This window comes from Nyctibius grandis, chromosome 3 (genome assembly GCF_013368605.1).
Source record: "Nyctibius grandis isolate bNycGra1 chromosome 3, bNycGra1.pri, whole genome shotgun sequence".
In the NCBI taxonomy this organism is placed as follows: domain Eukaryota; kingdom Metazoa; phylum Chordata; class Aves; order Nyctibiiformes; family Nyctibiidae; genus Nyctibius; species Nyctibius grandis.
Genome location: NC_090660.1, coordinates 37,227,870 through 37,299,958, shown reverse-complemented (window position 1 = coordinate 37,299,958; position 72,089 = coordinate 37,227,870). Strand labels below are relative to the sequence as shown.

Sequence of the window (72,089 nt, the reverse complement as noted above, 5' to 3'; positions counted from 1 at the left end):
AGGACCCCAGTCAGGGTAGATGGGCCTCAAATTCCTTTTTCCAAAGTGTGAATAGGAGAAATGAAGGTCCAGTCCCTGTGAGCAGCACAAATCCATTTCTTGATTAGGGGGGCCCTGCCTCCAGCCAGGTGGAGGAAAGGGACAACCGAGTTTATTGGACTGTGTGGATTCGATGGCCTGGCACATCAAAATGTGTTATCTGTATTGGAGGCCGAAGTGAGCCTAACTAAAAATGAATGGAAAAAGCACCCCATTGTGACTGGCCCAGATGCTCCGTGCATCCTTGGCATAGACTACCTCAAGAGAGGGTATTTTAAGGACCCAAAAGGGTACAGATGGGCCTTTGGTGTAGCAGCTGTAGAGACTGAGGACATTAAACAGCTGTCTACCTTGCCTGGCCTCTCAGAGGATCCTTCTGTTGTGGGGTTGCTGAAGGTTGAAGAACAACAGGTGCCAATTGCTACTACCACGGTGCACCGACGACAATATCGCACCAATCGAGACTCCCTGATCCCCATTCATAAACTGATTAGACAATTAGAAAATCAAGGAGTGATTAGTAAGACTCGCTCACCCTTTAATAGTCCTATATGGCCAGTGCGAAAGTCTGATGGAGAATGGAGACTAACTGTGGACTATCGTGGCCTAAATGAAGTTACGCCACCGCTGAGTGCTGCTGTGCCAGACATGCTAGAACTTCAATACGAACTGGAGTCAAAGGCAGCCAAGTGGTATGCCACCATAGACATTGCTAATGCATTTTTCTCTATTCCTTTGGCACCAAAGTGCAGGCCACAGTTTGCTTTTACCTGGAGAGGTATCCAGTATACCTGGAATCGACTGCCCCAGGGGTGGAAACACAGTCCTACTATTTGCCATGGACTGATCCAGACTGCACTAGAAAAGGGTGGAGCTCCAGAACATTTGCAATACATTGATGACATCATTGTGTGGGGTGATACAGCAGCAGAAGTTTTTGACAAAGGGGAGAAAATAATCCAAATTCTTCTGAAAGCTGGTTTTGCCATAAAAAGAGGCAAGGTCAAGGGACCTGCCCGGGAGATCCAGTTTTTAGGGATTAAATGGCAAGATGGGCGTCGCCAGATCCCGATAGAGGTGATCAACAAAATAACAGCTATGTCCCCACCAACTAACAAAAAGGAAACACAAGCCTTCTTAGGTGTTGTGGGTTTCTGGAGAATGCATATTCCAGATTACAGCCAGATTGTACGCCCTCTTTATCAAGTGACCAGGAAGAAGAATGATTTTCAGTGGGGCCCTGAACAACGACAGGCTTTTGAACAGATTAAACAAGAGATTGTGCATGCAGTAGCCCTTGGACCAGTCCGTATGGGACAAGATGTTAAAAATGTGCTCTACACCTCAGCTGGGGACAATGGTCCTACCTGGAGCCTCTGGCAGAAAGTACCAGGGGAGACTCGAGGTCGACCCCTAGGATTTTGGAGTCGAGGATACAAAGGTTCCGAGGCCAATTACACCCCAACTGAAAAAGAGATACTGGCAGCATATGAAGGAGTTAGAGCTGCTTCAGAGGTAATTGGTACTGAGGCACAACTTCTCCTGGCACCTCGATTACCAGTACTAGGCTGGATGTTCAAGGGTAAGGTTCCCACTACCCATCATGCAACTGATGCTACATGGAGTAAATGGATTGCATTAATTACACAGAGGGCTCGAATAGGAAACCCTAATCGCCCAGGAATCTTAGAAGTGATCATGGACTGGCCAGAAGGCAAAGACTTCGGAATGCCACCAGAAAAGGAGGTGACACGTGCTGAAGAAGCCCCACCATATAATGAACTACCAGAGGATGAGAAGCAGTATGCCCTGTTCACCGATGGATCCTGCCGTCTTGTAGGAAAGCATCGGAAGTGGAAAGCTGCTGTATGGAGTCCCATACGACGAGTCACGGAAGCCACAGAAGGACAAGGTGAATCAAGTCAATTTGCAGAGGTAAAAGCCATCCAGCTGGCTTTAGACATTGCTGAACGAGAAAAGTGGCCAAGGCTGTATCTTTATACTGACTCATGGATGGTGGCAAATGCCTTGTGGGGGTGGTTAAAGCAGTGGAAGCGAAGCAACTGGCAGCGTAAAGGTAAACCTATTTGGGCTGTTGAACTGTGGCAAGATATTGCTACTCGGCTAGAGAAACTAGTCGTGAAGGTACGTCATGTAGATGCTCACGTACCTAAAAGTCGGGCAACTGAGGAACATCGAAACAACCAACAAGCAGATCAGGCTGCTAAAGTATTCCAAATAGATTTGGACTGGGAACATAAAGGTGAACTATTTTTAGCTCGGTGGGCTCATGACACTTCAGGTCATCAAGGAAGAGATGCAACATACAGATGGGCTCGTGACCGAGGGGTGGACTTAACTATGGACTCTATTGCACAGGTTATCCATGATTGTGAAACATGCGCCGCAATTAAGCAAGCCAAACGGTTAAAACCTTTGTGGTATGGGGGGCGGTGGTTGAAATATAAATATGGGGAGGCCTGGCAAATTGACTATATCACACTCCCTCAAACCCGCCAGGGTAAACGCTATGTGCTTACCATGGTGGAGGCAACCACCGGATGGCTGGAAACATACTCTGTGCCCCATGCCACTGCCCGGAACACTATTCTGGGCCTTGAAAAGCAAATCTTGTGGCGACATGGCACACCAGAGAGAATTGAGTCGGACAATGGGACTCATTTCAAAAACAGTCTCATAGATAACTGGGCCAAAGAGCATGGCATCGAATGGGTATATCACATCCCCTATCATGCACCAGCCTCTGGGAAAGTTGAACGGTATAATGGGCTGTTAAAAACTACCCTAAAAGCAATGGGGGGTGGAACCTTTAAAAACTGGGATAAGCATTTGGCACAAGCTACCTGGCTAGTTAACACCAGAGGATCCATCAACCGAGCTGGCCCTGCTCAGTCAGACCTTTTACATACAGTAGAAGGAGATAAAGTCCCAGTGGTGCATGAAAGGAATCTATTGGGAAAAACTGTCTGGGTTCTTCCTGCTACGGGCAAAGGTAAACCCGTTCATGGGATTGCTTTTGCTCAAGGACCTGGATGTACTTGGTGGGTGATGCTGCAGGATGGTGGAGTCCGATGTGTCCCTGAAGGTGATCTGATCTTGGGTGAGAATACTTAATTCTGAACTGCATGATGTTAATTGCTGCATAATACTAACAGTGTTCATAAGTGTCTTTCAGGTTAAGACAGTGGTGACGAGACCAGAGCTAGCTGCAAGTGGCGTCCAGTAACCTCCTCGAGACTGACATCTTTAACCTGCAACCCGTGGGCATGAACTGTGACAAAACTCATACCATGTCTCCTGCCCTGAGAGACTCCTAGCCAGATGGAAACCCACAATCCTGAACTAAATGAACTTGATGAACTTTTTTTTTCTGTATAGAGATGAATCATAAACTAATGTTATCTGTATATATTTTAAAATGAAAAGTTAGTGGTGATCTGAGTATGACGTGAATGGTATGGAATAAGGGGTGGAATGTCCTGGTTTGGCCTAAACCAGGCCGATTTTCCTTTCAGTGATTTTTACTTTCAGCTAAGTCTCCTCTAAATAACTGCACTTTCTGAAACTAACTGCATGTTTTTGCAGACAGTGTCTGCTTCCAGGACTGATAACGCTCGAAGTTTGTAGTTATCGCTGAGGCACCGGTAGGGATGTTGTGCAGTAAGGCTCTTGCTGTACTTTTTTCTTAGAGAAACCAAGGTCACCGCTGGATTCCTCACTGCTTACAAGTGAAAAGCTGAAGGGGGGGTCGCAGCTGCAGGGGGGAGCAGACAGGGCAGGTGACCCAAAATTGACCAACGAGGGTATTCCATCCCATACACGTCATTCTCGGTATAAAGCGGGGGGATCACGAGGGTCTCCCCCCTCTTGCTCCTCTTGCTCTTTTCTGCTATGGCCGGTGTCCAAGGAGGACTCCGACTGTTTTCCTGCTGCCCCCGATCCCGATCTGTGCATCCCTGAATCCAGCTCTCGACCGTCGCTAGGCCCAGCCTGGGCCTTCCCGGAGCCTGCCCTGCAGTGCCGGTGGTGACGTTGCCGACATCGGGGGAGCTCGATCTTGGTTTTGTATATATATTTGTATATATTTGATTATTCCAATATTATTATTATACTCTTTTTCATTATTATAGGTTTATTAAAACTGTTTTAACTTTCCAACCCGTAAGTCTCTCTCCCTTTTCCCTTTCCCTTTCCCTTCGGGGGGGGGGAGGGTTAACAGAGAGCGTCTGCTGCAGGTTTAATCGCCAGCCCAGCTTTAAACCGTGACAAAGGGGCAGAAGAGAGGCGCGCCATGCAAGTGGCATTGCACTGACCTCAGCGAGACCTGGGCTCACTGGAGAAATGTGTAGAACGGCTGAAAGTCAGCACATCCTCCCGCCCTGCATGTGGGGTTTATGTGTGGCGGGGGTGACAGTGGCTGTATGCGCAGGCTGATGGACTAAGTTTGCTTGCCAGGCATTTAAGATTTTGTAAAACTTCAAGGCTTCTGGGTTTCATTCCAAAGTACCTTTCACATGTCTCAGGGCACAATTCACATTTATTGACAGGCTCTTCTTGGGAGAGATGAGTAGGAACTGGAAGTGTCTTGCGAGGACAAGAGCAGCTTCTCCTTGTCAGAGCCCAGGGGGTCACGGGCAAGGCAGGAGGAGGAGACTCAAGCACCCACAGCCCGAGTGGCCCTGCCTGCTCCCGAGTGACCAGGCAGCTGGCCTCCAGCTCTGCCCCGGCCGCTCCTCCTTCATCACCCTGTGCTTCCACGGAAAAATAATTTCATACAAATTTTAGAAGAACATCCAGTTAATCAAAACACAGCAGGCTGCCAGCACAGCCTGAGCAGAACGGTGCTATCACACACCGTGGCACTTTCAATTCTGCTGCTTCATTCTCTTGACAGAGATATTAACAAAAAGAGGAAACAGGCTATTACCGTGACAAAGGCTTTGACAGCACGGGGAAAATGGCATGTTAACTCATCATCAGGCAGGCTGGAGCTGGCTGGTAATAACTATGCCCCTCGCTCTGTATGACTCACGGTGCTGGAAACCTTCCTCGCCACTGTGTGGGTTTGCCCGCTGTGGAGCACGGCACGTTTTTCCATGCAGTGATAGCCACCTGAGTACTTAGGCATCGCAGTCAAGAGCCCCACTTTTAATAGCACGGGCTATTAAAAGATCATCTTCAGTCTGTTTTGTTTCAGATCGCAAACCCTCCAAGTTACAGCCAATGATTTATGTATCAAGCAAGTGAAAATTTACACTCTATTTAATGGAGGGGTGCTTTTATTTTAAAGCAGAATCAGCTTGCACTGTACGTGTAGAAGCACTGTCATCTGCTTTTATTGCGAGCAGATGTCGGAGTGTGTTTGACTCGGAAAAACCCACGAGACTCAGAATTCGCTACATTAATAGAAGTCATTTGGGAAACTGGGTATATTTTCGTTATTTCAAGATCCAATTCAGATTGCGACAAATGAGGATCAGTTTTCTCTGGGGCTCTAAGAAAGCTCTGGAAGAATGGCCATTCCTCCATTCATTTCTCCCTGAGATCCACTAATGATCGATGTTTGGGAGCCACTGTGTTTGCTCTCTGCTGTTTCCATGCCATGGGTTATGTGCTGTAGCAGTAACACACCGTGGTTAGCTCTGACATTGTGCGTTTAGCTAAAGGTGCATTGGGCAGCTCCTCTCCACCCATGATCTGTCTGTCAAACCTCTATCATTAAACTAGCCAAAAGATGAGCAACTACAGCTTTGGATGGTACTCTGGCCATCTTTCAGTTATGACTGTAATTGCTGTTGCTGTTCTCTGGAGTCTGATATCCAAAATAATTTTCCTGATCTCTTCTCTCCCAGTCTATTTACGTCTTGAATCCCATAAGCCAGGAGCTGCCTTTCAGCCCATGGGCATAACTGGGCTCGCTGTCTTCTTCATCAGTGTGAATAGTAACAGACCACTTATGTATGAAGGTGTAGCATCTTCTGTTACATCAGGTGATGTAAACGGAAAAGGTAGATAAGCCTTGGGAGGTTTATCATGTCTGACAAATCAACAGGGAAAAAAAAATATTTATAAGCTCATGTTCACTGGAGACTGTTTGGCTACCAAGCTTTTTAAGTGATTTTTCTGGAAAACAGAGTAAATGAAAGCAACTGCTAAGTCTCTTTTTTGTTCTTTTCCCTTAGTAATTGAAGTTGGTTTGATTAAGTCATTCCAAGTCTAGGCTGCTGGCCAGGCCCTCTTCCCCCGCCTTCTATTCCTGCTTCCCCCACTGTGAAGGCACTGGTGCAGAGGTGGACAACCTGAGACCTGGTTCAAGGAGCTGATCTGTCTCAAAACAAAACATGACTGGCCCCACCTGCTTGTTCGTGACCCCAGAGCAGCCCCATGTTAATGCTAGCAGAAGTATTTCTGTGGCCATCCTGTGGACCAAGTTGGGAAACTGACCCAGCTGAAAAATAATCAGGAAAATGTAATACATTTTTCTCCCAGGTGAACCACTTTCCTAATCTGATGTGGTGAGCCACCGTGAAAATACAGTTACTGGCAGAACACAGTGCAGGGGCAAGAATGAGATCATTAGAGAAAAGGACAAGGTGAACCTGAAGACATGCGGGTTGAGCAGCATCCTTGGAGCTAGAATGAGATCTGGGCTAGGGGAGAAAGTAGGGCATTGCGACAGCTCTGGCTCATCATGGGACGAGAGGGGACTCTCCCACAGCAGTTCTGTGAGGAGACGCAGATCTCGTTGGGACACCTAGTAGTAGTTACACGCTCTGACGAGAGGTCTTCAGAGCAGCTGTGGATATGAACAGAGGGGTGATGATATCAATTAGGATCTCTAAATATCACTGCCTTATCTCCATCTCACCGCCTGCAACTGGCAGCTGTGGGCTTGGGGAATTAGATGCATTAGGACTCCTGTGAGGAAGGATGTCGTGCCGTGGCTCCAGGTTGCAGCTGGCCAGTGGCTTTTCTGCGGTCCCTCGGGTGTGAGGGGGAGCTGCTGTTTCTTGCTAGGAAGCAAGAAGCAGCAGCTGTTGGTTTCAGTCTGCTTGCTTAGGTCATGAAACAAATAGGGGAGAGAGAGGGAACACCATCAGAGAAAGGTTTTGTGAACATAAGGAAGGAATAGGAATGGCCTTTGCTACAGATGGGAGCAAATGCTTTAATCTAGAGAGGAGTTTGTCTCTGGCATTAAGGTCTGATGTGGTGCCACCACCTCCCCTCTGCCCCCAGTGCTCTCTGGGGCAGCACAGGGTGGTGAGTGCGTGGGTGCTGGCCGCAGGGTCTCCTCGCACCCTCGCTGCCCAAAAGGAGCTCCAAGGGTTTCCATCAGCCCTTGCGAGGAGCTTGGGCTTGCTGCATTTTTGAAAAAGGAACCAAGTGGCTGAAAACTAGATCTTGCCTTCTTTTGGCAGCTGCTCTGGCTGCCAGCATTGTCCTCTTTATATCACCCTACTCCACCCCGGCACAACTGCGGTTCAGGCAACAACGTCCGACCTAACAATCAGAAAGCTCCAGCTCCATGTTTTGTAAAAAAAAAAAGCAGAAAGGATAGACCTAAGGCTTGGCTTTTAAATTTTTTTCTGAATGTCACTCCCAAGAAGAGGAGAAAGTTTAAATCAGAAGTAAACAATGTTAATGATTGCACAATTATATTAATAACAGAGCAGGAGCACATCAGATGTATTATAACATGAATGTTTATCTGGAAAGTATGTCAGGATCTTACGGGAAATCTGTCTACGGCAAAGCATTTTCCCAGACTGCTAAAATTTGAGAGATAACTAGAAGCTTTTTCTTTTTATCTAGTGTTTACTTATACGGTGAAAATAAAATATGGCACAGACACTATTGACTGTTCAGAAATATAGCTGCATCCATCAATATAGGAAGAAAGATTGGTAGGAAACTTCTCCTGTCTTGAATGTGTGCTTTGAGTCGTTGCAAAATATTTAACGATGTTGACACTCAGATGGTCACAGTGAAGCTTCAGCATGAATGTCTTCTGGAGATGAATGAAGCTGTTTATGATTCAGAAATATTATTTCAGTATATGATGGTGCTGTTTTCAGACACCACATCAATTACACCTTTTCTCACGATAAAGATTTTTCTCACAAGCAAAAGCTTAAAGACTACACAAACCATCAATGAAAAGAAAGTTCTTATATTCCAAAAAAGAAATGACAGTGTCAAATGAAGGGAAAAACCCCCAAGTTTACTGAGGAGTTTTATTTTACTCTGGATGAAAATTTTGGTTAGCTATAATAAATGCTCTGCTAGTAAGTATATTCTCGCGGCTTTCCTGCTGATACCGTCTCCCCTAATTTACCTCTGTGGCCTTCAATCTAAAACTTTGTATGGTTTTGTCTGGTTCTGTAGCTGCTCCAGGTTGTTGCAGAAATTGCGTGTCTGCTTATTTCTGGTTGGTGATCCAGTGACGTCTGGAGCATGTGGGGACACAGTCAAGCTTTCAGTATTTATTTTTTGCATTTCTTATTGTCCGTTTCTGTATAAAAACCAATTGACAAGTTAGTCATATGAAACATAAACTTACATAAAGTTGTTGAAAGAAGTTGCCCTGTCAGGAGCAGGTACCCGTTGTCCTGCCCTGCTGACTCAGGGTTACTCACCGGGGCAGGGGAGTGTGAGGTTCTCAGAAGAAGAGGAGATGCGCTGCCTGTGACCTCCACTTCAGCAGCCACTGCCGGAGGGTTTCGAGATGCTCATTCCAGGTGCTTGGAAGAAAGTTGTTAGACTCCTAATGGCTATGAAACACTGTATGTGGTGTGAATATGGCCATGTAGCAATGGGAAAGAATCTCTCATTAGGATAGTTTTTGAAGCAGGAAAGGGGAGTACAGAATTGCCGGAGCTGGCATCCACAAGAAATGCTGCTTTGTGGTATGCCATGAAAACCTGAACTGAGCAGCCGGCCTGTCTGCGTATCAGAGAATAAGCAATTAAGGTGCATTTTGTTTTGATTTGTCTTTTTCTGGATATTCTGTTTGGGTTTTTTTTCACACAATCAGTGCATCTACAAGGGATTGTATGCTGATGGTCGATGAAGCTGTATTTACATGATTACTGAAAGTACTTATTCAACAGGAAGGCAACCTAACCAACTCATCATTGTTTAAATTTTAATTCAGTGAAAATGTAACCTCTGGAAAATACTGTTCGCGTCTATAATTAATAGATTGTTATGCTCTGCAGTTTACAATTTGATATACTTTCCTCAAACTCTGAGAAGTGTTTCATGTTATCTCTTTCTGAATCCGCAATGGCCTGGCTGGTTTTGTACAAGGAGGTTCATTTGCAGGGAGATGCAGATCCAGTTTGCTGTTTGCTGTCTAATACAATTTAGGCAGAGCAGCGCAGAGCTCCCTTTGTCTCCTGACAGTGATTCTCCCTCCAAAATGAGGTTCTGGCAGTCTGCTTTCGTACAAAGTATACTCAAATGTAATTATGGTGCTATGACAACTTAGTCTTACAGCACTCACAGTCCTTTTTCTTCTCACCTTTGTAGTGCTGCTACAGGTAGAAACTGATTCTGTTTTTTCTTCTTCCAGTATAAATAGAAACGCACGTCAATGAAGTCTGAGTTGTACTGGTATAAGGCCGGGGTCAGCCCCAGTATATTAAACACTTCGCTCTTAAAAATTGTAGAGTGAAAAGAAGGAAAAAATGTAAGGTGCTCGGTCCCCAAGCCCTCAGTGCAAGCTGCGTTAACCACCGCTATCCACACACCTGCATGGGGAAGGAAACCTTCTCTGTTTGAATCTCCACACTCACATGGGAAGCGAGCAGCCACGGCCACATCTCTCCCCTCCTCACCTTCCCTCAGGAATAAGCCACATCATTTCTTCAGACCACATCCATGCAGTGTTTAGGCCTTGCAAAGGAGGTCCTGTGCATGCTCTCACCCAGGCTGCTCCCGGGGCTGGGGTGGCTTATGGCATGAGAGCGAGTTACTGCCATGCAGGGGGGTCTGCGTTGAAAGAAAACAAAACCCAAACAAACTTTTCTGGCCACTGAACAATGCCTTTGAAGGGAGGCAGACCAAGGGGCTGGGCCACATATGGGAAGAGCCAGTGAGGGGAAGCTGACTGGAATGACTGCACTGGTCACCCAGGCTGATGCAGGGATCAGCTGCTCTGGTGGAAGAACATCATGGGAAATGTTCAATAGCTGAGGAGTGTTTTACAGAGAATGGGCACCCGCTTTCTGTTCCCTACTGCCTGTGCCTAGTCCTTGTATGGGGTCTGAGCCTGCTGTCTCCTGCTATGAAAGCAGAACCTCTGCTGCAACATGTTTTAGCTTCCTCTTAGATCTTCTCATCCAGCCTTTGAGGCAGGCAGTAGAAAGTGTCTTTCAAGGGTCACTTCAAAATTCAGAGCCTGGTGCATGCACGCTAACGCAGAAAGCCTAGGGCCAGCCCTGAGGGAACATGTGGTTTCATCATCAAGGTGTCTCCGTTAATTGCTGCCAAAGCCAGAGGTTTTCCATGGGTTTACCTTTGATGAGTTATGTTCAGCAAAAAATTGTAAGTGTAGCCAACATAACTTAATTCACAGTGACACCCAGGGAGCTGTGGAGAGGTGCCAGAGGTGTGACAGAGAGCATTTTAGTTTCATGTGGCTTCCTGAAGCTCCCCAGAGCACACTGAAAGGAGTCTAGCCATTTTTTTTGTTTTTATTTAAGGCAAAAAATATTCCCTTTCCAGCTGTGAAAGCAACTACATAGGCCAGAACAGAAGGTGTTTGCGGTAAAACGACACACAGGCGTAGCCAGACTATTTTGATCTTTTTTTTTCCTCCCTGAATTCTCCAGGGAGGAGAGAATCCAGCATCAGATGGTAGGAGAGAGACCCAGGGCTTCTGCTTAATTTCTTCCTTCTGACCCATGCCCTGGAATAAGTAGGTACTTCTGTCGTCTGACGTCCTCTCTGCCACTTAGGCTGAGACCTGAGGTCAGAAAAAGACTGTTCTTATTCGGGGTGGCTGAGACAGCAACGAGACCCAGTGAGGGGCAGGAGGGAGTGCGTGGGTCACTGCTTCTGGGACAGGGCCTTGTCTAGAAGCGATGACCCACACCGTACCTGCTCCAGAGCCCCTGATGTCCCATGGCCCTCACCCCTGTGTGCTCCCTCCTCACCGCCACACCGTCACCTTACAGTGGAGATGTAATTCCCCATCTCCTCCTTCCGCGCTACACCCACCCAGCTGCTGCCATTTTCAGAGCTGGGGGTAAGCAAGGTGAGCACACAGAGTCAGAGGAAGCCACCTTTGCAGATGCTTGAGGTACTGCAATACAGCCTCAAAAACAAGCTAAGGAATAGCAAGCATTAATGGTGAGGAAGTTGTTGGCCTGTGTAAACTGTGTGGATTGCCACCTTGCCTGTGCAGGGCTGTTTCTGGGTTTAACCCTCCGAAGCCCTGGAGCAGAGGTGGGACCTCGTTCCTCAGACGAGGGAACTGTGACAGCCACAGTGGGTCTGGACCTCTTCTGACATGCTCCTCCACTGAGTGCTTGATTCTGGGTGATCCTAGGTGCTGCAACACCTGTGCCTCCTTCCCTGGCTTCATCCTTCAGTGAGGTCTGTCAGCATGGGCACCACCTGCATCCAAGGGTGGCTTGGAGCCCTGTATGTCTGGTAACATCAGACACAGAAGAGCTGCTTTCCAAATGGCATCTGGCAACCCTTTCTCTTCCTCTCTGCCCCACGTCAGAAACAGAGAACAGACGTCACCGCAGGTGTTTTCCCTGTGTCACTTTGGCATCTTTGAAGTGGCATCCTCAGAAAGATATCTTTTCTGTGAAGAAACTCTTCCTTTTCCGCTTGCTCTTTGCCATTTCCATGGGTGAACTAAGAAGGTTCTAGCTTCTATTTTAATCAAGTAATGCAGATTTCATGTACAGGCTGGTTGCTCTAGAGCTCACCACAGCATATGAGAGATTTCTTGTCTGAAATAGAGACCTAAACACAGCACTGACTTCACAAACACTGTTTCTGTCTCAAGCCCCAAGTTCGCTTGTGCACGTGTATCTGGCCAGCTATGATGCTGTCTGCTAAGCCCCTCCTGTCTGAGACCTCATGTTTTCTCTGGTGGGTGGCTCTTTTGATGTCTTGCTGTCTAGACTCCTTGTGTCTTGCAGACTAAGAGTTTGTCTGAGACTCTCATGAAAGCTGAGAGTCTACTCTTATTATTACTTACAACCAAAGTAATGTTGGTTGTGGGACTTGTCTGTATCTGAGTGAGATGCAACTGGAAGGGGAACTTTCTGTGTTTCCATTGACCTACTGGTAAGATGGTTGCCAGCTACAACCTTTCTGCTGTAGAGGTTCCTGGGGAACCTTTCCTGGGGTGAAGTCTTAATGCATCTCCATATGCATGGCGGCTGTTCTCCTCTAGGCAATCAGAGTGTTCCTGAGCTGATTTTATATCATGTCCATATTCCACCCATCCTGTCTCCCCTCTTGCACATACTGCTCCCTACACCTCCCAAAGGATGTCCTGCTGAAGACCAGCCTGCTTTACCTCTCATCCAGTTTGTTCTCAGCTCTGAGGGTGCTTGTCCTGTTGCATCCCAGGTCTCTCCACGCGGGATCCGTGTGTGCCTCCACTCTTGGTAGCAGGTAGCAGGTCTGCTGTACTGCAGCTGCTGGCAGTCCTGCACATCAGCCCCGAGCACAGGCTGCTTCAGCCTGTTCACCCGAATCGTTCTTTCCTCAGAAGTAAAAACCCTGCTCCTGCTTCTGTCTGAGATCAAAATACCCGAGCATGTTCATTACTAAAAGTAAGCCACGTTCGCAAGAAAAAAAGACGTATGAAAGCTTTATGTTCTCACAGTCTTGATCTTCCACAGTAAACTGTTTTGTACCATCAATCATATCCCTGCAGAGAGTGCAAAACAATGCCCAATGCTGTCTCTTGTATTTACTTTGTGAAGATGCAAATCCCCCATTTAGACTGTGGGACTAAAATGAAGTGGGTCTTCCCTGAGGATATAATACCATTTTGTTCTGAAAGGCAGGTCGTAACAGATGGAAGGTATGTGCACCTACTTTCTTCTGTGTGCTTCTCATTTCTTCTTTCCTGTTTTCTTACAGAAGTGAAGAGTCACTGATACCAATTGGCTGTTGTCAGCAAGACCAATGTTCTCTGTTTTGAGGGTTTCATAAGAGAAGAAATGGTAATCACACTCTTCCCTCCTTCTCTGTAGCTCACATCACAGTCTCTCCAGAAGTGATGGATTTCTTCCTGGGGATGCTCTTACTTAATCTTAACAATAGCAATTTGTGATCAATAAATTAGAAGTCGAGTGATTCTGCATCATAAAAAGAGCTTGGAGCTCATTGTGATTCTTGTTTCGTTTCCTTTGTTGGCTTATATAGTAGTTGGACAAACAATGTTTCCTGGTTCTGATTCCGTATTAGATTCTATGGCTCTGTATTTCACAGCTACCATAAAAGCAGGTACAGCAGTGATGGGAGCCGTATAAGTACCTAGATAGATGATAAAAATATTGTTGCTGAGCCCTTCAGGGCGTGCTTTGTGAAAGAAGACACTTAATCTCAAGAATAAGAGATTGTTAACTTTTACTATTTAGCATATACAATACTAGAATTTATTAGTCTATTGTTCAATGCAGTAACTGATGTGCAGTTTAATATTGTTTTTTTAAACCCATGAGATGAAAGAAATCCCAAACCTTCTGCGTCAGTTTTTCTGTTTGCAATATGTGAATGCTGGTGATACTAAGTGAAAGTGCAGTAAATTAAACACCAGTACACACATACAGCACACAGGTGAAACACGATTCATATGTGTCCTTGAAAAAGTTTGGGTTTTCCCCAGATCAATAAAGGATTGATTTCTAGTTTAGCTCTGGTAACATAACTGCATACAGTGGACACCGCTTACAATGCTCTGCACTTGCTGCATCTGAGAGCGTGCAGGAGAGCTGGTCGGGGTTATATCCACTGTAGCACTCTTCAAGCAGTCTGTAAAAAATAGTTAATAGAACACCATTGTGTGGATGTCCAGAGTTGTTCCCAACAAAATAAGCTGCATGAAGGATTAACACAATCCTTTTTTGTGTTTACACAGGCCCTCAAGTGGGCTAGACCTCATACACTGCCAGGTTTGGTCACTGCTGCGAGAAGCTCACTGCTGCACGTACAGTGCAATGACGAGGGGTAACAAACAGAAGGAAAAGAAACATAAGGGAAAGAGGCGGTGTTACCACTAAGAGGATTCAGCAACGCAGTCTCAGAGAGCTGTGCACTCATTACTTGCCGTATATAACAGCAATTAGTAGAAAATATTGCCAACCTTTTTTTTAATGTATTTTTGCATTTACATTCATTTTCTTTTTTAAACTGAGTATGAAATGACACGTTTAGCCCATAGCTGCTTTCAGCATGATGGGAGGGGAGAGTTTCTTTACCTTTCCACCGAGGGAAAAGCAGTCATTCTTTACACCAAATCTGCATCAGCAGCAACTTTTAAAGGCTTCCTTGGTTGATGTCTGAATTTATTTTTTAAAAATTTTGAAGTGCCAGCTTTTTCTGCATAAAAGCTGCTTATCCCTCAGTTGCAAGAACTTCAGTTTGCTGACAGCATCTAGACAGCCCCAACTGAAACAGCTTGAGACAGTTAGAGCTTCTCTTGGCAAGTGGGGGAGATTAAGAGCAGAATCCTACAGTGGTGGAGATCCTTACACTGAAGTCCCTCTCTGCTGCTGATCTTTACACATCCTCAGGCATGATCGCCACTTTCCACATTTCCCCGCCTTGCAGTAAGCGGACGTTGCCCCTGTGCAGATCCATCGGCAGGAGCAGCCTGTCCTGCTGCGCTCTCTTGATGTTGGGTCTTGGCTCAGCTGAGAGGCAGCCTGTGCTCCGCAGCAGTGCTTACACATGGCTGGTGGCTGTCTCACACTGCTTCATGCTGGTTTGCAAAGCCTACTTCACATACGTCCCTCCTCCATGCCTCCAGAGTAGTAGAGGAGCACAGTGCGTTTACGCTTTGTTAAATCTGCACAACAGGCAGTGAGATGCATTTTAATTATTTCCATCTGGGTATGTGCAGCATAGAGGGACAGTGTATTGATTTTTCTGTTTATTTTCCCATCTCTGAATGAATAAATGTTTTTCGCTCAGCAGCTGTAGGCTCATAACCTCAGGCTCACCGATATTTGTTTTTCAGCTGACTCTTCTCTCCAACTTTCACTTTACCTGTTGCATACCTTGGGGATCTGCCTTTACATGGTACTCAGAGACATAATATTAAGATATACATTGATACCAGCCCCCTGTTTGCTGGGATCTGACAGGAGAAAGCCACTACATGAATATGGTCCTGAAGCAGTTAGGAAGCCGACCGCTGTGACTGCAGCGTGTACAAAACGCCTGAGTACCTTTGGGAATACAAGCCCTGGTGTCTGTGTAAATAGCCTGCTGCAATACCAGAACTAGGGTCTATGGCACCTCTGCCTGTCCATCCATGCCCCATTTCTACTGGAATAAGCAGAGGCTACACAGGTCAGTGGATCTGGGCAAGGTATTTTTTATTGAGGGTTTTTGGAAGAGCTTTTGGATGCAGAGCTCCAGATATTAGAAGACAACAGGGCCTGAACTGACATAACACAATTTCAAGCAGTAGGTGCTGCGATCTTTCTGTGTCTTACCATCCTTTCAGCAGCTCAACTCTGCATGCATGCACAGGCGGTGGGTATCAAACAAGCATTGCGGGCTCATGGCAAGCTGTTTGTCTCCTTTTTAACATAGTGCAAGCACTGTATGTCTAAGGAAATGGAAAATCCTTTCTAATAACTGGCTCAGTCTCAAAATGTTGTTTGTGTGGATCCCCATTTTAGGAGCCATATTTTTCAGCTGGCTCACGGGGAAGGCTGCTTTACCCCTGCAGGTAGAACCAAGATAGGCAGCTTCACAAGCCCCATGAAAATTTTACTTAGCAGCCAGACCAAGGCTGAACACAAAAAAATATTTTTTTAAAGGAGTTGACTTAAAACGTATCTTCTGGGTTTTTTGCTCAATCATCTGATAGCCTAGGCTGGGAACAGCTGATGGACCTTGCCTGGCTCCAAGGCCCCTGGCAAGCTCCAGCAGCCCTGCTGCAAACCATTGCTTTAAACCTGGAGGAAAGGAGCACCTGCAGCCTTTTGGGGCTTATTTTGTAACAGCTGCTGTTTGCTGGGGCTCGCTCTCTCTTCCAACTCGCGAGTGCTCCTTTTATTTTTTTTCCCCCTTGAGGTTACTTTGGATTCCTTTCTTCCTCCCTTTTCACATCTGTGTGATCTAAAAGAATTGGTCATGCGAAAAGTTGGGTGGAGGACTCCAGCAACTTTCTTCCCAGCACCCTTTTGCATGGCAGTGTGCTGGGAAATCTTTGTGAAGCCCTTTAGCCCTGTCAGAAGGTAAAGATTTGTAAAGCACCAAGTCCCACCATGCTCCTCTGCTTTATCTTCCTCCACCCTACACATGCCATGGGTTCTTTGGTACAAAGGTGGGCCCACAAGCAAAATCTCCTTCCCTTTCTCCGCTCTTTGCCGGCAGCCCCATGTGCAGACATCCCCAGGCACAGCCGTGCCAGGGCCACTGCAGGGGAAGCCTCTGTGCTACAGAAGATGGTTCAGCAGTGGCTTTCCTTGCCAAGCCCCCAAGCGTGCCAGTCACTGGTGGAAGCTAGGTTTTGATTTGCTTTTCCCCTCTTTCTGCCAACTCAACATACAAGATGGTGGTACTTTTTGTGACATTTTAGTAGTTAGCAAACCTTATGTGCATGCTGTAAGAAAAATCCTACACTGAAATGAGATAGTGTGTAATGTCTGCCTTCCTTTACAGCACCTTGTAAACGATTTTTCTTTTTTTAAGAAGTGTGTGGAACTGGAGCACAACAGAGGAAGACAGGACAAGCTGAGAAGAAACAACAGAGAGGAAAATCTTTGAGTTTGTGGCTATCAGAGCAAAAGGCAAAAAGGCAGGGCTGCACCTATGCGGTTGTTAATCTTTCACCCACTTGCACTGGCTGTAAGGTAGCTGTTGGCTCAGTTTGTGCCACTGCCCATATACTGTCATTGGACGCTCACTTTCTAAAGGTGGAAGGAGGCATGACAAAGCTCCAGAAGATCAGGGAGATGGGAGCCAGATTAAGGCAGACTTTAGCAGGCTTATACTCTAAATGGCTTGGCTCCAGGCAAGTGAGAGAGGGGTTGTACCACTCTGCACGTGGGTTGGCCCTCACAACCCCTTTCCCCCACCCCAAAGTGTCACTGCCTCTTTGAGACCAGCCCAATCTCATCATCACCTCACATACAAATGCATGAAAAAGAGCAAACGCTGGGTTTATTTGCTGAAGCAGCTACCTGCTTAGTGTTTAAAACTGTGGTTTTATTTCCATAGTATTACATGGCAGCATCATAACTTTTAACAGTCCATGAATCAAAAGTTGTCAGCTTTTTCCCTTCTGCCATGAGCCTTGTGATTCTTGCCATGTGCTTTAGTTTCTTGTGGTTAGCCGAAGCTTGCTTGCAAATTTTTCCGGTTTAGAAATGTCCATCATTTCCTGTGCTCTTTAACAACGGAGGAATGCCAGCCAAGGCAGGCTGCCTTTCCACGCAGCTCCTCGCTCGTACACTCCGAGGGTGCTCTCAGTAAACAGGGTCACTGCCTCTCCCTGTCTTGAAGTAGATTGCAGTGAGACTCTGCCTTATGCCTTTCTCCTGGAAGGAGGGGGGGATTGGGAGGCTAGAGGTGAAAACTGGCCTGAAAATGTCAAAAAAAACCCAAACCCCAAACATCTGAAGAGAACCCCACAACTTTTTCACCAGTTGTTGAAAAAAGTGTTATATACTTATGTGGAAATTTTCCTATTATTGTTATTATTTCAGCTTGTAGTTGGCCATGGGAACGTTTCCAAAGAAACCAGTACTCTGGGAAACCTTTTGTTTTCCAGAATGGCTGTTATTCAAAAGCAATTAACATAAAAACATTAAAATTGTCTAACTTCAGAGACAGAGGAATGGAGGAAGGAAACGTGAGAGTGTGTGTGTGCACGCAGGAGGGAACACGGCAGGCTGGGGTAATGTAAGAGGCAGGAGGGGGAGATGAGGGAGCTCAGGTCAGCATGTGTATGGGCACAATCGCTGAGGAGGGTTGGGATGGGGAGACCACACACAGGGGATGCAGGAGTGGGGAGGACAGCTGGGGGCTGCTGTCACCTTGGAGGGTAGGACACGCCAAGGAGAGGTGTGGGGCCCAGGGCAGCAGGAGTCCCAGGAGTGAGGGTGGAGATGCCCACGTGTCTCTCCATTCTTCAGGCCAGGTATGAAATTTGTGTTATGTGTCTTGGCAGCTCTGAGTGCCTGTTGTGATGAGGTGCAGCTGTGGTTTCAAGGCCAGGCTTGTGCCCTGGCAGCCTGGGGTAATGCTCCCAAATCGTTCTCTTCCCACCACCAATGCTGGGTGAGGGGACCGGCAGCTACAGTGTTGGTGGTTTTATTTTACACAGGTCCGGTGCAAGTTTTCTCCACCGTTTCTCCAGTGGGTTTTGAATCAGCTGGCTGATTTCAGTCTCACTTGAGAGGGCAGAGGGTTGCTAGATATTAAGGTACTGTCCAGTTGTGTGGAAATGGAGGTCAACCAGAGGGAGTTTACAGCTGCCCCGAGGCAGATCTCTCTGCCTTTCTCAAAAAAGCACAACTATTTTAAAGCCTAGACTGCACCATATGCAGCCTGAAGTAAGGCACTTTCTTTTGCAAGGGGGGGTGCAACAGCTATAAATTTACAGATTATCTCTTTAGGCCTTTCAACCTTTCTATCTGTCTTTTCTCCCCCAGTTTTCCCTCATCTCTTTCCCTGCTCATGTCCACATGTGTCACTCTCAGCCAGCCAGAAATGTAGAGGAGAGCTCAGTCCTCCTCGGGGGGGTGGACCTAGGGGACTCAGGAGGCAGCCAGAGGTAATGTTGCAGACAGGAGACTCGTGGAAAGGAGAAGTAGTAGTAAATACTGTGAAGGCTAAGATCACCAGGGATGGGAGAGGTGAACTGGACTTGCTGGGGTGGAAGGGAGGGATGCAGGACTGATTAAATATCCCAAACCAGCCAGGATTCCCGAGATCAGCGACATTCGGAAAAAGCTACCTGTGTCCCAGAAGCATGTTTGAAACAGAAATCCACAAAGTTTAAATAAAAGTCTGAAATGTGAAAGCTTGTTCTAAACTAGACAGTGGTCTCACACTCTGAAAAACCCAGAGAAATGGGGCAAGAAGCATTGCATGAAAAGGCAAAAGGCATGTGAACAGCAGGGCTGACAGAGCTGGAAGTGACAAAAAGGCTTGGGAGAGCACGGTGTGCTGGTGGCACGGGAGGAGGTGTCCGGGACTGTTGTTCTTCTGACACAGAAGGGGTCTTTGCATGTTTTTGGGGCAGTGTTTCTGTGCTGGTTTTTTCCTGCGAGCCTTCCCTTCCATTCAAAGCACAACATAAACTTTTAAGAGACCATCAGTAGCCTGTACCGCAGGGTCCCCCCACTTCCATCCTTCTGTCTTGTTTCAAGATCAAATTTTAATTGAAACAAGATGTGGCAGACAGAATGAGTTTCTATAAATAGGTTCTAAAATGTCATCTTAAGAGGAATGTATGTGATCCAGTTCAAATACCGATATGAAGAAAAAAAGTGTTAAACGCATAGCCCCATTAGACACAGGAAGGTCTCCTTGTAAATTGTTTTATTCTTTGGCAGATATTTATTTAGGCTGGTTCCAGCAAATGATAACATATTTTCTGCTTTGGTGCCCAGTGAATGTATTTTGCTAATAGTTTCCATTCGTATTACACTTTGTATTGTCATTGAATTTGTTGCACAGATAATGTGCACTCTTACTAGTTTCTTCTTCTTTCACAATTTTTAAAGAGTTTAATTTATGTAATCTATTACCTGGTATGCTGAAGAGATTTTGTTTGGGTTTTTAACCAAATCCTCATTTAAAATATGTAATTTTTCATGGTATAATATTCTAGGATGACCACATGATTTATCTGGGAAACCATTTAGAACATTGTAGAGGCTGTGACGGAGGGTTTGAAACCCATGTAGGGTGTTTAAACTTCCAGTTGCATTTACGTAACACAGTATTTAAGTCGTCTGAGCATCCCCAGAAGATTACCTGTATAAGTAGCAGAGGCAGCCAGGATTCAGCTTTTGTTATTCAATCTCTTTTCAACATACGAAGTGCTCTCAAAGAGCTGGTTACGTAAGTCGAGGTTTGGCGAGGTTATATTTTTCAGTACTTGACTCTCTGCACTGCGTATTTTCTCATTTGTTTTTTATTTGCCTTGCTTTTTGAGGGGTTGCATGTATCATCCTCATTGCTGAAGTTCTGCAGCAGAGGAAAATATATATTAGAAGTGTAAATATGTTCTCACTATAAAAAATATAAAGCTAAGAGTGGCTAAAATAAGAGCCCCATATACATTTTAAAAATATACTTATGCAAGTTTAAATAAATGAAACATAGACTTTTAAACATTATGCGTACTCACTGAGCTTGACACAGTATTACTATAGATAGTCAGCACTCAGAGAAAACTACCATTTAAAGACCAGTAACAACAGTACTGTGTTTCCAGGGGTTATATTAAAATGAAGCACTCCTTACCTCTTCTGTGAAGTTAAAGAAAACTTTACGCCATGGAGCGGTGCTAGCTGCTGATGTACATGCTGCAGAACTTTTCAAATATTTTGAAACCTGTGTTATATCTGCGTAAAAGCCAAGTAGTTATATTACATCAAGGTTAAGAAACAACACATTCACCAGTCATAAATGCAGAGTGCAGGCCTTAACACTCAAAATACAGGTGCCTTTTTTTCTTCTTTTTTTTTTTTTTTTAAGTGATGGATTTAGACATAACATTTACAGTAATGGAAGTTGTGAGTTTAAATATCCTGGGCAGTCTCTAGCCAGAGAAGTCACAGACCTTGTATTGCAAAATGAAATATAAAGTTGCCTCAAGCCACAGACAGCAAGCAGTTTGTTTTGATAAGGTTTTTGGGACAGGATGACAGTTTAGTTCATTGACATTGCTATTGCTTGAATTTGGGCATTAATCTTGCTATCTAGTGGATACATCTTAAAATGTGTTTTAAAATTTGCTCGCCTGAGTACCCAGGTGTACAAAAGCAGCATAAGAGGTTGTGGTGGTGGAGAAAAAGAGAGGTCTTCTGCCTCTCTTTGTAGTTCTTTTTGGTGGCAAAAAGTGGGCAACAGAGGAGAACTTTTAGCTAGGTGACACCTGAAGTTCCCAAGAACCTAGAAGATCCACAGCTGGTGAAGGTTCTAGAGGGTATGTCCTGTGAGGAGAGGCTGAGGGAACTGGGGCTGTTTAGTCTGGAGAAAAGGAAGCTGAGAGGAGACCTTATCCCTCTCTACAACTACCTGATAGGAGGTTGTAGCGAGGTCGGTGTTAGTCTCTTCTCCCAGGTAACAAGCGATAGGATGAGAGGGAACGGCCTCAAGTTGCACCAGGGGATGTTTAGATTGGATATCAGGAAAAATTTCTTCACTGAAAGGGTTATCAAGCATTGGAACAAGCTGCCCAGGGAAGTGGTGGAGTCACCATCCACGGAGGTATTTAAAAGACGAGTAGATGTGGTGCTTAGGGACATGGTTTAGTGGTGGACTTGGCAGTGCTAGGTTATTGGTTGGACTCGATGATCTTAAAGGTCCTTTTCAACCAAAACAATTCTATGATTCTCCTGGACCATCCTGTGCCCTTCACACACCTGGAGTGTTGTACTTAGCCAGCCACCCCACGATATAAAGCAGACATGACCCATTCATCGAACCAGTAAATATGTGAAATAATATGAGGTACATGCCATATGAAAGTAAGCATCTCTGTGAACCTTCAAGTTGGCATTTAGATTTGAAAGCAGTAAACTGAGCCAAACTGAGCCATGTCCGCACCTTTTGCAATAAAAACCTCAAAGCATACATGCACAAGGCAGGACTTGGAGTAGATGTGCTGAGTAAACACCATCTAGACAGGTGTATCTCCAAGTGGAGAAAGAACGCGGGTATTTTAAAGTCTGAACTGCACATGTACAGCCTTATACAAGGTACTTTCTTTTGCAAGAGGAGAGAATATTGCTGAATTTTCTGAATTTGCCTCTCTCCCTGTATCCCCTTTCAATGCCTTTTTGATTCTTTCCAGATAGTCCTGGCCTCTGTAAGAATCTGGTTAGGGAATAGACACCATATTGTTTAACATGGGTGACCAGCATGTTTGAATCCTGAACAAAAATTCTTGGAGATATTGGTACCATTCAGCAACCCACAGGCAAAAATTGCTTTTATTGAACCTCTTCACTACATGGTTATAAGAAAAGACTGTAAAAAAAATTATCCATTTGTGGTCAAAAGAAGTATCAAGTACAACAAATTACTCTTACTGAATACTTCAGTTACAGTACTTGGCAGTGAATTTGCTTTAACTCCAGAGAGCATTGCAAATGAAAACTTTAGCAGAGATGCAAACCACTTGTGCAATACTGGGCTTTCTGTTCCTCATGCCATAGCCCTGCTTCCAGTCCCAGATTCATTATGCCTACCAAGAAATATATTCTATTGAGGCAGCAGAAAAGTTAAAGCAGCTCCTAACTGCAGAAGCCAGTGTAGCAGCTGAGCTATTTGGGATGAAAGCACCATGAGACAACTGCAGTTCCAGCAGGATTTGGCTCAGGGATCGTGTGGGAAGCCTTTCCACTGCCAGACCAGTGATGAAAAAGAGAGAGGGGCTGAGGGGGACACGAGCTCCAAGTTGTGAATCATCACTCGTGTGAGCCAAGGAGTCCGCAGACAGAAAGGGGAGGGAAGCGACCACTGAAGCCGAGCTCTGCAGCCTCACCTCCCCTGCTCCCCGCCAGGAAGAACTGGGATTTTTGTTTCCCTCTCTGAGATACGCCTTCTCATACAGCATTCGCCATCATTAATTGGAGCATCTCCCTCCTGCATCCTAATCAAACGGTGCTGTCACTGCAGCGTCAGTGTTAAGAGCGATGTCTGACATGCTGGCCAAGTCAGCCAATGGATTGCTTGCCTCAGGCCTGGAAGGCAGAGGTCTCCATCTAATTTTATTCAGGATAAAATGATTAAAGGCAATGAAGCATAGTTAGACTGTCCAGAAAAGGAAGGAGCCCCTATCATTGAGAGAGAGCTTGACTCTTGTTTTTTTATTTCCCTCAAATACATTTAAAACATTGACGCTTTCTCCCACTGGAGCAAAATACCTCCAGGTAAAAGATGATGGCAAACACATCAAAATGGGTGTTACACCAAAAATCAGCAAGAGGTGAAAAAAACAGCCGAGGAAGAGGAGTTTAAAATCAAAACTGCGTGCATCCTGAGATGTCCCTCACCCTAGCGAGCACATCTTTCAGCCAGCTACTTCGGAAACGACTTCCTACTGCAGAGGACAGGTACCCATCCAGCTCGGCACCGGACCTAAACGTCCTGCAGCTGGAGTTGGCCAGGAGTGGGATTTTGGCCAAGTCTGCATTGGAAACACATGTCAGCCACAAAGTGGCTTCCAAGTCTGGGTCATAATTTTCCCCAAATATGGTACAGAAACGAGATTTTGCCTCTCCCTGTTGTTGGGGCCTGGGCTGATATACCATGAAATGCCAGGGAGCTGCACAGGTACTCACGGAGTCAACTTTAATATCATTTGATTCCAGCGAGGGGCTTGCTTTTCACCCTGTTTCCTGGTCCCTAGAGAAACAACCGTGGAAAGTAAGACCCTCTGCAGCAGGCTTGACCCCGTGCCGCAATAGATGGAGCCACCTGTGTCTGTGTCACTGTGCCCACGTCCAAGGCAAACAGCTCGCTTCCTGGAGTCCCTGGCCGGAGGGGAATGTCGCGGCATGTCACGGCTTGGAGCGGAAAGCGGATAGTGCTGTGGAGAGCACACGCTGTGACCGGCTCGGATGCAGGCATTGCTCCTGTGAGCTAATGGCAGCAGATGGCTCATTCCTGTACTTGAAGGCAGGAGAGAGGCACGGAAGCAAGGGGCGGGGGGACATTTTTTCCCCGGAAACCTATCTGTCTGGCAGATATCAAGCCCAGCATCTGTGTGTCCTGGGAAGTTCAGATAGACGTGTTACACTGCTGATTCAGTCCCTGAGCTCCCCAGCTGCTTCGATTGGGGTGGGTTTGGCAGAGAGTCCTGCATAAGCCTATTGCAAAAGTTAAAAAGTTATTTTTCTGAGCTCTTCCCCCTTCCCCAACCCCTGCCAAGGCACCAAACCTCTGGTTCCTTTCTCAGAAACTAACTAACGCTTTGTTCCACTAAAACTTGGCCACTACAGAAAAAAAGGTATAAAAATATAATGGTTAATATAATAAAATGGATATTCTCTACAGAAATATGTTGCAGATTGGATGACAGTCACATTTCTTTCCTTTTTCTATATTTCTCCCTCTTAGCAGTGCACACACATTTCCTCTGTGGTGGGGTTCCCATCACTGCAGTTTTAGGCAATCTCCATCACACAGCTGGGGCTGTGCTGGTGCTGGGCTGGGACAGCCGGCAGCAGATGAGCTGTCTGGGACAGGAGCTGGCCTTTGCATTCCCCCTGTATGGAGAGGGAGGGCAGAGGGACGACATGCCTCTGTACTTGTCTAAATCAGCATATAGGTGGTGATAGATAACGATAAGGCACACTGAAGGAGTGTGTAAGTCTCTTCATCCAAGATCACCGCTATGGTGTGTGTGAAATAGTGGCTTTAATGAGCTACGCTGGCTCTGGGTAGAAGGGAGAAGGTTTTGCAGTACTTCTGCCTACACCCTGTTCACCCAGCCTGGCTCCCTGCAGGATAACTTGTTTTCAATGTGTGTGAATGGAGATGCCACCTCATTTCTCCAAAGCTCAGTAGCTGGCTGATTGCTTTTTCAGCATGAGTGTTCAGAAAAACATACTTAAACCATGGTATCTCTAGAGGTTTGTGGTAAGAAAACATTATTTTGCCCAATCTGGAAGCAGAAAGATGAAAAAAGAGTAAAATATGCTGTGTTCTTTGTTCCAAATACCTGAAATTAGTGTCCTTGTTGGAGACAAGTGCCATAAATGGCTTTAATGTTTTTTTTTCTTTTGTTTATGGAGCAATGCAGTATTGCTGCCACAGCACTGGTGCACTGTACAGCGCAATCCACCTATTTTCACTTTTCAATGAGCAGTGACTCTAATTACTGTTGATATTGCATTGGGTGTGCACCCATGCTTTACTGCATTTTCCAAAGGGGAGTGTGTCATATCAGCTTCTAGAAAAGTTCAGGATAGCTGCTTGTGTCATGGAAAGATAAGACTTGATTAACAGAGGATGTAGGAAGCCAAAGTAAATACTAGGAATGTGTAAAGCAGTTAAGGTGGTATAGATTAGTACGTATGAAGGGATGTGTAAATCTGAGCGCTTGACATGATTGATTTTACATCGAAAGGGAAGTCATTGTGTCACTACATTTCTAGTTGGAGGTCCCTGCTGACGGCGTTGGAGCTATTCCAATGTCCCACTCAGCTCAAAATCTCAAATATTGTGAAGAGTCGGGCCTACATTCAGATCTTTCCTGACTTGCAAATATGCCAGGACGAGTAACGAGAGAGGAGAAGTGAAACTTTAAGAAGCGTGCCCGTCAGCAAAAACTGCTGGTGTGCACACATGGCACCTCTTGGTCGAACCACATACCCCGTGTTTAAAAAAAATCCCCCCACGTGAAGGTAGAGATGATGGTAGCTGGGTAACAGGACCATCTCAAAGGCAGGGGGAGTGCTTTGCAAGCCTTTGAGTCTTGCCTCAGAGCGGCTCTTACCCCTCTTTGTGTTGCTGACACACACAGCTGCAATAAACATATCGCAGATAAAGAAGCAGGTGAAAAGCTGCAGTTATTTAAATCAGTCACTGAGACACATCCAGTTAACTTGGTCATGCAGAAAGCATGAATTATTGTATTCTTACCCTGTCATTTAAAGACAAATGTTTTACAGCACAAACCCCGTCATTATGTGTACATATTTAAAAAAAAAAGGGTTTATGTGTTTTGTTTTTTTTTACAGCAATCATAAGACTTTTAGACTTGTTAAGAGGTAGGTCCAACTTGTGGTTAAATCCTGCAGACGATAGTCTTGCTGATGTCAGGATTTTCCAAAGATCAAAATGCAGATGTCTGGATTTCTCAAAACCCCACGAAACTTCAAAAACATTAGACCCATTTCACTCTTCCCAGATATCTGAGATGGCTATAAACCACTTAGGGTCCTGGCAAGATTTCCTGTAACAGGCAATCTGTTGAATAGCTCTTAGCAGCTTATTAGCAATTTTAGGTTTTATATTTTAGCAAATAAGATCAAAGTCAATCCCTTACCTTTTGCTTAACTACAGTAACTTATTTATAAGGTGCACCCCCATGTGTATGCAGGTGCAATAGTTTTTCCAGTTGTGCTGTTTTTGTAAGAGAGTGCCTTTCAAAGAGCACATGTGTGGGGGGTTGTTCTGTATAGAGATGTATATGGTGTGAACCAACAAAAATAAAGAAATCTGCCAGTAAACCCTGGCACTCCTGTGACGCTGATCACCATCATGCCATCCCCCGCGCTGCTTCCTACGGGAGCCTGAGGCCACGGCGTGGAGGTCGGTACCTGTCTGCTGTGCGGCCCTGGATGTGGGCTCATCTTGATGAGAATTTGTGTTAGCTGACTCAAATGGAAGTCACTACCCAGAGATAAGCCTGAAGGGCTCACGCGCTCTTAAGTTCCTGGCAAAATCTTTCCAATGCATATAGTTACGTTAAGGGTTTGTACATGCATTTGCACACAGGGTTTGTAGATAGAGCTACAGTGTGACAAATATCCCTGATCTAGTCAAGTTGGCAGGAAAGAGACAGTATTAAGAACAGAAGAAGTGCCCACTTACCTGCTTGAGTGAAATCTGGAAGTTCTCAGTGTGTGCGTGTGTCTTTTTCATTTACTTAAGTTGTTTCAAGTTTCTCAAGTGGTAACTGTGAGCCTTGGCTAGCCATACAGTTCGAGAAGCAGAAATACGCTTGCTGACAGAAAATGCTTTGTATGTTAGGATAGCTGGCTGGCTCCATGGCAAGCCATTTTTGATTTTCTGATGAACTCGTTCCATTTTAAGCTTTGCTTCAATGGCCATTTTGACAGAAGGGACTGCTGCAGAGGATGCTTCTGGCTTTGGCTCACCCTGGGGTTTCGATTGTCCTTTGCAGAAGTCTGCCTTTTTGGCAACATGGGTCATTAGCTTTCCTCTTGTGGTTTCAGCTTTTCTTCTTGCTTTTCCACTTGGGATTTTTCTTCTTCTAGTGCTTCTTTTCTGTTTTCAGTAAGCAGTTTCTGCAGATTTGCAGGTAAATTCTACTGATTTTATATAAACACCTTCCTTTGATTCACACACAGAATCACACAGAATCAATCAGGTTGGAAGAGACCTCTGGGATCATCGAGTCCAACCATTGCCCTGACACCACCATGTCAACTAGACCATGGCACTAAGTGCCATGTCCAGTCTTTTCTTAAACACATCCAGAGATGGTGACTCCACCACCTCCCTGGGCAGCCCGTCCCAATGTCTAATGACCCTTTCTGAGAAGAAATTCTTCCTAATGTCCAACCTGAACCTCCCCTGGCGAAGCTTGAGGCTGTGTCCTCTTGTCCTGTCGCTAGATGCCCGGGAGAAGAGGCCGACTCCCACTCCACTACAACCTCCCTTCAGGTAGTTGTAGACTGCAATAAGGTCACCTCGGAGCCTCCTCTTCTCCAGGCTAAACAACCCCAGCTCCCTCAGCCGTTCCTTGTAGGTCAGACCCTCCAGACCCTTCACCAGCTTGGTTGCCCTCCTCTGGACTCGCTCCAACACCTCAACATCTTTCTTGAAGTGCGGGGCCCAGAACTGGACACAGTACTCAAGGTGTGGCCTCACCAGTGCCGAGTACAGAGGGACGATCACTTCCCTAGACCGGCTGGCTACACTATTCTTAATAGAGGCCAGGATGCCATTGGCCTTCTTGGCCACCTGGGCACACTGCTGGCTCATGTTTAGCCAGCTGTCGATCAGCACCCCCAGGTCTCTTTCCGTCAGGCTGCTTTCTAACCACTCTTCCCCCAGCCTGTAGCACTGCATGGGGTTGTTGTGGCCCAAGTGTAAGACCCGGCACTTGTTCTTGTTGAACCTCATGCCGTTGGTCTCGGCCCATCTATCTTAACCTGTCCGGATCCCTCTGTAGGGCCTTCCTACCCTCCAGCAGCTCGACACTCCCACCCAGCTTGGTGTCATCTGCAAATTTGCTGAGGGTGCACTCAATCCCTACGTCTAGATCATCTATTAAAGATATTGAACAGCACCGGCCCCAAAACTGAGCCCTGGGGAACACCGCTAGTGACTTGGTTATTTATTTTTCAATCCTCATTTTAAGATGAATATCAGAGGGCTGTGGTGATTTGAGGGGTTTTGGTTGGTTGGTTGGTTGGTTGGTGGGTTTTTTGGAGCAGGAAGGGGAAGTGGGATGTGGAGGGAATCACATCTCCCAGGGAAGGTGCTGTTACTAATTATGCCTTGGAGATTATTTCTTAGTGGCTCAGATATAATTACTACTTGATCAAATTTGTATGTGCTATTTAGGACAAAATTAAGCTTCTCCTTTTGTATGACCCAAAAACCAAGCTCTTACTTCAACTGTTCATTTTTAAGGGGTCAGGAAACTGCATCTGTAATTCTTACACATCCTACAGCTCCTGAACCTCTTCCCACAGAAGCAACCCTGCAGCCCTCCTCCTACCAAAAATTTGCTACCTATAGCAATACAGAGGTGCAAAGGAGGACTTTTAGGACATCTGTTACTGCTGGATTCTGGTTATGTCTTTTGAGAACTGCTTAGAAATGTATGTTGTAGGACAGGATTTTTAACCTTGTCCAGTATCTTTTCCAAGTTTGGAAAAGCTGGAGGTAGAGGGTAGTGCTAAATAGGTCACGAAGGTAACAGAGACGTAGCCTGAAAGGCAGAGAGGTTCTGGGAGAATGACAAGAGGGCCCCTGTCTGCCCTTAATTAATATTTTAACTCCTCTAATGCTCGTGCCTTCACCATTTCAGATCCAGTACTGGGAGCAATATCAGGTACCTTCTGGTGACAAGAAGCGTGTGCTATCTGAGCTGGTCAGATGATACAGGTGGGGAGTCAAAACTCACCGAGTTGGTGAACTCATTCCCAAGTCTTCAGAGAGGAGCAGATCCCCAAAAGGGATCTGGACTGAGTTTAGACAGTCTATGCTCAAACCTGCAGTCCTTTGTGTCCTCATGCAGCTGCTGACTGGATCCTGAATGGTTACCCAGACATCTGAAGCTCTGCCTTTGAGCGTGCCCAGAGACATGTCAGCCCCAACAAAGCTGAGCAGCTTGGTGCCAGCCTCCTGCCCACGTTCTGTCCTGCAGCAGCAGATGCAGCGTTCTTCCAGATCACACTCTGCAAAAAGGCTATTGTAGGCTATTGCCTTCATTTGAAAAACAGCCAGTACAGGGATGCTGCTGCAGTTCCTGTTCTCCTCATTCAACTACCCAGGGTGAGGATGCTTCCCCTCAGCCCCTTGATACGGGCTCAGTCTCCTCTTTCACCTAAGAGATTCAAAGCACCTCTCCCATTCTCTGGAGAGTGTCCGAACTACCAGGGCTGCGTAACTGTTTTGCAGTGGATGCAATCCCATGATTCGTAGAGTTGGAGGGATTAATCGAGAGACTGTTAAGCGCAGTAAGCAAAGCATGTGTGTGAAAGGTGGAACAGGATTCCGCTGCTTGTTCCAAAAATCATCTATGTGGCTTATGCAAATTTTTTAATGAAAAGATACAAACAGACCTTGGGGTAAGAGTCACTGCCCAAAGGCTCTGGAGAGGTCTGCGTGTCCCAGTGGCATTGTATACAGGAAATGTACAGGAAGAATGGCTTTTGCACTCTCTGTCCCTGCGTGATCCCTCAGAAGGACATCTCAAGGTCCATGGAGAATTTGGCTTCCAATTCTTTATTAGGTAAATTATAAGAATGTGGAGACAGCTGCAGAAACAAACCGTTTGCAGGGGGGTTTCACAGTGGGGTTCGACGTGCCGTTTCCCAAGGGTTCAGGAAGCATGGGGCCAAACCAGGGTACTGATGTGGAACATCTCGTACTTCACTAAAATGGTGGTAATAACTCTCAATTTGCAAAGCTTGTGGGAAGGGCTCACATAACACTGGAAAGGAGCTGCTGGTACTTACTTCTTAGGTCTCTGATTTTGTACAGCCTGGTACAAGAGATGAAGCATGACGAACAAACAAATTCTTAGTTGTTAGAGGCCAAAAATATTTGGTTAATTGTGCTTCACCATCAGCTTCAGTAACAAAAGCCCGTTTAGTATGAGAACAAGGCTTGTGCCTATTAGCTGCTGTCACTTGTGAACAGGAGACTGATGGCAGCCATTGACTCCACATCACCAGCTATGACATACCTTCCAGAAAGGCACAATTTGAAGTAGTGAGTTATGCTCTATTTATGTTCTTTATTCCAAATATAAAACAACCATAATGCCATATGTGTTATTTCAGAGGATTAAGAATCACCCACAGAGTGTTTTATAAATGATTTCTCTTCAGCATAGCCTTATATTGTCAGGCCAATTGCTTCTGCAGTCCCACTACCAGTCCTCTCACCTTAGTCTAAGTCCAGCTCTTGTTGAAATTCCTGAGATTTCCTCTTTATTAAGGTTATTATGAGGCCCCACACTGCCTCTGTGTCCCCCATGCAAGAACTGCTATTCAGGCACACTCCTAGAGGCGGCTGGCTTTTTCCAGGTATTTGAAATTGCGTGCTTGCATTTTGGTCCTGAGTTGCAAGGCAAACTCCCACCATGAGATTGCCTGCACGTCTTCATCCCCACCATGTTTGCGTAGCCACCTGGTGAAGGATGCACCTGTAGACAGAGGACAGGAAAGGTGCACGCTGTACAGCCAGCCCTCCGCTGTTTCAGTAAGCAGCCATGGCCTGAAGGTTTCACACAATTAATCGCTATAATTGTTTGGGTGGAGTTCAGAGCACAGGAGCACTCCTCCGTGTGGGTGGGGTCACTCCTTCACGTCCTTCTGTGAGCATGCAGGGGTTACCAGCACCCAAGTTATCTAAGCTGAAAGATGAGAGAGGATTTGGGCCAACAGACAATTACATTAAAAAAGCCTTAATTCTGTCCCCTCTATGTCATCTCGATGCATTAGTCATGAAACTGATGACCTGACACACAGTATGTAGGCAATGGAAGTGTGTGTTTATGGTGTCCTTTTAGAGGCATCTCCTCCTCCTGGGAGAAGAGAATCAAGAGAAGCCGTCTTGTAAATCTGCTGTCCCTTGAGATACAAATGGGATCACAGCCAAAATTCAAACAGTCCCTTGCACACCATGTGCATACCTTGCATACCCAGTGCCCAACGTCCACCGAGTATTGACCAAGCAGACCAGGCCCACATCTCTGCTCATAAAGGTCATAAACTGTGTGCAATTACACAAGCACTGCTTACCAGTAGTTTAAACTGTGTTTGTTGGTTGTTGTTATTATCTCTCCCAAGAGATTACTGATATTGCCGTCTGTAGGTTGTGATTTACAGTAGTGTAATCATCTGAAAAGACTGGATTTGTTAAGCTTCTCAGATAATATAAAACCAAGTCAAGCAATACTTAAGAGATACCAAATGGCGCTAAACAAAATGTTTTTCTTACCTGAAGATGTATTATTTTATTATGTCTCACCCACTCTCCCACAGACAGAGAAAAGTGTTTTTTAATTGGGGGACACATACTAAAATGAGAAAAATATGAAGGGATTTCTGTGAATTCTAATATTAGTGGTATCATCATTTTAGTGTGACTGAAGTGTTCAGTAGCAATACAGATACCGCTTGACTCTTCTTGTTTAAAAGAGCACTAAAAGTCAGGGGTTTTTTTCCCAGAACCTGACATCAAGTCTGTGAAAGTCTTCTTCCCTGAAGTGATTCAGAAAGAAAAACTATGTGCTATTTTGTCTCGAGTATATAAACCACATACATTGTTAAGAGATTGTAAGAGGCCTTAAAACCTGTTGGTAAGTTTTCTAGTAACAAATTATTGTTGTATTAATTTGTTAAAGATTATTTAGCCCTTCAGGAAAAAGATTGTAATCATGCAGTGAGTTTGAGCTTTTTTCTTAACAGAGTGGACTTACAAAACTTTTTAACCTTATACTAGTTAATTTTTACTTTGATAATCTTCACCAGTAAAAAGCCCTCCCCTTTGCTTACCTTCATTTCCTTGTGCTTTGGTGGGGTTTGACACTAACAGGCCTATGTCAAAGGAGATCAAGATCAAGGCACATCTCCCTGCATGTGCCTGCTACTCCTGTCCTCCATGGAAGCCTATACATAGCAACTCCATAGGGATCCAGAACGCTATAATGGGAGACAGCAGGGAAATACAGGACAGTGAAATGCAGGAGCTCTGATGAGCTGGCCCGAGGCCTCTCTGAATTGAATTTTGCTACTTTCCAGGACGTGGGGCCAAGGTCATTCCTAGTACAGCCACAGCAGTGGGCAGGGCTGGGGCAGGAAGGTTCCATGGCTAGTACAAACCAGCAGTGAACAATCAAGGCAAGAGCCCTGGAGCTCCAGCATCCTGCTCTCCCACCCACCAGAGAGGATGGGAAGGTGGAGGCAGCAGCTGCAGCTGCTGAAAGCTTCACCCCTCTCCTCACCCCCAGTGCACCCCTTCCCTCGGGAGCAGTTGGCCCTGCAGCCCTACAGCCTCACGCAACCCAGCCCCTGCCCCGGCTGCAGCACCAGGGCTTTGGCCATGCTGGGCAGTTCAGCTATGGCAGTTTTGCTGCCCGGGACCTGACGGCTGCAGAGGCAGTTGCCTGCTTTGCCCATGCCTAGAGAGCAGGTAGACCACCCAAAGCACGGGGTAAATGCAAGCTACTGCAGTCTTAAAAAACCCCCCCGCAAAACCCCACCGTAAGCTGGAGGCAACCCCTCATCTCCAGAGTTTGCTGGAGCGGCAGCGTGTAGGGTCAGGTCGCTGCACAGGAAAACAGGAGCTTGGCCTCTCGTGAACATCCTCATTCTTTCTGAGGGATAGGACAGATGAGGCAAGGAAAATGTGCTTTCCGCCTGACAAAAAGACTAAGGGTAAAGCTTTGCCAGCTGGACTGCACCTTGCGAGTTGCTGGACAAGCTCACTTCCCATTAATGTCAGTGGGATTTCTGTGGGAGCTGAGCAACTGGCGTGCTGTAAGCTGTTACAGGGGTAATGGAGGGGGATGACAGGGGAACATATTAATGCAAATGCCTGTGAGGCTGAAGCCATCCGTGGTCTCTATTAAGTAATGCATTCAGGTGATACTTCACAGATAGTAATGGTTGTACTTGAACAAATTAGTCCTTACTCTGACTGCTGGCTTTCTGCTTTACAGATGTGGCAGTACTATTAGTCAAAATACATTCTCCCCTAGGCTGAAACATCACTGCTTCTCTTTTCAAATGGCTTTCTTTTGTCCTCTTCGCAGTCTAAATTCAAGTTCTTTATGTTTATCTATATAACGTCCCATAAGTACTTTTAAATATAAATGTAATCCTCAATTTTCACTTCTTCTAAAGCTGGCAATAAAACATACTTTAATACTAGGTGGCACAGACTAGCTCCTCACTTAGCCATATTTTCTCTTATATGCAGCAAGGTAGGTATTGCTCAGTTCTCTCACAGAAGGCATTGATGAGAGCAGCAGGTCCACATGCTGTTCCCCAGAAGAATCTAGTCGGACTGAATGATGTCGTACATGTTGGCTGTTAGATATTTTCTGTCCTCAGCTTCCTGCTAAAACAAATTCGTTTTGATTGTTCCACATAGTAAACTGTTGTTGATCAATGTAAGGCTGAATGGTGCTGGTGGCTGACTCATCACTCCTGGCTTGACTACTGCACAGCCTAATGAGTAAAAGTGAGGTACTACCGACTAAGAAAAAAGGGCCAGTAGCTAACAAAGGAAAAAACAAGGGAAGAAAAGGGAATCTAGCAGCCATCACACGGGCAGAAAACACTGAGAGAAGAGTCACGAACGTTTTTGCCACATCTAAGCTGTATTTACTTTTCTGATGCCAACTGATTCAGTGGGACACTTCGGTTTTGAAAACGGAATGTGTAAACACTGTGTGGTAGAAATTAGCTGAGAAGCAGCATCTTAATATACAGTGCAGGAGTGCGTGGAGCACTTCTGATGCTGAGGGGGCCTGGGGTCCTAAACAGTGATTACCACAGAATGTTAAAAATTTGTGGGCGAAAACAAGCTAGTGAAATATTATTTTGTGAGCTGCTGTCCACTTATTTAAAGCTTAAATGATCTTACAGCATTTCTGTTTTCATATCAGCATTAAGCTTATCTTATAAACACATCTTCAGAACATAAAGTAAGTTAAGAATATCCATTCTAAAAGTTGGATGCAAAGAGAATGTGGCTTGGATGCTTACTGGCATGAAGAGAGATATCCTGTCTTATTCTTTTTTGTCCTGTGATACAGTTGTAGCATTATCTGGTATCCAGGGCTTTGAAGGATCTATTGTAAGCATGTCAAAGACTTTTTAAATTACTTTGTTTTTGTAAATATTAGATCACAAAAACTGAGGAATGAGTCCCACAGACCTTCATTAAACAATGTGTCCCATTATTGTTTTTCCTGTTTTCGAGTTGAAATTAAACCAGCACTAATAACACTCTGCATATTTATTCTTTCAATGAGAAAAAAAAAATCTGTTCTAGTAATTATCATGCCTATAGAAATGTGCATTCAAGGTGCAGCTTAGATACTAACTAGTCACCACAGCGTGATGCTTGTGCAATCAGAGAGGAGAGATGCCTTGCACAAGATCCCGATGCCCATGATGGAGCTTGGGTGAGACAGGACTGCTGTCCCATGATCGGCATCTCACCTCCTTAGTGACCTCGGCAGTCCAGAACTATCAAGCTATGGGACAAGTCTTCCACCTGGCAGTTTTGCACGCGGGAAGAGAGCATTCCTGTGGCAAGTGGTAACCCGCCTAGCCACCTTTCTGGCTAACACCCAATGGCTCAGAGAGATAAGGGAGGTAAGTAAGTGCCACAGCTATGGAGCAGTTGGTGATGTATGGGCCTGAAGGCTGTGTCGTTGGAGGCTAGGAATGGCTGAGCCTGAACCTGGAGTCCAGATTAAAACTTGACAAGAGTCTAAGGCTGGGACGAAGATGAAGAAGTGGGAAGACAACAAATCAGCAGCTTGTCATAAGAAAGAGGACAAAAAGAAATAATGGGCAGAAAACCCTCTGTCCCCTTGTCCCTAGACTTAGTTTCAGGAAATGATGGTCATTCTAATGTTGGCATGTACTTATCAGCACCCCCAGCAAGAGTCCAAACTCTCCTTCAGTCTCCTTCCTCTAAAGGGTGACAACGTTCAGTTACTATCCGTTACTCTTCTGGTACCTCATGGTGCAAAGGTCAGTGTCCTGACCTAGAAGGTCTCACCTTGCTGAAGACCATCTGGGTGTCAGAATGTCACTGGACAGTGGAATTCCTGCTTTTTTTAGCACTGTTTTTAAAAAGTCTGGGAAATTAGTACTTTTGTGTACCAATTAGTACTAATATTGTACTAACCAGCAAAGGTAGAAGAATAGACAGGTTGTGAAATGAAGCACTCATAAACTACAAAGTGTCACGATTAAGAATTACCTGGTGATTTGATCCCATTATGCATATTCATTAGGATATTTTAAAACAAGTTTGAGCCCAACTTTATTTATGCGGATAGTTCTTCAGTGCAAATATTTGTGTGAAGCTGCTCATTTCCACAGTGCTCAGTACCATAAACAGTCATCACAACAGCAGCACTTGCTAGGTATTTTAACTTCATTTTACAGGTGGGACAAACTTCTTCAGAGCCAAGTGAAAAGCACATCTGCAAAGCAGATTCAGAAGTTGGGATATCTTGATACCTTGTCCTTAATTCAAATGACTCTCTCTTCCGAGCCAGAGCAGTACATAAAATATATAGGGTGGGGATGAAATCCTGTCTCTACAGAAATTAATATAACTCAGACATTATGGTGCAGATCTGTATCCTTAAGGTCTAAGTTATTCTGTTCACCAAACCAAATTGCTTACAAATTGGCAAACTAACAAATATCAGCATTTATCAAAATTAAATCCATATGTTCTTCAAATCCATGTATCATCAACTACTTCCAGATGTAAATAACCATGGATAGTTTTAAGGAACCTTAGTCCCACAGTCAGTTTCCATCATGATTCTCAAAATTAGCACTGTTCGCAAGCGATATACAACAATATTTGGTCTTTTCAGGAAACGATACTTGTTGCTTTCCTTAGAGCCAGGTATCCTGTAATCACATCTGAAGGGAGCATCCGAATATAGGCAAACTCTTCAATAGTACTAAATCTCAGCTTGCTCTGGGGATCTGTGTAATTTGCCTGAAAAAGAAACAACGGCAGAGACACTATTCAAATAAAATCTTGAAACGGAATACTAAAAAAAGTGTCTAATTACAAGACCACAAAACAGTGAGTTTCCTTCCCCAGTAACAGCACTGCTGTTCTGCCATGTGACCGAAGGTTTGTACTTTTTTCTTTCTCCTTGTGTCAGAACTTATGAGAAGTTAACAGACTCCTATATAATCACATTAGAAATGCATTAAACATAACAGAGGGCTGAAATAAGTTTCATACAAATCATGGTGCAAAAGAAATTCCTCAACTCTCTAAACTCACCCTAGCAACTCTGTGCCTTGTGCAGTCTCTCTCAAGGCAGCTCTCCAAAGAGTCAGGCTGCTGCCAATAAATTACCCACGAAGAGGCTGAATTATCGGTGCTCTGATAGCTTTGGACTGATTTTCTCTTCCTGCATACAACTTAGCTTTTAATTTACTTTAAAGTGGTTGTTAAAGCAAGGGAGTCTCAGCTTATGGTTCTGTGACTGAACTGATAAGAAATTTGAACTCAGCATTGTGCTTTGCTACAGGCGCCTCTTTCAGGATAGCAGCCTGGCCAGCTAACCCCGGGCTACGCTTGTATCCTCTGCTATATTTGGACTCTGGGTGCCTGGGAGCGGTGCCTGTTTCCTTCCATCCTCTCCCCTTCCCTGTTGCTACAGAAACCTTGTGCTAGGATGAGCTCGGGGGGCAGCACAAGAGGCTGGGCTGGAAGAAGGCAGGCTTCAGGGTATCGCCTCTCCGCCCTCAGCCTCCAGGACAATCACCGCCCCTTCAGCACTGGATTACCAAGTGCCTGCCAAGGCTCTGAAAGTGTCTTCTGTACCTTTCTTTAACAGGAGGTGGTGGCAGGCTGCAAGGCACAGGCAGTTGAGATCCCTTAAGACATTGCTACTGAAAAATAAAAGGCCAGGAAGAGCTGGAGCACTCCCCCCATCCATACTGTTGGAAGTGCAGAGACCTCTACCATTTTTATGTTGGAAAAGATCTGTTGACCATGGTAACAATCCAGTTAATCATCTGGCCTAATAAGACTTAGCAGAAAATTAAGTGTTATTTGTAGCTTGTTTCTTTACAAAGGAATGCTACAAGGTTAATTAAATGTAGTCAGCTAGCAGTCAAATCATCAATTAATTTTCAAACAAATGGCAAAGTTAGGACATTAGGAGTAAATTTGTCCCTGGTGGTAACTTCATGGTTACAGCAGGTATAAATTTATTTTTATTTCACACTTTAAATCTCTCCTCATGTAAGAAAAAGCTAACCAAGTAGACTGCTTTTCAAATGTGCAGGATTCCATAATAAACTAGCCAAGCAATATCTGCCATCTGTGTTACGCACCAATCTAGGTTAAAAATATTATGGCAGTTCTTCACCATTCTGATACTTTGTATTGGGCTGCACTGTTTGCACACACTAATGTATGGTAACTAGTCATTTATGCCATGACTTCAGTCTGAAGACAAACTTTACTGCTACTTCAGCAAGCATTAAAATAGATAGATAGAAAAAAAAATAGAAAAAAAAAGTAGGGTGATTTTGCAAAGAAAAACTGTCATGTTTAGAAACTAAGTCAAAGGCCACAAATACATCCTCTTCAAATACAATAAATTAGTTATCTCAGTCTGTTTCTATAGTAACACGGCTTGGTCCATTTTCAGAAAAGGAAGAGAAACATAAACATTTGACGGTTTGAGGTTTTTTTAAATCTGCCTTACAATAAATTACTTTGTTTTGCATGTTAAAATACCTAAATACTCATCTTGCAAGTTTGGAAATAACACTTTTATTTTGCAGTGTCAATATAGCAGATAATAGCTTTTGAATTCTAGGCTGCCTTACAAATATAAATTGGCTGCTCTGCTTAGACCACTGGTAAATTTAATTCCATTTGTGTTACACAAAGAAAGAGAAGAGGATCAGTAGAATTTAATTGTGGCATTCAATATAACTGCAGGTATACTGATGAGAGTGTTTTAACACACTTCTCTTTTTTGGTACCTGCTAGACCATTTAATTCTTCCCTAAATGGGTAATGCTAAGGAATTTATTTTACTTTTTGTTTCCATGGGGAATCCAGCATTCCCATACAAAATATATTCTTACACAAATGTTTTCAGACTTTACACAGAAAATACAGGGACATTTTTCTTATACCAGATTTCTGAAATATTCTATTACCCCACATACCTTCCTACTAGGAAATGATATTGAAAATATATTTAGTGCTTCTTATGAAATATTTCTGGCTTAGCAATTTAAAGGGCACACTGTCTCAGTTGTCTTAATAAAAAAGTTTTTTTTAAACATGGTATTTTTATCATAGTCTGGAGAAACCTTGCAGGCCAGGTAAAATAGGAAACTTGACTCACAATGCAATTAGAGGATGGAAAATTAAGGAAAAAAAAAAGTGGAAAGACAAAAAAAGGAAACAAAAGCAGCACTGAATGGGTTTATATAGAGAGTATTTATACTGAGCTAGAACAGTTAGAATACATAAATCACTGATGAAAAGGAGGAGCTGGTACAGAAAAACTGAGGAGCTGAAAGGAAGGCATTTCATATGGCTAAACTGACCCTCAGCTGGTAGGGACACAGTCTTCATTCACATCTGTAAGCTGCATCATCATCTCACTATAGATGCAACTGACTAGTTTTGAAATGCATTCAAGGCCAGCGCTGGAAAGGATTATTTGGCTCCTTGGAGATGAGACAGTGAAAGGGACTTAGGCCCTTATGCCTTCTGTCCCACATAAGCCCCTCACAGGTCAGAGATGTTGCTCTGACGCTAGTAAGACCTGGTGTCAATGCTACTAATGCTTGCAAAGCAACTCTACGGGGAGAGGACAGGAAACAGATGAACAACATTAAGTGATCCAGGATGGATTTTCTGCTGTTTTCGTGAAATCTACTCATTATTCTTTCACATGTCCACCTATCCCCCCTTCCTCCATCCACTGCATCTTTACATAGAGTAGGGGTACTTATGCAAAGTTCCTTATTCAACTGACCACTGCTTCGTGTCTGAACACAGGCTGCTATTATATCAAAACAACACTCTTATGAGTACAAGACTGTAAGTCTGCCTGGCTGGAGGGAATTATTTTCCCTAGGTTTGTGATCAGTCTCTTCCATTTGCTGTCTGCCAGATCATCTGTGAGGGAGATGTTGCTTTCCCATTTCCTCTTGAACGCCAAGGGTTACCAGTCTCGATCCGAGCAACCCACTCCATTTCCAGATCATGCTCAAAGGCACAGGCTGGAAACATGCCACCTCCTAGGTGCCTTATTTAAAAGTGTTACTTAAAAAATAAAAAAAGTCAAGGAAAACAGATGCTGCCAAATCAAGAACTCAAATGTTAGGATGTGCAGGATTACAGTTGACACTATAGCTATTCTCTGATCCCTTGTACTGTGCATCCACTATAAGGCGGTCCTTAATTAAGTGCTCATCCTTTTTTTTTTCCCAATGGGGACTTTCACCTAACTCAGTGTACAGAATGCAAGGTGCTGTGTTAACCTGCATCAACATAACAAATGTGTGTGTTTACAGGCATCTCTATGAGACAATATCAACCCTGTGAGGTGGGCTAGTGCCCTATGGATGAAAAACAGATTAAACTGGGGGAAGGGACCCAGAAATTCTGTCTTACGGGTGTATGATGTTACAAAGTTTTCATTATTGTAGTCATTTAGCCCAACCATTTTTATAGTTGAAAATACAACATTTAGCCTAACCATTTTTATAGTTGAAAATACAACATTCCTATTCAATTCAGTTGTAATAAATGCATAGGCTTCTGCAAAATAAACCACTGGGAGCTGAAGGTGAAAAGTGAAAAGATATGCTGTTACTAACACACGTTTTGTTTTAAGTAAAAATATTCATGTCACATAGGAACAGTGTCAGCAGCAGATGATACAAAATTTTTGCTGGGCAGAATACAATGACTTTACTCCTGTTTTGTGCCAACAGAACCTTTGGGGAATTCAGGTGCCAAATTGTAACTACTGAGACTTTTTGGAGCATGTGCAAACTGTATCTATGTCAAATGTGAGGGTTTTTTCCTTTTATTTTTCTTTTTTCTTTAACAAAACCATGTAAAAGAGCCCATCTGTGACACACAGGCTATACAGCTGCCAAACGCCAAGCTCCAGCTCTGAAGCATGGGGGTATCTGAAATTCTCAAAAGTCAATGCCAAGTGTCTGTCTCAGGCTGATTTGTTTGAGGGAAAGTTTGAGAGTAATGATAACAAGATTTTTTTTTAACCTGGGCCAATCAATATAGTTTTGCCTAATCTCATTCTTGGAAATTGCTGAGCCAGCTTTTTGAAACTTTCTCTAAAAGATATAATGAAATAAATCAGCCTCAGGCAAACACTTAGCATGGAAAGTTTCAGTCTGTGTGGTTAAAGCTTGGCAAAGTTAGGAGTCATGGAGACTGTGGGCCACGAGCTTTCACTGTAACAACCTAAACAATCGAAATGATGGGGACCAATGAAGACTCTACAGCTGGGAAAGCGGTGTGATAAGAGCCACCTGGCAGGACAAGGTATTGAATCTGTCCTGACACCTATTAACAACCTGAGGATTTTGTGATGTAGCAACGGTATTTGGGGGCTGGCCCTAAAGCACTGGACAACTATTAAGCACAATGCTGAATAGGAACCTCAGCAAGTTCACCTTTTACAAAAGCACGCACCAGGTTTATTTCCTTGTGGAAAGTGAGATACCAATTTTGAAGAGAAAAAGAAAATACTTACTGGAAGTCCTGAAATGTCTGAATATTTCTTGGCAGGCTTGAAGGAAGGAGGAGCATCAATATTAAAATCTAGAGAGAAACAAAGGGATAAATTCAGTGTGCTATATATATTTTAAAATGCAAACTCAAAATCTAAATAGGTTATGATACTTCTTTAAAATGCTGGCTTTACTTTTCTGTTTCTATTAACTAGCAGCACTAAGGCAAAGAAATATGAAGCAGAATTACCGCTGAAGACATTTAGCCTCTTAGCACTGTAAGCAACAGCCTGATTTTGCTCACCTCTCTAAATAAGAGTTCAGTAAGCAGAACTGCCCTCTCCAAAAGGAAAAATGCAAGACAGCTATTTGAAATGTGTAATTTCTTCCAAGTCTTAATGAATTCCCTTGGAGTCAGTTATTGGCAAAGAATAGCCATTATCATACGCATGCTGTATATTAAGAACACAAAACATTGCTCAAGATTGCAGCTCTGAAATACTATAATCCAGAAGAGGAAAGTAATCTTTTAAATCAGTTAAATCTTTAAGCATGTACCACTTTAAGCCCAGTCAATGACCTAGAAAATTGTCTGAATGTTTAAATTAAATGATGGAAATTGTTGTTCTTTGGTGCCCTTTAGACAGCAGCTCTCATTCATAAACATTTTTGAGATACAGTTGGTATGTTTAAGTAGTTAAATCCCCAATTTTGGCTGTTTACAAAAATATCTTGTACCTGACTCATTTCTTTCCTCCTTCCTGATCTCCCTTGCACCTCATTCAGATGCTATGATCAATTCAAATGCTCCACGCATATCAAATTTCTAACTCATCATCTCATAATTCAAAAGACACTAATGCCACAGACAGCTGGTTTTAAATATCCAACCGAATTTCTTTTCCCACCTTCTTAAAAAAAAAACCTGTAAATGTACGGTTGCAAACAGAACGTAATAGAAATAGCACCATCAGCAGATTGTCAGTTACAATAGCCAGGAACACACAGTAGTCTGCATTTTTCTGTAACAGTTGCATCTAAAACACTTCAAAAAGATGGCAAGCTATTTTTGGATAAAGAACCAAGTCTGACAAAAAGTATATGCATATGCTCAATTCTGAGATGCCTCCACTTGCTTAAGTAAAATCTGAGGATCACATTCTGTCTCCAGCTATGTCCAATAGTATCCTACTTTATGAGTAGACTTGAAGTGTATCTAATCTAGATTAAGACCACTGCTGTAACTCTGCTCCTGTAGGTGTACACCAGCTAGCTGTAATCAGGACTGCTAATCGTGTAGTTTCAGCTGTGCTGAACTAAATAGGGGATGTAGGATTTAAATCTCCCCAGAATCTAGGATGAGGAGCTGGCTAGGAAGCTTGGGCTGAAGTCTAAGCTACTGCAGGTATGTGGCTTGGCAGAATCTATTTGAAAATAATTCAAATATAGCTAACCAAGCAGCAGCCACCCGTCACAAGACATTTGGGCTGTATGCAGAGGAGGCGGCTCCTCAGCAGTGAAAAGGTGACAAAAACCTGATGGGAATAAGGAGTTGCTGACCTGGTTTAGATAAATACATTTCCTTTATTAAACTCTCTCCCCAAATGTATTTGAACTTTGCCACAATACTCCAAATCATTTGCTTCCCCTACTTTCCACTTCGGGCTGGCAAGTGTGATTGGACTAGTCTTAAATGTACTATTGGACCCTGTTCAAGCTGGATACTGCGTGCACTGATGAAATAATTTGGTGTGTTTTAAAGAAAGTTATTTGTGTGGATTTTATTTTTTATAAATACATGCAAAGCGTCTAAGCAGCTTACAGCTAGGATCATTTAGTTGCCATGGCAATGCCCTTTCAGAAGCAAGAATTTGTTTTAGGTTCTTCCAAGTTCTGTTCTTCTTGCCAGCTGCTGCTCCACCAATGCCGGAGTGCTGGAATTAAAAATATGGTGTTTAGAGAAAAAATAAATAAAGAATACTATTACAGAGCATGACGCTTCTATTTTATAGTCTTTCTGATACGTCTCATCTTGTCATGAGCCATTTTTTATCCTCACTTATTTCATCAGCAGGCTAATATACTGTATGCTTTAATCTTGGCTGCAAGAAAAACAAAGCTTTTTGGACTGTGTCAAAGCTACTATGTTTAGGATTAACTGAAGGAAATGAAAATCTGCTTTTTACATGGAAATAGAAAATCAATGTGGCTAGGTTTAGCCTGAGATTATAGGATTCTGTATATACTTCCCATCATATTAGAACTTATTACTATGAAGTTGTGTCTAAAATTGTGATTACACGGCTAAATTTTCTCTCTCCTTTTTATGGCATATTACAGGTGCAGCTCTAGCTCTTGTAAATTATCCGTGACTGTAGAAAACACAACTGATCTTGCAAAATGTAATGAATACTATGAGAAACTTTCTGGAATTTTTATTTTTCTTTCAAAGGATAGAAGACAGAAAAAGAGTAATAAATAGAATGTTGGCTGCCAAGATAATTTTGCATTTTGAAAGGTACACTAACAGAAGGCTTGCCACGGGTACTATAATGGTAGTTACATTTATCAGATGTGATTGCTACAGGGTAATTTATTTATGTCCCTCCAGAGACAGAAGCTGCACAACATACTGTACTACTTCTAAATGATCAAAGGACACATTTACAGCTTTGCTTCACAAAAGAAAATGTTCTTACAATTGGGGATCTGTTGTTATCTCTGTTAATAATTACTACCTGCCACATCAGTCTCATCAAAACTCAGCAAAGTTCTGCAAACACACTTCTGCTATGATTGGTTTATACATTAGCCTGTTAAATTGCTGAGAATGATAGGAGGAAGGATTCAATGAGAAAGCTTTTTTTCTGTAGATGTAAGATATATTCAGAAAAGATGCTCACGAGCTGATGATATACAAGGTTTTGGCAATGGATATCCAATATAGAAAGTATATGCAAATGTTTGCTCTGAGATTAACACCTTAGAGATCATTGCAGAAATAGAGACTGCTGGAATATGAGATGAAAATAGATATATTACTACATTACTAATTCAAATTCATTACATGAATTTTCCCCCAAATCATTGCATAATGGTTTTTTTTCAGTAATCTCATTTCTCAAAAGCAACTATGGGGTTTATACGAACTTATGCCTCCTAAAAAGGGGGCTATCACCTCACGTACCTACAATCAAAAGGCAATGACTGCCAAGTGCAAATGAAGCAAGCTACCTCTGCACTAGTGAAGTTCAGGGAAAGCTGGAGCTAGGACAGGTGGAGATACTCATTGCTCCACACAATTGTCAGAAGGTCTTCTTCCCCTTCCCCATTGCCAAGGAATGCAAATTCCATTCAGAAAGTTTAGAAAAAGGTAATTTCTTCCTTCTTCTCTGCTTTTAAGTCTGTCCTATCCTCTGAAGTGAGCTAATGGTTCAAACTTGGGCATATTTATGAGAGACAGACATCATTTGATTTATTTTCTTCCTTTTAAGGCAAATTAAGCTGGAAGGATGCAAAAAGTAATCCAAATTGTTACTACCAGTTCATACTGACAAAAAGCTAGTTAAAACTCAATCCATTTATTCTCACATTAGTTACTGTATCGGGGAGGACAAGTTCATGTTTTTATTATAACTGCTTGTTATCTCTGCTGCAGTTGCCAAAGGCCCTGTTCATTCATTATTATTTCAAGCACGCAGACTTTAGTATTGCCTCTTTGGAAATGGTGACCTCCCTCTAAGCACTGAGGGATCAGCACAAGGTCTAATGGCTATTTAAATCCTATATGGAAGCTACATGGAACGCTTCTGGGTGCAAATGGAGCTTTTCCAATAAGCCCCATTTCTCAAAGACGGTGGTGCTCACTGGAGGATTAGAGTGAGCAAAGTATACAGTCGTTTGAATGCCCCTATCATGACAGAAATCGTCTGCAAAGCAGACATAGAGCAACTTACAAGTCAGAGATTAACTTTATAACCCTGGCCAAACCTGTGCCTAATGAGCTGTGCGATGCCTGATTACTCATGTTTTATGCCGTGGGACATTGTATCTTATTCATACAGAATGAAATCTGGGATAAAATCCTTCTTTCTAAGTACTGGCTTAGGACCAGCAGTCTGAGAAGTTTTCTTGTCTAGAAAGCATTTGTACAGTGTGCCAATGAGTCAGCCCTGGCACAGCAAGATAAAAAGATATTAAAAACAAACCCAGCAGTGACAGCATTACTAGCTCTAGTCTTCCTTCACCTTCTCCCCCAGTTTAAACCTCAGAGGGTTTTAGCAGTCCGTATTTCATCAGCTGTCAGAGTTTACATGACTTCTGAACGCTGGCAGGCCAGGCTTCTGGGGAGCACGGGGCCTTTACTTCTAAATCTAGCAATTACTGTAAGAACAGACACTGCAGGTCTGTTAGGAGTTTCAGGGACCGGGAGAGGAGCAAAACACCAGTTGCTAATGACTCTCTGGCTGATTGCTAGTTCAATTGCTTTGCAGCCTGCCTTGGCTAGGAACAGGGAGATGGGATTCCTACATTCACAGCAGTATAAATTGTTCCTCTCTAGCTGTGGTAGTTTGTGAGATACCACACCATAAAACTTCTGTGCTTACCTTAATCTAGCAGGTTTTCTGACTCTGTTCCAGAATTTAATATAATAGTTCTGCCTCTGGATCAGTGCCATTTTCATGCTGTAATATAGTATGCACTTTGGACCATAGCGTGGCGTGGACTTGAGGTGAATTTCTTAAAAATTGCCGACTTTTTATTTGGCTGTTAAGCTGACTTTCTTAATATTTACATTAGCAATATGGTTAAACAGAATCCTAGTTAATATTTTATTTGAAGAGTTTAGAATTTCAAATTGTTAAAATAATATACTTACGATGAAGTTTGGATCTTTAAATGGTAACGGCTTGACAGTTGTTTCCACTGATCCTGTGCTGGAGTCTGTGTTCAGAAATTTGTTTTCATTCATGGTCTCTCCACCTGCACTCTAAGGAAAAAAAATACAGTCATACTGCTTGCTACTCTGAGCGAGATGAACCGGAGTCTGAGCTGTCTGCTGTATTACCTACCTGTTGCCTTTTTAGCCTTTCTGTCTCTCTTGAATCTTTAAAGATGTTGCATGCCAGCAGTGGGGAAGCATGAAACAGAATATTTGTCAAGCAATTTACAACTGACACAAAAAGGGGAGGAGGGGAATAGAGTGGCCAAAGCCTACTGAGTAAAGACAGCACCAGGTTTATTTCGGTATTAATAAAAGCCATCTCTATGAAGTGCAAGACAGCATGTGAAACCAGAACCAGCAGAAATGTACATTGGATTTGTTTCAGAATGCTCAGTATTAGAGCATTAACAGGAATATACAAAATTTATAATTTTTTTTTTCTCAAGGTTCTAAAGAATAATTGATTAATCAGTTTATTCTCCATATTTGGCTTCAATCATGCCTGAGTGAGGACTGAGGTGAAAAAAAGATTTTATTATATACATTATTTTTATATACAAGCCTCACAAAATCTACATTGGTACTAGTTGGTGTTTTCTAGGCTTTTCTTTCTGGTTTATTTATTTAGCAGGAAGAGCAGTTGGAGAAGGTGTGCGTGTGATTGGAAAGCTAAAAAAGTTGTGTGGCAGTCTAAACAGTTCTGATATAGTTCTGCTTGGCTGAGTCTATGTTGTTTTTTTTGTTTTGCGAGCGCCCTATAAGTCTCCACACTACCAGAACTAGCCCACACTACATACATAAATGTTCCTCGTGAAATCCTGATCCATACTGAAGTCAATGAGAATTTTGCCATTGAGTTTGTCAGTTCAGTCAATAGGGTTTTACACCTTGATTCTTTTCTTGAAGAACAAAAAGCTTGGCTAAAAGTTAAATCAATATTTACTCAATGGGTGGCTAAAATGTTTCTTTACTTTACCTTCAGACAGATAATACCTAGAACAAAAAAATGTTTTCCTGTGAAAACCTACACTGCAAAACCTTATGTGTTGATACATTACTCTTTTAAGTAGGAGAAAAAAGGTTCATTATTATTAGTGAATTATAGGAGTACCTCTAGAAACTGAGACTATATAGCAAAAGCCATGATTCAGCATATCCTTCTACATGTGATTACAAGGGAAGTATTTGTATTCTTAACTACATGCATAAGTAATTACAGGATTAGGAACTAGGCAAGTTGAATTCTTCTTCAGGGAAATAGATCAGTTATTCAACAGTGCCTGTTTTTTAACATAGCAAAGAGAGGTCTTATATATTCAAAGTATGGTATAAAGAAGCATCCAAGTAAAATAGTCACATTTCTAGTGTCTTATTAAAATATATGAACAGAGATGATCTATTTTCCAAACCACAGTCAGTCCTGTGTAAGCTCATAGTACAGGGGATACTGCCATAACAACATCAGTGGAAGCAGCACTGAAGTCTGTGGCTTAAACTTGATTCTTCCCTTGCTGAGGACAACATTAAAAGGCAGTGACTGTCACAGAAACAGAAGAAATGCAGATGGATGTTTAGAAACATATGCATTATGGGACAGTGAGCAGAGAAAATATCATCTTTGGCAATCCTGAGTAAAGTGCCTTTATACAATGAGTTGCTAGGTTTCAAACTATACCTTGCATATGCACGCTTCCAGCACTTCAGATTTCAGCAGCAAACATTAAAGTTAGTCTTGAGAAAAACAAGGCTTGAGACACAAGATTATTTTTGATTAATAAATTATCTCTGATACTTCTCATTATCAGTGTAAATTCTGTAAGTGAAGGAATCAGCACTCACAGTTGTTCTTCAAAGCGTTCTCACCTTTTGTTTGGTACCATTTGGTTGGGTTTAAATCCAATCCTACAGTTTTTTATTAATTACTTTATCACTTTTGCCCCTTCAGTGATCTTCTAAGTATTCTGTTGTTTATGAAACAGGTTTTGAGTTGCATTTCAACAATATCTCAAAACAGTATCTAGTATTTTGAGACAGAGCAAATAAAAATGGTTTATCAGTAAAGGGGAAGAAGCTTCCTTATACATACAGTCCTTTATTTCTGCAGCTGGGTACATTTACATATCACACTCGCTGTCTTCAGTGGGTTTTTCTGTGTGGATCCAGTGCTAATCTTGCTGGCGCATTGGGAAGGAAAGTAAAGAACTGTTCCTGGGAGGACAGTTCCTGAATGTAAATTCTACACGTTGTTTCTTTTCCGGACCAACCCCTAAGGGATTTCAGGTATTAGTGCTGCTAAGAGTCAGGATAACTCACGTTACAGGCCAGACGTTAATTTCTAGTTTCCCTTGCACAGTGGCAGAGGCAGCAGGATCCAGAGCAGCAGCTGCTGCTTTTCTGGGCTGTGTGGACACCCAAGCCATCCTCCAGTCCCACGGAGACGTAACGCCATTAGGAGCTTCTGTATCCGTCATGGACAATTTGAGAGCAGTGGTCTCCTCTTCAAGGCAAAGGCTGCAGGCTGGTGCGCAGGACTGTAAAGCAGCTTGCATACCGTAGTGGTATGCAATTGATACCATGGTTTCAGAGCCCTGTGATAGACTGGGAAGCAAATAAGACTGAGTACTATGATCCCAGTTAAATGCTGGGAACTGAAATAGAGGCATGCCAGCTCCCTCACTCAGCATTGCTTGTATGAAAATTCTGATTTGTAGCAGTAGCACTATGAAGAGAGGTACTCAGCTAGTGTGCTTTTCTTTCTGGAAAAACATTAAAGAGTTGAGTAGAAGCACTGCCTCCAGAATAATGTGCTACTGCACAGAGGAGAGAACTCTGGCAAGTACAGAGCTTTGAAATGCTCTTTCCGTGCAGCCTGCAGAAGTCTCAGCTGATATCCTCATCATTTTTTCAGCGAAACCTGAAAGTGTCTCATCAATCTAAAAACCCGTCCAGCCTATGTTTTAAAAAGCCATGATTTCACAGAATCACAGAATGTTAGGGATTGGAAGGGACCTCGAAAGATCATCTAGTCCAATCCCCCTGCCGGGGCAGGATTGCCTAGACCATATCACACAGGAATGCGTCCAGGCGGGTTTTGAATGTCTCCAGAGAAGGAGACTCCACAACTTCTCTGGGCAGCCTGTTCCAGTGTTCAGTCACCCTTACAGTAAAGAAGTTTTTCCTCAAATTTAAGTGGAACCTCCTGTGCTCCAGCTTGCACCCATTGCCCCTTGTCCTGTCAAGGGATGTCACTGAGAAGAGCCCGGCTCCATCCTCATGACACTTGCCCTTTACATATTTATAAACATTAATGAGGTCACCCCTCAGTCTCCTCTAAGCTAAAGAGACCCAGCTCCCTCAGCCTCTCCTCATAAGGGAGATGTTCCACTCCCTTAATCATCTTCGTGGCTCTGCGCTGGACTCTCTCTAGCAGTTCCCTGTCCTTCTTGAACTGAGGGGCCCAGAACTGGACACAATACTCCAGACGCGGCCTCACCAGGGCAGAGTAGAGGGGGAGGAGAACCTCTCTTGACCTGCTGACCACACCCCTTCTAATACACCCCAGGATGCCATTGGCCTTCTTGGCCACAAGGGCACACTGCTGGCTCATGGTCATCCTGTTGTCCACTAGGACCCCCAGGTCCCTTTCCCCTACGCTGCTCTCCAACAGCTCTGTCCCCAACTTGTACTGGTACATGGGGTTGTTCTTGCCCAGATGCAGGACTCTACACTTGCCCTTGTTATATTTCATTAAATTTCTCCCCGCCCAACTCTCCAGCCTGTCCAGGTCTCTCTGAATGGCTGCGCAGCCTTCCGGTGTGTCAGCCACTCCTCCCAGTTTGGTGTCATCAGCGAACTTGCTGACAGCACACTCTAATCCCTCATCCAAGTCATTAATGAATATATTGAATAGAACTGGTCCCAGAACCGACCCTTGCGGAACTCCGCTAGACACAGACCTCCAACTGGACTCTGTCCCGCTGACCACCACTCTCTGGCTTCTTTCCTTCAGCCAGTTCACAATCCACCTCACTACCCGATCATCCAGACCACACTTCCTCAGTTTAGCTGCGAGGTTGCTGTGGGAGACCGTGTCAAACGCTTTACTGAAATCGAGATAGACCACATCCACAGCTTTACCATCATCTATCCACCGGGTAACATCCTCATAAAAGGCTATCAAGTTGGTTGAGCAAGACTTCCTGTTGGTGAAGCCATGCTGAGTGCCCCTAATGATCCCCCTATCCTTGATGTGCCTAGAGACAGCACCAAGAACAAGTTGCTCCATCACCTTTCCAGGGATGGAGGTGAGGCTGACTGGTCTATAGTTACCCGGGTCCTCCTTCCTGCCCTTTTTGAAGACTGGAGTGACATTCGCTTTGCTCCAGTCCTCAGGCACCTCTCCCGTTGCCCACGACTTAGCAAAGATGATGGAGAGTGGCCTAGCAATGACTTCCGACAGCTCCCTCAGCACCCGTGGGTGCATCCCATCAGGGCCCATGGATTTATGGACGTCCAGGTTGCTTAATTGGTCCCTGACCCAGCCCTCATCAACCAAGACAGATTCCTCCTCTATCCTGACTTCTTCTGAGGCCGCAGGGGTCCAGGGCTCCTCAGGACAGCCTCCAGCAGTATAGACAGAGGCAAAGAAGGCATTCAGTAACTCCGCCTTCTTTTTATCCTCTGCCTCCAGGACCCCCACCTCATTCATCAGTGGGCCTACATTGCCTCTAGTGTTGGCTTTACCTGCAATGTATTTGAAGAAGCCCTTTCTGTTGTCCTTGAACTCTCTTGCAAGGTTTAATTCCAAGGAGGCCTTAGCTTTCCTAGTTGCCTCCCTACATCCTCTGCCAACAGACTTATATTCCTCCCAAGTGGCCAGCCCCTCCTTCCACGATCTGTACACCTTCTTCTTCCACTTGAGTTTGCCCAGCAGTTCCCTGTTCAACCATGCAGGTCTCCTGGTACCCTTCCTTGACTTCCTACCTGTTGGGATGCTCTGATCTTGAGCTCGGAAGAAGCAGTCCTTGAATGCTAACCAACTATCTTGGGCCCCCTTACCTTCTAGTACCCTGTCCCATGGGATTTCCCCTAGCAATTGCTTGAAAAGGCCAAAGTTGGCCCTCCTGAAGTTCAGGGTTGTGATTCTGCTAGCTATTCTGTTCCTGCCACATGAGATCCTGAACTCTACCATCTCATGGTCGCTACAACCGAGGCTGCCCTCAACCTTCACCTCTTCAACCAGACCCTCCTTGTTAGTGAGGATCAGATCCAGCAGCGCTCCTCTCCTAGTTGGCTCATCCACCATTTGCATCAGAAAGTTATCATCAATGCACTGGAGGAACCTCCTGGACTGGGGATGGCTGGCTGAGTAGGCCTCCCAGCAAATATCAGGGTAGTTGAAATCCCCCACAACAACCAGGCCCTGTAATTGCGAGACTGCTCTCAGCTGCCTGTAGAAGGCCTCATCACCCTCCTCATCCTGATCAGGTGGCCTGTAATAGACACCCACAACTGTATCACCCCTGCCAGCCTGCCCCTTAATTCGCACCCACAAACTCTCAACTCGCTCCTGATCCGCCTCTGGACAGAACTCAATACATTCTAGCTGCTCACTCACATAAAGAGCAACTCCACCACCTCTCCTTAGCGGCCTGTCTTTCCTGAACAGGACATAGCCATCCATGACCACATTCCAGTCATGCGAGGCATCCCACCAAGTCTCTGTAATTGCCACTAGATCATAGCCCCCCGACCGAACACGGATTTCTAACTCCTCCTGCTTATTCCCCATGCTGCGTGCATTGGTGTACAGGCATTTCAGGGAGCGAGCTGGGCACACCGATTTCATCCCAGATTCACCCCCTGATTTCACCCCAGGGGGATGGGGGGCCTCCTGGTCTACCTCAACACTAGAGCATTGCCCCAGTGGTGCAAGCCCAGCTACCACCCCATCCCCCTTCGAGTCTAGTTTAAAGCTCTCCGAATGAGCCCTGCTAATTCCTGTCCCAGAACCCTTTTGCCCCTACGACATAAACCTTTCCCATGTATCACTGTCACGCCTGTTGTCTTATAAAACCAGCCATTATCAAAGAACCCAAAGCCCTGCCTGTAGCACCAGTCTCGTAGCCAGGCGTTAATAGAGAGAATCCTACTATTCCATCCCACGTCATCACCTGAAAATGGAAGGAGGGAGGAGAAAACAACTTGTGCCCCAGACTCTTTCACCAACCATCCTAGGGCCTTGTAGTCTTTCTTCATCCCCCTCAGACTACAGGATGCAGCTTCTTCCCCCCCTGTCTGGAAGATCAGCAGGGGGTAGTAGTCTGTGGCCTTCACCAGGTTGGGGAGTTGCCTGGTGATATCCCTGATTCGGGCTCCAGGCAGGCTGCAGACCTCCCTGTGATGGGGGTCAGCTCTGCATATTGGGCCCTCAGATCCCTTTAGAAAAGGATTTAAAGCATAAGAAACATCATTTAATGTTTCAGGTTTGTTTTTTGGAAGTTTTTTTAAACGTGGGGGGGAGATGCCAAATAAATTTTAACCAATATGGATCTACCTTTGTACTGCAAACCCCATGTTTCCTGAAAGTGAATAATACAGCGATAATACAAAACGTTATTTACAGCCTGAAAGAAGACTCCTCAGTGAACAATTACTCTACAGTAAAGGTAATCTTTAACTTTTAACATTAGTTGAACAAATCTCTCCCAAATGTGCTTGTCTGCTCGGTCGTGTAGTTTGGAAGATAGCTCATTCTTCACTGCCACGTGTTGGGGCAAACAAACAGGAATGAATTCAGATCCCCTTTGTGGTCCTACAAAGCGATGGTGGTCTCGTGAGCGCAGCGAGGAAGCGCCTGTCACCAGGGAACACGTCCTGCTCAATGTGCGCTGTAACCCTCTGTCACGTGGGGGGTAACTTCCCCTTCCTGCCCAATTCACAACAGTCCCCAGCACATTTTCTCTACCCAGCCAGTCTCTGGGCTAACTCCCTCACCCCCAGCAGCCTCGGATAATCCAAAATGCTTTGCATCTAGCAGGGCTAGAAAGAAAGTGTTAACCATGGGCTGAAACTCTCGATAGCTTCTTTAAAGCTTCTTTTTAACTGATCTTCTAATGTAAACATCCTTTATGGGGAGCTCAATATACACTTGAAGGAGAGAGACAGTGAAGCAGCTTTTAATGTGGACTTTAAACTGTGTCTTTTAAACAGTGGTTTATGTAACTAGGGCTACAGGGAATTTGTGCTACAGTAGTCACTAAGTGGTATATGTTTTTCTGCACAGGCTGTTGAGGATTATAACAACAGAGACTTTGGAGTGGCTTTACGTTTACAGGCTGCATCTGCACTTGCAAGTGAAGGTGTGATTTCAGTACAGCTGAACATGGTTACGCTAGTTTTTCCCCAAATAATGATAAAAACACTACAGTAAAGACTGCATCTAAGCTGTCAGTAACTATGTTCATCCTTTCCCATCAACTTTCTCTGGATGTTAGCCTCCGCAGAAGTCCATGCTGCCACCTCTTCTCATGTTACCTGCCTCGGTTCTCCTCCTCCCAGTACCCTCCTTTGCCAGGCATAGAGCAACCTTGACTGGAATTGCATGTTTTAAGAGTTGTAGACAGCAGGTCAAAGCCTTCTTATAGGACCACTTGTGCAATTTTATTCCCCCTATAAAGTTGTGTTTATATGCTTCAGCTGAATTTTAGCTACAACCACAGTGTGACAGGTAGGCAACCTCCGTCCCTCCTGGGATAGACTGGAGCAATAGTGGGGGGGATGCTGCTTCTTTTTCACATTTCTTTTCGTAAGACCATCTATTGAGTATATAGTGCCTCCCAGCTGGGTGGAACACAGTCCTCCCTGTTACGTGCTAGGACTGGGTGATAGCCGCTGAGCGAGGAAGCTGGCTGAGGACTTTACTTGGTTAGGAGACAGCAAAAATTCAAGAGCACGAGTGAAGACCTGCAGCAAACACTTGGGAATCCTAAGAGGTTTGTTGTAAGAGCAGCCAAGTCTGGGGAAGAGATCTGAGCTAAGCTTTGCTACCTTAACACTGGTTTCTTTTGAATAAAGCCAAACCCCAGGAATGAGCCTAGTTCGGACCCTACTGTATATGCTGTCTGTACTGGGAGAAAACACACATTGGGAGGCTGCCTATTCACATACTAGTTTCAGTCTTAGGTTTTGGTAGATGTATTAATTTTTTCAATATATTCTGGTTCCAAATTCCCTACCGCAGCTGTATTGGTTTTCACATGATTTCCAAAGATTCCTCCATCTGTCTGGTTTTATTTAGGGAGAGGACAAGCAAAACTTGTAGACCATGGAAGCTGAATTCTTTGTTTTGGCTATTTCTAGGTGGAATCAGCATTGTGGGGTTTGGGATGGGTGTCTGTGATGGGACTAAATACCAGGTGGAATTAGCTTATTATGAAAGTGTTTGTCTGAATCATCATTCCTTTTTATTTTTTTCCCCAGCAAGGATTAAAACTGGGTAACAGAATAACTGATATATGCTTAAGTATCATTTCTTACCAATTTATTTTTGGATTATATTCTATGATATTTTTTCATTATTTTAGACTAACAGGATTTTACAAAGTATAAAAAAACATTAAAAAATACGAAACATAAAAGTCAAAGACGTAAATTTGTGCATTTCTGGCGTCCTATCACTGCATACCATGCACACCACGGCTTAGAAAAAAAAGGGATTTGCAAATCACTGCAGGTGCACTATGATTGTCAGTGGCCATTTTCACTAGATGTTATAGTTTTTCATGATAAAACAGAATTTAAAAATAGAAGGTAAACTGAACAGTGTGTTGGTAAAGCAAAACTTAAACGCATAAATAAATTCTGTAAGAACTGGAAAGGGAGTTTCTAGTTGAAGGGAGCAAAAACAATACTGCAAACACTGATTTTCTTGGTCTTGTTTTCTGTAAATCATTCATTAGTTAGTCAGTTTTAACATTATATCAAGTACAGCAATGGTAGATGAAGGTAATTACATATGTAGTTTTTTGGTTTGTTTTTGCTTCTGTGTTCAGTACTGCTGATGATACTCTGGCTTTGTCTTACAGTGATGACTAGGGGGTTGTACGTCACTATTGAAAAATAAGTAATAAGAGGGGTCTGGTTCTAAATCAAGCCCTCACACTTGGTGATAACTTTGCCCCAGGCACTCAGTTTGGCTTGCTGAGGAACCCACTTGTTACTAAAATTTGTATGTGAAGTTCAATAAATAGTTTAAATTATTTTTACTTACTTTTGTCAGCAGATTTTCATAATCACAATAATACTACAATAACTTTCTTCATTTCATTGACACGGTTGTTTTAACTCAGTCTCGATAATGGTATATGTCTAATTATTCCTGTAGTAGGTTACTTCTAAAGCAGCAACATCCAACTTGTAGCAACTTACACAGCTTTCAGCTGTGTTTAAGTTCTGTGACATCCTGACGAAGCTGTGGCATGCAGCCAGGGAAGAAAATGGTATTTTATAAAATAGATGGGTAATACCTGTATTTTCACTAGCAGCCAATTACAGTGAGTGAGAATGCCATGTGGAAACTGAGCACTAGATGACAGCAGTGATGATAGGAGCAGACTTTTCAAAACTGGGAGTAGACTTTGAATGTCAGCTATTTAACAGAGGCCCAGCTAATACTGCTCATACTGGAACATATATTAAGCCGTCTGATTAACATATTAACTCTCACTGTATAACAAGCTTGGTACAGGCTCTTGCACATTCTGAATATTTAATTCATTTAACTTTGCATGATGACATGACAGGAGCCATTAAAACTCAAACACATACACTCTGGCAGGCAAAAATGCAGCTCTGTACATTGCTGGGAACAATTCACAGAGAAAGGTGTTGGAATTAGACGTGCTTATGCTCAAGTTAAAATGACAGTTAAAAAATTTCTCATTGCCAACATTATTAGCATAGTGTATTTCTGAAAGCAAACTCACTGAAGACTCAATAACAATGTAAGACTGAGGAAACAGCACTCTCTTGAAAAAGACTAATTCTCTCCATGTCTGTGATAGAAAGGTTTGCTGGAAAGACTTATTCAGTAATATGTATAAACATGTCTTCCCCATCTGGTTGCATTTTACTGGTTCTTGGATTCAGCAGGAAAAACTTTTTCCCTCTTCCTTTCCACTCACTAAAATGAAGCTCGATACAATTTCCCCAGCCTTCTCTCTCTCAGCACTCTGGTACAGGGTAGCATTTTAGCAATGTTCTCCCTTCCCAGGAGGTCCTATCTTATTTTGAGGTAGGACAAAAAAGATTTCAGCTTGAAAATGTTCAAATGTCAGGCAGGAAAAAAACAAAATCTTGCATATTCACAGCAAATTTTGTTCCACAGGGTACTGAAAAACTCAATTTACTAAAAAAAAAAAAAAATAGTAGCAGCCAGCTGAAAACAGGTATTAAGTACAGTGCAGATAAATGTCCTTGATTTCAAGCAGCTAGTAGGGTGGGCAAGACAGTCATGCATAGAGTGTAAATTGGGAGTAAATCCATTTAAGTCAATGGGTTTCATCATTGCCAACTCATCTTACAAGACAAGGTTCCTGGTACAGGTTTCTGCTTCCATTGATGTCAAAAGTAAATCTCCCAAATGACCGTCAAAAAAAAATATTTTTCTTTAAATTACAACATTGTCCTCAGATGCGGCTGGTGCTGTCACTTATAGAGCAAGCTGAGGGAGGGTTGTTAAAAACAAACATAACACAAAGCTTGAAATTAGACTGTTGAATTATTATAATAATAGTTTATAATTCCAAGTACATGTCACTAAATGTACTTCAGCTTCTTCTAAGCATTCCCCAGAGGACATCCGAGTCACATGTCAAACTACTTTTCTGTGCGAGACTTCAAAAATCTGCCCTTGGCAGCAGTTCTTTCCCTCTAACTTGCTGAGAATTTCCGCTAAGCATCAAGAGTTAATCAACTATGCAAATTAACTCCAAAAATATGACTAAAATTTAGAAATAATCTTGCCTGTTGGGTGTATAAGAGGGAGAGGGGAGGTGTTTGAAGCAGGACATGGAACACATTTCAATTGCAATCTAAATAAATAAAGATAATACATAAAGACACATATGCTGTCCAGAAAGCAATCTGTATGTTACGCTTTCAAACTTTTACACCGCTGTTTTAAGGTGAGTTAAAACATCTTATATTCCAACTGCCTTAGAAAGGCTGAATAAAATTTCACTCATGCACTAAAAGATTGGGCTGTCACAAAGTGATGGATGGCTTTTCTATGTTCTCTGTAGGGCATTTCAAGACCAGAGACTCCAAGTGCTCTTGATTAAAAGGCGACATTCTCATTTAGGGTCCCGTCACTGCTTGAGCTTCAAACCATTACCATTCACCTGCACTGGTGCTTCCAGTGACAAAATACTTACCAAAATGTATAAAATACTAATTACTTTAGTCCCTTTGATAGAGGTATAAAACACCCTAAAGCAAAGCTCTATTATGCTGTGTGAGGGCTTGAATTCAAAATTAAAAATAGAGCCAAAGGGCGAATAAGATTTTAATTACATTCCCACCCCTCAAACATTTCTTGAAAACCTAGGGGAAAAAGACCTAGCAATTTCATGACACAAGAACTCCCTTCTCACTGGGACTGCTCACTTAAGAAAAAAAAATCCAGAAAAACTCAAGTTTACTTTGTTCTCTTTGAAATTATTAAACTTCCAAACACAGAAAGAGACTAACAAGCTTCAATAAAAAGCTTTGATTTCTTCTCAAGAGATTTCAGATGCCAAACATGTTTTTCCATTTAAAAACTTTCAAGCACTATGATAGACAATGTTTTATAACTTACAGATATTTCAAGGAAAAAAAATTACTATTTTCTATAGGGAAAACCCTCAAATAAAATGTAATTGGGACACAACTGTGAATAGCTTTGCACTATCCCAGAAAAGCTTGGTTTAATTTGCATTTGCTACAAAGCTCCCTTCGGCTTAAATAATTGTAAAGGATCTCTCTCTTTTAGATTTCATTTGGTGGATTGGGACTACTCCTTGTTTATAATGTTTGACAGTTTTCTTTATTAAGAAAATTATAACTTGGACAAATTCATGAGTGGAATGGCATGCTGAAGCAGCTCTGGAGCTAAAAATTTCAGTATATGTGGAATGAAAAAGCATGTGTTAGTTCATAATTTCACCAAAGGTAAAACTGAGCCCAGCTAATAGAATATTTTGATTCCCCAAGAGAAAAGAAGTCTTCTAAATTGATGGCCCTTAAGACTGAAAACGGATGGGAGCACACTAGCAAAAAAAGACTAGAGTAAATCACAACTGAATTTTTATAAAAACTGCCAGTACATTCCTTTCTCTATCAGAAAAATTCAATTCAGTCAAGGACTTTGGCTAAATTGCTTCTTAAGTTTAAAATACATCACTTGATATAGAACAGTTAAGGTCAAAGTATTCCAGGAGAAAAGACTGGAGGATTACAATATGCTCATGTGCTGTTAACATCGTAATGCTGCTCAGGGAGCATATCAAAATCCCTCTGTCGAATAACAGGCTTCAGCCAAGGTAGGACAAGGATCCAAGTCCATTCATTTGCATGTGACTGAACCAGGGACAAGGAAAACAAAATGATATCATCTCCTGTGGCTGATGGGAAAGCAATTCCATTCTGCAAAAAATACTCAGTTTCTTGTTTCTAGTTTATTCTGTAAAACATTATCCATTTTGACAGGAAACGACATTTGAGTAACAAACAAAAACAAAACAGCATTTCTTCAAGGAAAGGCAATTAATTAGTTTTGAGTAAAGATAGGGTGTATCTGTCTTCCAGAGCTCCTATTCTATCTTTTTTCTTAGGAAAAATAGACCTGAATTAGAATAGTCAAATTTTACATTCAGATGTTATGGACCAACCGGTAAACCGATACAGAAAACAAAACTTTACTTTTGCGTTTTCCCTATTTCTTGCACAATTTAGCACTTCCTTCTGTCTGTCTTAATTGGCACTTTAAGTAGATAAAAATTCTATTTCTATTACGTTTCTGCTAACTACACCTACTGCTGCCATGATGCATTAGTAAATACTAGCAGTCGTACTGCAAAGGCTTAGCACTACAGTCTGAAGTTACTCAGAAGAAGGTTTTTCCATTTGTGTAGAGGTACTTAAGACTATCATACTCAAACACCATGTCAGAAAGACAAACGTTAGGTACAGTGACGTATGGAACATTCCACTTCTAAAGCAATTGAGAATAAAAATATTCTTTCTACAAACCTTCATAAAGTTATCAAAGGCATAACATTGGAGAGCAGTAATTGTATCTGATGCTCCAAAGTTATTTAAAAGAGGATAAGAAAAGAAACTGTATCTTAGTTTTTGAAAATCTTCAGACTGCTGAATGTCATCTTTATTGTCTGTCTCACATTACAGGACAAAAAAAAATCTGGCTGTACATGCCCTGAGTACTACATCCATTTTCCTTCATCTAGCAAACTCAACACCAACCATTCCTGCTTTGAATAGCACACCAGCTCTCTTGTACTCAGCAAAACGGTAGGTACATTTTCCTGTGAATACCTACATTTAACTGGATAATGAAAAAAACCTGATGACTGAACCAAAATAAACATACGGCAAATTCTAATTTAAATGAAAATAAGGTAATACCGGTATCTATTGTAGACCATTTTGAGGCTGCTTAGCAGGAAAAGAGAGGAGAGGGTGTATAGTGGTGCTAATTTCAAGGCAAATTTCTGAAATAGTTCTGCAGAAACATTTGTACAAGTCAGTGGTTGTTTACTCAACTATGTAAGTTCTGTGGCCATACACTTCACCCTGATACTATATATTGAAGCTGAGGAACTGCAGCACATCTGAAAAGCAGCAGACAGTTCAGTGTTTTGCATATAAACTTGTATCCTGACTGCCTTTTTGCTGGACTTGAAACAGAACAGAACCATTAAAAGACTTGACTTTTCCACTACATTAGAATTAGTGAAGTTTTAGCATCACATCCACGATCGTAGGTGAGAGAGAAACATAGTATTTAATATTTTGTTATGGGTTTAACAGGATATTTTAAGACGTTTCCCACAGTGAGTTATTTAGCAAATAAAAACATACCCTTTGGACAGATGGAAAGGAGAAGGATAAAAAGGGCAATTCTGTGGCTGCAACAAAAGGCAATTCTGTCTGCAACAAATAGGTTTAACAAAAATTAAAGAGAAAATGGAATTTCTGACTTGAGAAAATTTAAGGTCGTTAATATGAGACTCAAACTAGCATTGCTAGTTCTAGATTATGTAAACAAAGATAATTAACTTAAGGAATAAGGACTTTACAGCTAAGCACTTTGGTTTGAGGAGCCTGAACACACTGTGCAAGGCAAAATGGCCTTCTCCTATTCCAGTTTGTTGATTTTTAACAGTTAATTTTGGTGTAAGAAGATGGTGCTGTTCCTCCCAGGGAAAAGCAGTTCTACTAAAACTTAACCATTGTTACAGTGCAGGAAGAATTAATACTGTCTAAATGTAGTCATTGAGTTTAGGGCTTCATTAATACACTATGGGGAAAAGTGCCCAACTGAGGTACCCTGACCTGCTTGTGGAAGGAGTGTATGATGACTTGTATAGGGAGAGGGTGCACCCAGCTTTATCACATATATCAGACGTCTGGAACGATACACAGCGACGCTGAATCACTGGGGCTGGAAGGGGTCTCGGGAGGCCACTAGCCCACCTCCTGCTCAAAGCCGGGTCAAAACTGACCTTGGACCAGGCTGCTCAGGGCTTTGTCCCAGCAGGTCTTGAACAACTCCAAGGACAGAGATTCCACAGCTCTCTGGGCAACTCTCCATCTCCCTAGTTAGAAATCAATACCTTACAAAATAGAAAATACTGGTTTTATTAACAAAAAGCTCTTTTGGTCATGAGCAGTCGTATAACTCATGTTAATTACTGCCCTAATTTCTGCATGTTCCATTTCAGCAGTATTTTGCTGTAGTCCTGATGGTTTCAGGGCATAAATGTAACAAAGCTTCTAGGCAGAGGGGTCATCTTTTATTAAATGTACCTGTTTTTCTGGAAAATTAAGACAAGCTTCTGGATGGACTGCATACTGATACACCACTGACTCAATAGAAAGACTGTTTTTATGGCACATAACTTTCATGCAGTTTCCTACAGGGTTTTAACCCTCTTCCTTCTCCTCGATGATGAATATTTTCATAATACTCTCCCCCTTCCCTGATTAACATCTCCTGTACTCCTGGGATGCCACTAAGTTTTTCTTCAAAGATGGTCTACTTGATATATACCTAACCAAACTCTAAGCAGTTGTTGTTCTGTGTTTAGCTTGGGAAGCTGCTGTTTCTTTTTCAGATTTGAAAAAAGACTTACATGCTTGAAAGCCGATTTGATTTTTCCAGCTGTACCACTTAAATGACAACATCCATACCTGTAAACCTTGTCTTAATTTATGCAGAAACTATCATAGGTGTCTCAGCCTTTTCTGCCCTTCTTGTTCTTTCACTAGCTCAGAAAAGCATGAATCTGAGGAAGCAGTAAATAAGGCTGTCGTGATAAGCACATTGCATCCTTATGAACACAGGGGTAAGTAGTGCCACAAGCACGGCAACGCTGTAAGGGCAGAAAAGTAAAAAACCTGACTTGCTTGAAGCGGTGTAGAAGGTTTTACCTCCAGGCTTGTGGATGTTTGCAAAATGAGGTATCTTTTAAAATTATGTCAGATTTTATGTAATTCACATATGAGGCAGGTTGTGCACAGAAGCATGCAGAAGTGCGATATTTTGTCTGTTTAATGAAAATTAAGGACATATGATATACAACAAATCATTTTTCTCTGTTTAATAAATGCTAAAAGGACAGATGTGATACTAGAAGTCTCTCTTCATGTGGGAAATCCTAGCACTGGCCTGCAATGCTTTACAGAAGCATTGTCCTTTTATCCCCAAAATGCTCCTTATCCACAGTAGGGTCTTATAATAAGTAAGGACATTTTTTTTTCCTGAGTCAGCCAGCACTTATATTCTGGGGCAGGATGATTATACACCATGTAACTACAGATATTCACCTCTCCCAGAATGATGAACTTTACAGTTCAATTACATATTACTCACAAAATAGTTTCCTTCTATCCATTTCAAATTTGTTTCTTGAATTAACAGTGATGTATTTTTATTACAACATAAATGCATGTTATTAGATGGCATGACTATACAGCTTTTTGGCTAGAGTTTTGGAAGGAAAAGATTTCTGATCCCTGTTTGCACAACTGTGTACTTTGCATTAAAATTATCATTAGACAAAACACGTAACAGAAATAAATGCCTAAAATACTTAAACAGATCATTCTGACAACTGTGTTCAATACCTGACTACTGAGTCGTTCTCTTTGGAACAGACAGAACCTCTGTTCTTGGCTGTAGAGGAGAAAACATTTCCACGCTCCCTTCCCACCACACCAGACTGGCTTCCAGCCTAGTGGTGAGGGTGTGCGTGGGGAAAAAGAGGGTTTGAACCCCCTCTGGCAGTGGCAGGAACAGGACTAACTTCAAGTGGAGGACACAACAAGCACTTGTAAGGACATAGGATATGAAAAGCAAGTATCAGTGCCCTAAGCATGACTTCTGTTCCACTTTGGAAAGAAAGGATTTAATTGCTGCTTTCAGAAAGGCAGATAGATGTTTATGGTTCTGAATCCCAAGTGGAAAGAGTTGCCTATATCTTCAGGGAGAAGTAGAATTAAGACTAGTCCTCAGTATTTCCTGCTAGCTTATTTTGGTGGCATCTCACAGAGCTTGCCGGAGTTTGTATAATCAGTTCTAGTACTTAGAGACTGACAGACAAGCAGTGTGACAGCTGAAGCTGTTACTCTCCAGGTCTTCCCACAGGCAGGGACACTGGATCTACTAATGAATCAGGATCTTGAACTGCTGCAGTTTTCATTTCGTTTGTTATGGCGAACTAATGAAACCTGCAGTTAAGGGTATCTAAGCTCATGAAATAGCTCGCTTGTAGTGGAAAAGTGGTTTTCCTTGCCACGTGGTCCTGTTTCTTCCTTGTGCTACCTCCAACACCTGTGAGACCTCCCTGTGAATCAGCCCAGTTCACCAGTGCAGCAGGAGATAATGCAGCTTCCTGGGAGAGGGGGAAGGTTTGCTAAGTTAGTCTTCTGACTGATGACCTCTACCAGTGGCTGAGCAGGTCTGGTGAGTACCAAAGCTGGCGTGATGCAGACAGCAGGAGCACGGAGCTGAGACTTGTGGAGGTGGGTAAGAGTGAAGAAGGTAGGAAGAGACTGGGTCTCTCCTTTTCGATCATGAGAAGCTAATAGATTGCCTAATTGTGTCTCTTGAAGTTGCAGGTGTGCTTTGCCACGAGACAAGACATGCTGTTCATGGGTATGAATTCTGCTGTGAGGCCAGGTGTATTTCACAACATGGAGTGTCACAACTTTTATGGCTTTCTGTAGGTCTAAATAAATAGTTAATGTCTCCATTCTGTTTTCTTGGAATGCTTAAAAAATGTGTTGAAAACCCTCTCAAGCTACCAAATTAATATTTCTATTAGCCTTTCTAATCCAAAATTAATACATTTATATAACTACTAATGCCTTGCTAAAGCAAGAACTGAAGTTACTACCTACCACAAGCATTACATTTTACAAAAACGAGAAAAACAGTCTGATACCTCTTCAAATCTGCAATATCTAGACAGTTAAGTTATTCCAAAGCTTCTTTTGTTAATCTGAACCTTTTAATGTGCTAAACAGATTCTGAGATAGCTTTTTAGGAGCACTACCTCTCAGACAAAATGTCAGGCTAAAGTACATGCATGCAGTGTTTTAGATTGCTCTCTCTCTTTCAAAAAATAACCCAGCCTATTTTATCTCCTTAAGAACCATCTGCTAAGTCCCTTGCATGTTCATTATGAATCCTGAAACTGTGATCATAGTAAGACTTTCCATTTTCTGTGAGCTAAAGGAAAAATTAAAATTCTCTACTAGGATAAGGGGAGTAGAGTAAAAAAACATGACACCAGCATACTGACGCCCATAGTAAAAGTCAATACACATATGCTTTTGCCTTTCTACAACATAACACATCTGTGTTTAATCTAAATCTAAAATCTAATCACATTTGGTTGGGGGGTTGGTAATTCTCTGAGACTGGCATAGACGGGTTTGGAAATTTACATACTTTGATGATTATGGATCATGTAAAGCCTTCAATATGTGATAAATGTCAAGCAAAGTCAATGCTTAGCTCTCAGTTTTGACAGTTTCCCTTTTAATTTAGATTGCTCTACAAAAGCAATTCCCCTTTTTTAAATAAAGCTAAACTTCTGCCAGATTTCCCTAGAAAAACTGCTCATTGTCTTTTAATTATCATTTTTCCCCATCAGGGACTAGAGGGATTCTGGTTCTTTAACAGATTTGACTTCAAATGTGAAAGTGACAAAAATGGGTACCTCAGGATAATCCTGGCTCTCATTAGTGGACTGCCTGAAAATAAGCTGGTTTTTGCGAAGAGTACAAAAACCCCGTGGAAGAAGAGATGCTTAATATTTCAGCTGTTCACTGTCTGCTTGTGTTGCAGAAAGTATCTTTGTGGTCACATGTGTTTGAAAGGATTAGGAGATGTAAGTGGTGACCCTCTGAGTGCTTCATACAGAGAACTGCAAGCTTGGGGGATTTTCAGTGCTCTGTGGTCTGGTAACATGCAGTGTGATGCCAGAGTACGTCACCTCTCTGTGGGACAGCTACCCCAATTTAAACACTACCCGCTAAAACTCTTGTTAAGACGTGGCAATTTGTTTTAAACTGGCGGAGTTAGTTTTGTAAGAGCCAAGACTCTTGGGTAGGGTCGTGAATAAGTGTGCACGTGGCTGAACTTGAAGAGCTCACCTCAGCAGTTCTTATCAGCAACTAGCAATCGACTGCACTGTATCACGGTATCTATACTTTATCCAATGAAAGTGTCATTTAAATCAATTTAATTAGGTTCGAGTTAACATCCTCTGGGAGCACATTACACCTTTTAAAGATATTGTTCCAGGCAAGCAGTATCTTCAGATTGGCACTGCTTCATTGGTTAAATTCATATATTTTCAGTTACTGTCATAACCTTACGGGCTGAGAGATGGTTAAAAAAAAATGTGTAGTCTAGAGCATAATGACGTGATAGCTTTTTAATAAACTGGCAAATACATATGTACTCACATCTCCCTACTATCATGCTCTGTCAGGGTCCTGCTGTCTTTTTCAGGGCAGGATGACTGGTAGAAACACAACTTCTTTATTAGATTTCCAACTACAAAGGAAAATCATGCTTTTCTGTTACAGAAAGTCTTATATGGAACAGTGTTATAATAATCAGAGTAAGTTTAGTGTTACACTGATTGGAGTAAGTCTGTAAACAAGGCCTGAATTTGTAAGTAGGTAATTTTTAATTTCATCTCAGAAAGTTGTTATACAGTGACATACTAGAGGAGTTACTTATCCCAGAACACGGTGAGAGCAGCAGTTCAGCTCAGTAGAAGTAGTGGTACTCACCGACTCTGTAGTTAAACTCATTCTCCCTAACCTCATTTTTCAGGAAATTACAGCCAGATCAAATGGACTCTTTAAAACAAAGTTATTTTAAAATTGATTTGATGGTTTCCTACTTACAGTGATAGGCTCAGTAAAATAGCAGAACAGGAGAATTTATTAAATTTACTGATGGTTTGCAGTCCAATTCCATGCTATTTATGTACTAGGGTAAGCTCTCTGTCTTTAGTGGACAGATTCTGAATAGATAACAGTAACTATGTTAATATGTATATATTTAAGTCTTCTTGTTGAACATACAGCTGTTTATCAGACACTAATCTGATGATCTTCAGTTTACGATATAAAACATCATCATTCAGCTACATTTAAAATAAAAACGGAGTTCTAAGCGTATCTTAGAGTTGCTCCTTTTATTTTCATGTTGTGCATGAGGAGCTTATTTAAGAGGATAACTTTAAACCATTTTGACTTTTGTGTCTTCTAATATTGTTGTATAGCTTGCTTTTCTTATTTATTGCTTCTGCTGCAATATTCACAATTAGAGATAAAATCAATATATTTAATAATTTAACTCTTAAATACCATTACAGAAGAGGAAGTTCAGTCTTTATTTTCTAAATGGTACCAAGACCTGCTGCTGCTGCTGCTACGATGGAAAGGAAGGAAGCAAAAAGCATTCTTTATGTACGCAGTTTACAAGGCAGTTTTCATCAATTCAAAATGTAAGATGAACCATGATGCAATTCTCAAAGGCGTTTACTATACTTCATCACGCATGTCTGAAGTTGTTTCACAAATATGCAAATATGCATTTACTGTAATATTTAGCATATTTTCTCTCTTTAATTGTCCTCTGACAAAATCAGACACTTTTTTTTCCCCAAATCACTCTCTTATCTCACCACAAATGCTGTCTTTTAAGCTTGCTAGCTGTCACAGGCAAGCATTTTCTCTCATCTTAATGTACAACATACTCTTAAAAGCTTCCTGTTGCTGTATAATCTATAAAAATAACAGTGTGAACATCAAGGCAGAGGAACTGGTGGCATTTTAAGGTCAGTGTCGAAGATTCTATCCCAGGTTAAGGGATAGCAATTAAAAAGACAGGAGACCTGGAGACGAGTCTGCTCAAGAGCCTGCGATGGAGCCGAACCAGCACAGCAGCTATTGGGAATCATTGGGCAAGGCCATCTAACTGTAAACCACTAAACAGCATTGGTTTTGACACATGGATGTTACCATTTAATAGACATAAAAATCCTCAGCATTAAAAATCTGCTGCTGCAGCCAAGACTAAGGTATTTTTCAGTGGCACAACTGCACAGGAGGAATAATTGTGTGAGGTTAATGAAAGTGATGTAATCAATTTGCAATCATGCTTTCCTGTAAACTTGCTTTTAATTTTACATTTGGTAAATACAGGCATTATATCCAAAAAGCATGTGTCTCCTTCTGTAGACATGACTGACAAGCCCCTATGTGCAATGTGCTTCCAAACCAAACATGACTCAATACCTTTGGGTCGGTAACTCATGCAAATGATGAAGAATGTTTTTTGGTTATGTTCCTAAAGTGTATCTCAGAGAAAGTAGCAATTCATATGTTGGACAAACATAATGAAAATTGGGTTTATAAAAATCTGTATGCTGTGTGATAGTTGTGCCTTCTTGTAGGATACACACAGTTACTCAAACTAGTTCATTACATTGCTATACTTAAAACAACTTGTTATATAAAAAATAAACACATTTTTGAAATCTACAGTTTTATCAGACGAGTGTGTCTTTCAGCACAAGCACTGTGATAGCTACTTGTGACATAAAGCACGCAAAAGAACAACAAACTATGTGACTTGTGGAAGTTACAAAAACCCCTTGTTTAATTTCAGAGTGATGGAATCACAGATGTGGGTAAGTTCACAGCGGGCACAATGTGAAGTGTATTTTCATGCACAAGGTTCTCAGCAGAAGTTACCAGTGAATATAATGGGGAGTCCCCAGATCCTAAACTGACCCCTGCAAGTAGTTACAAACCCCTCTCGGTAGGGATCTTCTTACCTATAGTTTGCTAGTTAACCAAGGAAATAAGTCACTATTTCTCCAGCTGTTTCACCATGTCAGTTTACTTAAAATAGAAACCATTCCATGCTGAGCTATGGCACAGTATATTTGGCTTCTAAAAGGCTGAAAACAGGCTGTAAAAGGCTGCTAAAAATATCAAAGGGGTTAATTAGGAGACTGAACAGAGGAGTAACAATTGCTACCTCCAAACCTGTGCTGAAAGTGGTGTGTATTAAAGGTGTGTGCCTATCAGTCTTCCAGATGAAAAATGTTACTTGTTTGGAGTGAAAAAAATAAAATAAAAATCCCACAAAGACTGGATACTTGGTATATAATATATTCAGAAAAAGTATTTAAAATTCATGGATGACCTAGTCCCTGATTGGCTGAGATACTTAAAGATTGGAAAAATTATAAAATAGAGCATTAATTGCTTGTTGACTGGCTATACTCTGAATAGCTCAGCAGACTAGAATTATTTAGTGTTTAACTGTGTCACAGGTTTCCTTATCCAGAAAAAGTACATTACTCAGCAATTAACTAAGGACTTTATAAGGATTTCTGGAGATTAAGATTAAATAAAGTACTGCAGAAGAAAGTGCCCAACGCTCAATGTTTCTAGCTCAACAAATGCAAAGCCCTCATTTCATTTCTGTTGTGAACTGGCTCATTCCAGAGCCAGTCAGCAGCACTGAATGTGATTGCTAGAATATCAACGAGCTGTTTCTCGTCCCATTCCTGAGGTTACACATTTTCTGAGACTCGTGTTTTTCTTTTCCTTATGGGATTGATCTGCACTGCTGAAGTCAGTGAATGCGTAGGCTGACTTGGACATAATGTTGAGAAATTACTCCTTTCTGCACTGAAATCACTTGTGAGAACTGCAGAAACTGTTTATCACACACTATCAAAACCCAGTTTGTGTAAGAAATCATGGATTGTCTCAATACTGGAAGCTGCCCACAGGCTTAAGTTTGGTGTGAATTTCAGAAAACAGTGTTAGAGGCTTAAGGGTTTGGGGAAGTTTTTTAAACATAAAAGATTTTATATGCATTTAAATTACATTTAAGTATATAATGTTTTGTATGTGTATACACACACAGAGAGAGCAGTCCACTCCATGTTGAAAATCCAGACTGTTATCTCTAACAGACCTTGAAAGAGTTATCAAACGTGATCATGCCAGGCAGTAATTTTTCACAGCTGCAGTTCAGTTTGTTTGCTACATTAAGCCCTATGGTTCATCCTCCCTCTCCTAGGGATAAGCCTACCAGAAAAGGAAAAGAAAGTATGTAAATGCCACAGGGCAAAAACAAGTGTTACAAGAGCATCATTGAGAATGAGGAAGGGTTTGTGTCTGTGCCCTGGCGTGTGCGTGATGGCTTTCAATTGTCTGGAGAGAAGATCTGCTGAAAAATGCAAAAACGTTCCCCTGATCTGATGGCTCATGTGAAAATAAGCAACCTAACTGGCAGTAGGGCATACTTTGCCGCTATGCTACTGTTACAGTTCAAGAATCATACGTGGTGGGGAAAAAAAAAAAGACAACCATTCTTTCCAACCCTTTTTTGATCACTTTAGCTACTAAAATCCTTCTAAAAGCAGTAATCCAAGACATACTGCATCTAAAGTCTATACAGATGTCATATACACACTGACTCTGAACCTTTTCCGCGGCTTAGTTTTGGAGCATGAGATGCTACCTCATGATCAAGGGGCAGATGTCATCAGCTGGGGATGGGTTTGTGGAGATGCGTGGTGGTGTCACACAATGCAGAGGTAGAGGCTGCACTACCCGCTGCGACTGGGGTAGGAGGTTAGGAGAAACTCACATTAATAGCCCTTCTCCCTCCCCTAACCCTATTCCCCAAAACTCAGGCTCTGAGGTTACATCTTTGTTTCACATTTAACTTTTAGGTCCACTTAGCAAAATTGTACTTGAGCTGCACACAATAAAACTAGCAGCTGTTAAACTGTGCTCATTCGAGCCCTCCTCCACAGCAGATCAACCACCTCAAATGAAAATCATTATCATGCATAATCGGGGCTTTGTGCATGCAGGTGTACATACAGGACTCAGGTATAGCATCTTGTCAGTTACACAGCAGGCTACTGAAGGCAAGCATGGAAAAAAATGAACTGCAAGAGTTTGATCAGAAAGTGCCAACACATACAACGCTGACAGTTAAGTGATTCTAAACACAGCTTTAACTCAATCTCGGGTCAAGCTTTGCCTCTTAGTTACACACCCGACCGGAGAAGGCATGAGAACTACACTACTGGCCTAGCTGTATACACGGAGGGGACACAACCTCCACGCTACAGAGGGACGAAAGAAGAGGCCTGAAACTCGGCGTTCAAACGCCTGGAAAGAAACCGCCCACCCGAGGGCCACCGGCAGGCTCAGCAGCAGGCACCCAGCGGCCAGCCCTTCCCTGGGGCAGCTTCCAGCCCGGCCGCGGGCGGGACCGGTGCGGAGGAGGCAGGGGGCCGTGGGGAGCCAGGCGGGAGGCACCAATGGGGCCGGTGGCCGCCGGGGCCGCAGAGAAAAGTGACGGCCCCGCCAGCGGGCACGCGACCCCCAGCGCGAGGTCACGGCCACACCGCCCCGCCAGCGGCCGCGCCCCGACCGCCCTCCCCCGGCGCACGCGCGCTCCCCGCTCGCCTCCCGCTCGCATGCGCGGAGGGGGAGACGCCGGTCGCCGCTGCGCATGCGCACTGCCCGCCCCGCGGCCCTTACCTGCGAGCCGCCCGGCGCCGTCGCTTTCTTTTTCTTAGCGGGGCCGCTGCCGGTGCCCGGGCTCGCCGGACGCTTCTTGCTACGGGATGCGGCGCCGGCGGGAGACGAGGCCGCCGCAGGGATCAAACCCGCCATCTCTCCCCACTCTGCGCCCGGGCTGAGCGGGGCGGAACCGCGAGAGAGTGTTTCCCCCCTCCCCCCCCTGCACCGGGCGCGAGGCAGCCCCGCGCACGCGCAGTGGCGGCGCGGGCGCTGGCCGGCGGCGCGGCGGACGGGCATGCGCAGTAGCAGCGGCGCGGCGCTCCCCTCCCCCGGCCGGGCCCTGTCAGGGAGGCTGTTAGCGAGGAGGTGTCGGGGGAGGGGGCGGTCACGGCGGTTTGGCCTCCACTGGTAAAGGTTTCCACCGCGGGCGTGCGAGCCCCGTGCTTTAGCAGCTGGGGCGAAGCTCATAGGAAGCAGCCTGCCTCCGCATTGCTTCCCCCCGCCCTGCCCTGCGGTAGCCCGGGCCCCTTCTCAGAGGCCTGGCTGTGGCGACAGAGCCCGGCCCCGGGGGAGCTCACCGGCGTGTACCTCGCCTGGCTGCGCGGCCCCGGGCTCGGCCTGGCGCCCGCGTGCGTGGGAGGTGACAAAGTGTGTCAAGCTTTGGGTTTGCTAGCTGTAGGAGCTACTGAGTGTGCAAGGCAGGAAAGGGTGCTGATGCTGAGTCCCAGATATCACAGAGGCTTCTAAGTTCTGCAGTGTGCAGTCATTTGGGAAGTGTAAAATGAAAAGCTGTGTAAGACTCGACTGAATACGAGCTGTAGTTTGGGGGATGGGGGACCTAGCCCATGCACAGTGTGAGCACTGGAGGACAGTGCTGTGTATGCAGGCCGTTGCTGTCTTAAGCCTGCCCATAGTTTATGCAAAACACTTGCAGACCAGAGAAGTGTGTCAGCTTTCTCCAGTTGCCTTGATAAAACATGCAACTGACTTTTAATTGCTCCCTTCAGCTCTAAGATCATGAGCTCTGATAAGCATACCGATAAGTGTTCTATGTTATCGTCCACACTTACACTGTATAATTTTCTTAAATGCAAGTTGCAGGTAATTACAGTTGTCATTAAAGATTTCAAAATATGATTACAGATAACTGATAATGTCTTTCTGGGTAATTCATGCTGTTACAGATTTGGTTGCTCCACCCTGTTCTGACATGGCTAGTGACCTGGTCCTGCAATTTTTCCTCTCATTGGAATCTGGAGTAATTTTGCACTGGAGCAACGTATCAGAATACATCTGTGGTAATTCGGACTGTGCTCCAAAGTGTTTTCACAGTCCTCTTGCTGTCTGTGCTGTTACAC

General features: G+C 43.3%; 1 protein-coding gene across 1 annotated transcript; it reads right to left on the bottom strand.

Annotated features, from left to right (window-relative positions):
* Positions 1–35,933: 35,933 nt before the first annotated feature.
* On the bottom strand, positions 35,934–70,984 carry INO80C (INO80 complex subunit C). The gene is made up of 5 exons (XM_068396346.1): positions 70,750–70,984; positions 46,291–46,401; positions 43,234–43,345; positions 41,435–41,502; positions 35,934–36,654 (listed from the first exon to the last, which is right to left on the bottom strand). The coding sequence occupies exons 1-5, from the start codon at positions 70,882–70,884 to the stop codon at positions 36,523–36,525; spliced, it is 558 nt and encodes a 185-aa protein (XP_068252447.1). The 5' UTR covers positions 70,885–70,984; the 3' UTR covers positions 35,934–36,522.
* Positions 70,985–72,089: the final 1,105 nt, after the last annotated feature.

Coding starts and splice junctions, on each gene's coding strand:
- INO80C (XM_068396346.1), bottom strand. CDS start 70,884: ATGGCGGGTTTGATCCCTGCGGCGGCCTCGTCTCCCGCCGGCGCCGCA. Junction 46,402..70,749: donor CGGCGCCGGGCGGCTCGCAG/GTAAGGGCCGCG, acceptor TTTTTTCCTTAG/AGTGCAGGTGGAGAGACCAT. Junction 36,655..41,434: donor CAGACATTTCAGGACTTCCA/GTAAGTATTTTC, acceptor TTTCTTTTTCAG/GCAAATTACACAGATCCCCA.